Source organism: Hemibagrus wyckioides, linkage group LG24 (genome assembly GCF_019097595.1).
Source record: "Hemibagrus wyckioides isolate EC202008001 linkage group LG24, SWU_Hwy_1.0, whole genome shotgun sequence".
Taxonomy (NCBI): Eukaryota; Metazoa; Chordata; class Actinopteri; order Siluriformes; family Bagridae; genus Hemibagrus; species Hemibagrus wyckioides.
Window position 1 is genome coordinate 14695181 of NC_080733.1, and position 71899 is coordinate 14767079.

The window sequence follows — 71899 nt, forward strand, 5'->3', positions numbered from 1 at the left end:
CATCAATATGCTTATATTTCAGTCACCTGCTGCATGTACCAAGCACATAATAACTGAAATCAGCTTCACAGATTTTCTTGTAAACTACAGAGGTTGCATCCACTGATTCTGCCATGTTTTCTTATTTACATCTTGGAAACTCAAAGAAACTCCTGTTTACTCATTATTGGGACTTTGTAGTGGTCATCTTTCTAACATTGTAGGAACGCACCATTTGCTGTTGGATATCTTTGGTTGCAGGAGCACTTAATCATGGAGGATATCTTACAGTGTAAAGCTGGCTTAAAATCAGGGCTAAAACCACATCACTGTTTTTTGGTCTGAAATGAATGTATTCCTCCATGAGGCCACGCCCACTACGAATCTTTTTGCGCACAATGTGCGGAGCTTGAGCTGGCGTCGACACAAGTGAACACACCCATCGCTCTCTCACGGTTTTTTTCGCCCATTTCTTGACACGACTCACGGATCTTTAAAAGATGACTTCCTCTCACTGGCCTGGTTGCACGACGGTCTGATACGCTCCCGCATCGTTCACGATGTCTCACGCAGCCTTATCCTAGATGGAAACATGGGCGACAGGCGCGAGAGAGGCGCCGTGACGCGCAGGCGGAGGACCTTGACGATCTGCGGGGAAGGCGCAGCGGCCGGCGCGAGCTCGAAGCGCGCGGGCAGGGGCGACCCGAGCGGCGGTGATACCCCCCGCAACGCTAACGCCAACAGCGAGCAGGTGCACGAGACGGCCAAGAGCAAAGACGATGGCCTTAAGGACCGGATCAGGTAAAGTCACAGGTTAGATCGGTTATAGAGGGCTTATTCACTCCAGGCTGATGAATGGTTGCACGCGCGCACGAGCTCTCTTACGGTGGTAGTGGTCATAACACCAAGACGTGCCATATAACCAGCATAACTGTTTAGAAACCTCACTGACCACCTTAAACACTCAACACCAGCACTGGTGATATTAATGTATTCATCTGAGCATCTCAATCCGCTGGTGTTTTCTCCTGCTATAACACACCCCCTGAAGTTAGTAATGAAATGATTATTAAATAATTATAATAATAATCAAAGAAAGGTCTGGAATGAATGATCTCTAATCAAAAGCTTAAACCCTAAACACCAGCACTGATGATATTAATGCATTCATCTGACCCTGGTGTTTTTTTCCTGCTATAACACACCCCCTGAAGTTAGCTAATTAAATGATTATTAAATAATAATAAGAAAACAAGTACGGAATGAATGACCTCTAATCAGAAGCTGAAATCAACATTACAGTTTGGTTTATTATTATTTCCCCATTCAGTTTGTGTTGAAACTTGAAATTGATAAGTTTCAAAAATATGAGACTATTTTAAAATATGTGTTGTAACTAATTATATAGCATTGTCCTGTTCCCTGACAAATGATAACTATTCACCAACTAACTTACAATTAACTTACGTTAGTCTCTGTGAGGCTAACGGGAAGGACAGAATTCATAATATAACCTGATTTACATTACTTACAGATTTTTGAGTTATGTCGAGCAATAGTATGTCAATGATAGTTAATAATAAACTTTACCTTGTGCTCATAGTATGTTCCTATTGAGCAACTTAAAACTTTAACCACTACTTTGTTTGTTTTAGACATCCAAGTGCTTGCAGCTGGCTAATTTTATTACAGCTAGCAAGCGGTTAATCAGTGACATTACTAAAATTGTCCTCATAAACCATCATATTTATATTTTTATGCACTAATTGTCCTCATAAAATGTCATGTTTGTATGTTTATGTCCTAGCTACTCTGTATGGACAAATCTTTATAGACATCTGACCATCACACACAATCTTATGTGCTTGTTGCACGGATTTAGTCCATCCTTTTTTGCTGTTATAATCAGCTGTGAAGGCTTTCCACCAGATGTTGGAGCATGGCTGTTGGGATTTGTGTTCATTCAGCTAGAAGAGCATTAGTGAGACCAGACACCTATGTTGTAAGAGTGAGGAGGTCTGGGGGTTCAATCGGTGTTCCAGTTCATCCCAAATTGGTGTTCACTGGGGTTCAAAGTCAGGGCTCAGTGTAGGACACTTAAGGTCTTCAACTCCAACCTTAACCGCCACACCATGTCTTCATAGACCTTCTTCGTAGACCAGGGCTTCGTGCACGGGGGCATTGTCCTGCTGAAACAGTGTTTGAGCCTCTTAGCTCCAGTAAAGGGAAATTGTAACGCTACAGCATACAGAGACATTCTGGACAATTCTATGCTTTGTGGCAGTTTGGGGAAAGAATCACACAAAGGTCAATTTAGCCTATAATATGTGATATGCTTGTTGTATATCTGTTCACAAGAAATCAGAGGCTGGCACTGTAGCATCACTGGAGTTATAAACAATTATAATGAGTGGTTAAACCCACAGTGTGTTCTTGTGATTGCGTGCTCTGCTACGATATTATCAGGTTGTGTTTGTTTTTTGCCACGTTGAGTTTGATAATGTGAGGGCTTAAATGCAAAACTTCCAAAACTCAAGGTCAAAATCTTAGCATCTTTATAGATAGACTATAGACAGTTATGTCTGAAGTGCCTGACATGGCAGAGAATAGTCCGGAGCTGTTAAAGTTTAAGGTTAAGGGCTTTGTTCAAAAGCTCTACAGTGTGTTTATAGCAGTTTTACCTGAGAATTTAAGCTCACTTTCATGTACTTGTTAGATTTCGATCTTTCCTATTTGTTAAGTTGTAATTATTTCGTTCACCGCACCACTAACCCTAAACTATGGCCTAACAGGTGAATACATATAATAGCAAGTATATAAAAATGCATCCAGAGAACTAACGAACATCATACACTGAAACTGAAACAGGAAAATAGAGTAAACACAGTGATTGAAAATTCTTGCACTTAAACTCTGTGTTTAATTACGATTTGAAGAACTGTTCATGTTCATGAATAAAAGAAATAGCATGAAGGATATTGCATCTAATTTCATCATTGTCCTTCTTGATTCCTTTGTAAAGTTAACTAACGGCTTAGTATTTGCTTAACAATTCCTATTAATAAAACTCCAGACTTCTGATTTCTACTGCTTTATGTGGAATTCTCACATACAAGTTGTCCTGTTATTAAATATGTCATTGAATAATAATATAATAAATATATAATAGCATGAAATAATAATAGATCAGTGGCTTAGTGGTTAGCATGTTTGCCTCATATCTTAGGGGCTGAGATTTGATTCCCGTTCTAAGTGTGTGTAGAGTTTTCTGGTTCTCTCTTTGCTTCAGGATTTCCTTCAGGTACACCGGTTTCCTTCTCCAGTCCAAAGACCTGCTTTGTAGGCTGATTGGCATCACTAAATTGCCCATAACGTGTGTGTGAGTGATTGTGCCCTGTGATGGGTTGCTCTCTTCAGGGTGTCCCCCACCTCGTGCCCTGAGACCCCTGGCCCATAGAATATGGACATATGGATAATTCTTCACTATTATATTGCTGTAAATTCTACATTAGAGAGATTTGTTTGGTTAGGAATAAAACTGAGCATGTCCCAGAGTATTTATTCTTCTGTTTGTGAATAATTACAGTGTTTATTCATTAAAAAAAATTACATTTTATTTCTATACATTGTTGTGGAATGTCAACCATACAAATTAGTTTTTGTTCTCACTTATGTATTTGGTAAAAACACCACCATCAGCAACAACACAGCTAATCTCCAAGAACCCACAAAGTTTAAACTCATCATCCTGAAGACTTTCTCATATCAAGGTTTAACTCTGGAGTCACTGGAGACTTCTTCCCAGTTTTCAGAGATTGTTTTAATGCGTGTTTATAGACATTCTCTGCTATACACATCCCTGTGTTAGTTATTATTATAGAAATGATGACATATAAAGTTGTAGAAATCCTGTGAACTACTGTTAGAGCTGCTGTTATAGAAAATTTAATCATCATCATCATCAACAACATCTATAACCAGATTCAAGATTTCAAGAGTGATGGGAAAAGTTTTTAAAAGTTCTGAGGTGAAAGTAGTTAATAGTGTGTGTGTGTGTGTGTGTGCATGTGCTCTATCATCTATCATCATCATTGTATCAGTGAATACAATCTGAGATAAGAATCCCAATAGGCCGCGACACTTTTAGTGCAATAATGTAATAAGCGCTGCAGTTGAGCAACACTAGAGCATGGCTTGTTGTTTTCACAATAACAGTGTCATCTCCAGTCAGAATCTTATGACACTAAAACCTTTTGCCCTCATTGTCTTTCCAGCTGCCATCGGCTCCAGGAGTCACTGCTCAGCTCCGAGAGCGGCTACAGCAACTACAGAGGAATCCTCAACTGGTGTGTGGTCATGCTGGTAAGAGCTCCACAACAAAACGCAAAAGCAAACACAAAGGAAATGCTGCTGCTCCAGTTATAAAATGGCGAGGATCGATAAATTACTTCACACATATACTCAACAATTTGCAACAAACAGCTGAACCCTGATCCATTAGAAGTCCTCGGTCCTCGTCATGTTTTAGTTAAAATACAGGTTTATGAAGGTCTACTCCATAATGAGCTTCTGTGGTCAGGGTAAAGCTTCATTTCAGCTCTAATAAGGTTTATATTGAAGCAAACGCTTGCAGATTTTTAACTGTAAGTCAACAGGGAACGATTCATGCTAATTAAAATGCAGTTAAAACATTTATTCAACACAGGAAGAATGCAAACTCAGCCTAATTCCTGCCCCCATCAAAGGAAAATATGCAAATCATGTTAAAAATCGTTGCACACGAACTGAAAATAAGCCTGAGAGCCAATACTCTGAATCTAAGAATAAGAACTTTTTCAGGTTTATCTCCAAAATGGCTTGTAATACATTGTTGTGATCTTGTGACTGAATATAAAACAATGCGCACACACAAAGTCAGACGCAAGGAGACGCAGCACAAACCTCGGCTTGTAAAGCTGTAGCTCATGTCGCAAACCGTTACTGCAACAACCTACTAAATTCTTACCGCAAATTGTAAAAGCTGCCATGGGAGAGGAAATGGTTAACCACCGGAAAGTTCATGGCTGAAGAGGAAATGCGAGTTCAGTAAGTTATTTAAAAATAATAATAATAATAAAATAAAAGTCCAAAACTGAAAAAGATAATTGTGTCAAAATAAGTGTGAAGGGCTTTAATATGGCTGATTTGTTTAACAGTCACCAGTTAAGACTTTAAATGATGTTAGACAGAAATAGGATTGCCAGATATGTATAAAAATAATCCCCTGTTCAGTACAAGCTATATTAGAAGATAATAAATTGCTCTAAAATGATTGTACATATATATTGTGATAAAAGAAAAAAAAAACGAACACAAAACAGACTAAAACTAAATGTTTAGTACATCAACTGTATATAATCAGCTGCCTTTCTTATTTTCCAACCTGTTTTGTTCCTTCTTTAAATACATATGTTTAGATGATTTATTAGCACATATATGCCAGTTTTGTACATAAGACATACGTTTTTTTGCTCAGAATGCAGCCTGAGGACAGCCTCATCCATCGGGCCTTCAGTAAACACTGTTTTCAAGTCTTCGTCTCGGTTTGACCTCTAATCAGCAATGCAAATGTCGAGCTGGCGCAACCCTGCTTTGCGTGGCCAGTGTGAGAACGTGAACTCGATTGTGAAAGGAATGACTTGGACGGAGCGAATGTGACTTGACCTTGCTCCACTGCTTGCGACACTCATCTTAGCGAAAGCGACAACTTTCTTACCCCCAGTCTCTTTCTTTCTCTCTCCACACAATTAGCTTCACTTCTCAGGAGTCATCTTTACACACAGTCGTACATCAGCCATGTGCTTGTTTCTCTCACCGATGATAGAAGTTAAACTCAGCTTCATATGCAGTGAGTCAGCTCACGTACAATCTGTTTCCCTAGGGTTAGGGTTAGTATAGATAAATATGTTGATGCTTGAAAAACAAAAGAGGAAGCTATGCCCAGCTTGATCACTGGTGTAACTTTCTAGCCACTATAGGTTCTTAAATCGTGCTGAAACTTGGGTTCTATGATTTAAAAATGGACTTATAGAAAACAGAATAAAATCAACTCCATAATTAATGACACATGCCTTTTACATAAAGACACATGCGAATAGTGCAATGTTATTTGCATAAAAACACATGCAAATAGTTTTGAGGATTTACTCTGTATAGTTCCTCCTTCCTTCCTTCCTTCCTTCCTTCCTTCCTTCCTTCCTTCCTTCCTTCCTTCCTTCCGTCCTTGTTTTTCTTTCCAAAGGTTTGACTTCCTTATTATGCCAAATCATAGCTTTTGTATAATGTATACAAAATCATATCACTTAATTACATACTTAATTATGAGACCTTATCTTTATATCCTTATGATATACCCTGGATTGAGCGTCAGTGCATTGCTGCTCCTTGCACACACACAATCACACATTATCTGATTTTTGGACAGTGGGAGGAAACCCAAGAACCCTGAGGAAACCCACAGGGGCAAGGGAAGAATGTGTGCTAAAAACTAGACAGAAAATCTCTCCTGGAGCTGTGAGAAGACAATGCTACCCATTGTGCCAAAATGTTTGCAGTAAGAACGAATATTTGGCCGTGGTATTTTTTTTTTTAACAGAAAGTATTACAGTAATCTTCTTTAAAACAGTTATTTCGGGTATAAAATCTACACAGTGCTAGAAACTCAATTCTGCAGTCTGATAGTGTCCTATCAGACATCAGTGGCATCATAATAAAGCAATAAAACCTTTAACACTGAAGATCAATGTGTTACATGATGTACTTGGAAAAGTAATACGTCCATAGGTCCCAGGACCTTTTACCTCTCTATGGGGACTCATTGGATCATAATCCCCTGGTCTACTGGGACTTTATGATTTACACATTTGCACTACACACCCAGTGTCCTTGCTTATCCCCGTCACCCTTTACCCTATTCTCTCACCCACTGACCTCTGATAGACCATAAACAAGAACTGGACACTCGCATGGAGCGCCAGGTACAGGGTTATGAGCATGCCGAGCTTGGTGTCTGTGCCAGCCTGTTTAACAGTGACTAAAGATAGGCTGCAGAAACAAAAAACACATTCAGAGTTCCCTTATCGACCTGAATTGTCTCTAGGTAAACTTTATTTATGCACACTAATCAAAACCCAGCATTTTCACATTCATTCAGATGAATATATTCTTGGAAATCTCACATGTCCCTTCTAAAAATAAACAATCATTTTTACTTACGCTTAGAGAGAAAGAGAGAGAGAGAGAGAGAGAGAGAGAGAGAGAGAGAGAGAGAGAGAGAGAGTTTTTGGTCTTTGAAACAAGAACACTCCACTCCAGGATTTTATTTTTCTCATTATAGACCCTTAAAGTGTCCCACAATGCTTTGTGTCTGGTAATGAGTAATTATGGCTATTAAGTAGGAAACTGCTGGTTAGGGGTGCTTCAGATGAGGAAAGTACAGCTTGTGACTAGAAATATTGCTGCTAAGTGTTGGTTTAAGCTCCAAAAACATTTTGTGTCTTACTTTTTATGTTCTTTACCAGCATTGAGGTTAAGTCAGTCATAATCAGTACATATAGACCTATGTTGCGTTTACTCATACAACGACTCCCAGGGACAAATGAGCGCTGGTGATTTCCGATAACACTAGCGACTTGGGAATATGATCCCTACATCAGTGCATTTTACAGATCAAATAACAGTCAGTTGTATTAAGGCGATGTTTGGGTGAAGTACCAAAAAGAAGAACCAAAGGTCCAGGGGTGGAGCTGGACCTGATCCAATTCTTAGTATAACCCTAACCCTGTATTCTTACTCAGGAGACACTGTACTCGATGGGACACACTTTACATCAAATATCCAGTGTGACACATAATGAGTTATCTCTATTTCCTTGGTTTGACTCCATCTATGTATTAGGAGCTGTATCAGGTCTGACTCCACCCCTGGACTTTTCATTCTGTAGTGAACGGTAAAATGCACACAAAAATCCCACTTAACTGGGGGATTTGAAAACGTCAACCCCACCAGATGAACACGGCACGTTCATTTATGACGATGAAATAGCAGTATTTTGAAAGATTTGCCAATGAAAACAGCAACAACAAGTAAAGAGAAAAAGCTTCAGTCCATCAGTTAAGTTTTTTGCTGTTGTTTGGTCACTTCTTCCATGCTGGTATCTTCCTATAACGCTCTGAACTGAGGTAGCAGCACCAAAATAGGTCAGTGGGTCCAAATGCTATTATTTGTGAGTGTGTGAATGAGGTGTTGCTTAGTAACCATGCCTCTTTTTTTGCTTGGCTGTGATAGTGCTGGGGGTGTTAAGAAGGTGTAGATAGCACTCCTGGCTATTACAGGGTTAGCAGGTTTGTTATGGTTTATGAATATATATATTTGTATAAGAACAAGTGAATATGTGCTGCAAAGACTTTATCTGGAAAGGAAACGTGAGTAGGGTGCAAATGTGACACTTGTAGAGGGGCTCATTGTGGCAATGCTCGGCGACTGGAAGGCGTCCATATGAGCGCTGGTGTAATGAGGTCAGGCTGCAGTTCTGTCTAAAAACAGCCACGTTTTTATGTAGCGAATCTACACTCCCAAACAGTTACCAAGGATGATGTACTTTTTGTTAAGGCCCATTTTTAACTTATAGTCTGTAAAGCATAATGTATTCTGAGATTTTACACCCTTCTTTATTGACATGGTAAAGAATTTTCTGATAATCCAGGTCTGGTATCTCATAGCTAAAGACTTTGATCCCTGTGATTGCTGTATTCTTTTTTTTTACAACCCTATAGAGCATGCGGTAAAAGGTGATAATTGAGCCACAAAAATCTCGATTAACAAATGATTAGCTAGAACGTTGTCCAAACCGAGAAACTGACATGTCTTTCTTTCTTTTGAAGGTTTTGTCCAATGCACGCCTTTTCCTGGAGAACCTCATAAAGTAAGTGTGTGGTACCTGATACCGTTTAGTATCTTAGTGATACGAAAAAAGATACTTTTATCTAAGTGAACTTTCACAATAATGACAGAGTCATTTACACATCTCAGACTCTGAGTACTAGAGAGGAAAGAAATCAACAGCAGGAGACCACACCGGTTCCACCGTAGTCTTCTGCTGTTGTAGCTACACCCAGAGTTTCAATTTATTGTATGTTTTGAGATGCTTTTCTATTAATCCCGGATGTAAAGAGTAGTTATTTGAGTTAAAGTAGCCTTCTTATCAGCTTTAAACAGTCTGGCTGTCATTCTCTGACCTCTGTTGAGCATAAAGATCCACCAAGATCAGAAGTTTCTGAATTACTCAAGCCAGACTATCTGACACCGCATACTACATGATTTTATTCTTAGCAATGCTGCAACATTATTGGCTGATTGGATAATTGCATGAATGTGCAGGTGTACAGGTGTTCCTAATAAAGTGGACGGTTAGCTCTGTTTGATCCCTTGGGAAAGAAGCATCATTGCAAATTTCTTCACGTGACCGATCAACCTAGTCTATTCCAATATGACCCCACCCATATCCGCAGGGCACAAGGTTAAGTAGTAAATTAGTGTTATGCAAAAGTGTATAAAAAGATAACGCTGGATATATGATGTGTGTAAAACAAATAAAGATGAAAGTTCGAAGATAAATAAATACAGGTAAATAATGGACAAGTGTATACACACTTGTAGAGTGTGTAACCCAGTGCCATTATTTTTTATCTGTATCTGCTTGGTGCTCAAAATATTCATATCCGCTTTCATATTTGCACCTAAAGTATCCAACATTTGGTCTTTGTTTAGTGAGCAGGGTTGCCAGGTTCAGCACACAATATCAACATACTGAAAATAATGCAGATCTACAGTCTTTGGGTGCTCTGTTGTTGATTTTTCGGCTGCTCCGGCTGCTCCCTTCATGTTTGAGGGGTCACCACAGTGTACCAACTGGTCCACACAACAACTTGGCACAGGTTTTAACCTCCCAAGTATCCAGGCTTGGGACCAGCACTGCATTCAGTGGCTGGGGATCAAACCCAGGCCTTCCGCACACTGTAAAAAAAAATCTCGTAAAAAAACGGTCAAATCACTGGCAGCACCGGCTGCCAAACAAAAACCGTAAAATTAAAGTAAAATACGTTCATTCAAATAAAGTGCAAAAACAGTCATTTTACATACATTTTTCTTAAATATTTTACAGAAAAACACTGTAATTTTACGGATTTTTCCTTTACTATTATGAACCACTACTTTCTATAAAATGACAGCATTAAATATTTTACAGAAAAACACTGTAATTTTACAGATGTTTCCTTTATTATTATATGACATCAAACTGACGCCAAAAAATGATGTCAAAAAACAAGTCAAAAAAGCAAATCAAATTGACGTCAACATATTGAGGTCTTATTTTGAACACCAAAATAATGACACAAAAGTAATTAAACTTTTATTTATCAGGCCCTTTTGGACACTTTCTTAGTCTGAACAGATCCATTTTCTATACCAGCTTTATTCCTAACTAGGGTCACAGGGGTCTGCTAGAGCCTATCCCACCCTGCCAGTCCATCACAGGGTCACACATATAGACAGACAACCACACACACTTACTTCTATGTGAGTATTCCAATTTAGAATTACCAACCAACCTAACATTCACGTCGAACCTGGGATTCAAACCCAGGACCTTCTTGCTGTGAGGCAACAGTGCTAACCACTAAGCCACCATGCTTTTGACATTACAAAACCAGCTTCAGATGCCAAATGCCTTATAAGAAAAAGTGAATTATTCAGTGAATTAACAGCTGAATTATTGATGTCAATATGACGTCAATTTCACATCTAAAACATGACATTGATTTGATGTCAATTGAACGTCAAACATTTTGGCCTACATATATTTTAAAAAAACTTTAAGTTTTAAAACTTTAAAAAACATGCGTTGGTGTAATGACAAAAGTTAACTAAATTTCTTTTTAGAATTACAGAGTTTGAATGTAGAAATACACATACAACACATACACATACAAATTAGTTTATAATATTGGTCATTTTACTGGTTTTTAAATATAATTTTAAATAACGGGAAACTGTTGTAAAAAAAATTAGAGTTATTTTCTGTAAAATTAGGATTTTTTTTTACAGTGCATGGTAGGCAAGAAACCTGCCACTGAGCCACCAGTGCCCACTTTTGGTGATCTGTATATATTTTTTATACACAAGTAAAAAATATATAAGCAAACAAGTCTTTTTTTTGTTCATTTTAAATTGCAGATGTTGTGTTTTTTACTGAAACCTGGCAACCCTGCACATTGTCCTAGGAGTTTTCAGTCTTGATGTACACCTAGTCTAAATCTTTCAGGCAAGCCTTATAAACGGAAATAAAAAAACAACAACAAAGAAAGAGTTCTCCATCTACTATTTGTGTCTGTGTTTTTATTCCTTTAGGACACGTTCTGTGTTCAGTAGAAGATGAATTGCTTCAGTGATTTTGATCCTGATGTTTATTCTCTGTTCATCTTCTTCAGATATGGCATACTGGTGGACCCTATCCAGGTGGTCTCCCTCTTCTTAAAGGACCCATACAGCTGGCCTGCTGCATGCCTTATCATCGGTAATTTATCATTATCTCTTTACGAAACAGAAGTTACAGATTTTCTTAAGGCACAAAATCTGTCCGTATTCTACTTCTCACATTTCTTCTAAATTAATGAACATTAATGTTTAATAATATTTCAATTCCCTCTCTTTAAATTGGGAATAAATTGCAAAACATTTTGTTTCCATTCTAATTTCGACACAAAACCAACTATATTGTCTTTTTTACAGATTAATTTCCTTTTAACAAAAAAGCCTATTTATGTGTTGCTTTTCTCATATTTATGCCCAAATGCATTACAATCTTATTTAGGCACCCTTTTTTTTGGCATCTTATTAATACACTTTTTCATTCTTCTCTTCAGTTATTAGGATTCTGGATGTATTTTGTTGCTGTCTCGTTATTTTTAGACACAAAACCTGTCCATATTCCACCCTTTATTCAATGAAATATACTGTAGTTATATTTTGCCCTTTCTTTAGCATAAAACCTGTCCATATTGCACTTGTTGTTTCGTTATATAGCTATAAAACCTGTACATATGTCTCTCTCCACTGTCCATATTTATGAATCATGTTCCTGAAGTCCAAAAAGCTATTATGAATATTATCAATATGCCACACTTCTGTTTTCACTAAGCTAAATGGATAAGCTAGATTAGCTAGTGGATAAGGCGGGGATTTAAGCTAACTGATTTCTGTTCTCATTTAGAGACAAAACCTAATCATACCCCTAGTCTTTGCTCATCAACTTCTTCTTTTGGCACAAAAGCACTCCAGTTCACTTTGCTGACATTATCTGGGACAAAGAAACGTGCATAATATGATTTTCTCTTTTCAGTATTGGTACATTCCATGTTTATTTTTCACTTCCTCGTTTGTGCACGAAAGATATCTTTGTGAAATGAATATATTCTCAAAGTTAGACAGTGAAATAGACGGTGAGCTGCACTTTCCTAATCGAATCCAACAGTTTTTCCCACAATGGATGTTTCCTGCTGTGTTGAAATGTTGTGTTGATTTGTTCTTTCAGTGTCCAACGTGTTCATCATGGCAGCTCTGTACACGGAAAGACAGCTGGCTATGGTGAGAGTCGTACTCTAATCATCCGTAAACCTGCACGAATCCCCTAGCAGCGTTTAAAACTAACGTCAGCTATAATTACCTAGTTATAACAACCTTACGCACATGGTGTATCATGACCTGATGAGGCTTTTGTGGCTTGCTTTCAGGGCAGAATCTCAGAGAGCACTGGGACGTTCCTCTACTGCGTCAATCTCATTGCTGTTTTGTGCTTTCCGTCCGCCACCGTCCTCACGCTGACCTCTATGACCCCAGGTACCGTTTCCTTTATTATAAGCACACAAGAGATGATCTGTTCTTGCTGCAGGCTTCTGTCTGTATGGATCCTAATCTGGACTGCAAAGTGTGGCATTATGGGAGCTGCCTGATTTATACTGGCCTCATTAAGAGCACTTGTTTTATTCCCATGTCATTTTTGGGTCATTTTGGGTTAAAAGTTGGACTAAATCTGTTTTTTTTATTGCCTGAATGACATGCAGATCTGTCAGATTTTTAGAGATTAAACAGATTTTTATTAGATTTTTTATATGTGAACATTTTCATTCTAATTTTGAGAGCTGTATTTGACCTCTAAAGCAAAAAATCTTAAATGTTTAATCATCTCTCTCTCTCTCTCTCTCTCTCTCTTTTTCTATTTCTCTGTCTCTCTCCCCTCTCCCTCTCTCTCTCACTCTCTCTCTCTCTCTCTCTCTGTTTCTCTCTCGTTCTTTCTCTCTCTGTTTCTCTCTCTCTGTCTCTCTGTTTCTCTCTCTCCCTCTCTCTCTCGCTCTTGTCCTCTTGCTCTCTCTCTCTGTTTCTCTCTCGTTCTCTCGCTCTCTCTCTCTGTTTCTCTCTCGTTCTCTGTTTCTCTCTCGTTCTCTCACTCTCGCTCTCTGTTTCTCTCTCTCTCTCTCTCTCTCTCTCTTTTAGGAGTGGTGTTAATAATCTGTTAAAAGTGATCTAATGCTAACCATGTACTTTTTGCTCCTTAATGGATGGATATATGTTTATATGTTTTATGTTTGGATTCTGAGATATTTTGGACGTTATTGACTTAGAAGATGTGTCCATTCAGGCCGCACACATACACAGGAACGTGAAGCATCAATACATCAAGAAAATTAGTTCACGTTTTAAAAAAGCCTTGTATTTGTGCTCTCAGTGGCTCTAACTGGGCTACTATTGCTCTTGTTGTTGTTATTATGTTCTGGTTGAAATTTCCAGCATTTACCTGATTGTACCCTGTGTGTGTGTGTGTGTTTGCAGTGGGTGGAATCATTGCACTATTAGTATACACAGTCCTCTTCCTGAAGCTCTACTCCTACAGGGATGTGAATAAATGGTGCCGAGAAATCAGACACGTCCAAGCCCGAAAACTGTCTCGCTCCAACTCCTGTGAGTAGAAACATCACACACACAGCAGAGCGCACACGTGTACACGAGCGTATTACCAAGAACCGGTTATATAATAAAACACTAGCGTGAGAGGTGACTTGGCATTAAGAATAAGCTGTGTTGTTGAAACTGAGATGTTAAATAAATAACCGTGTTTGCATTCGTATGATTTTAAACCCTTAAGAACAGGAATCTCTAACAGACAATACTATTTATTTTGCATGCAATCCTATAGCGCTGTTTTTTTATAAGATGTTCATCAGGACACACTTTCACTTTCTTCGTAGCTCTGCATTCAGTAAAGTCGCGCATGCAGCCATCTCTTGATTTTCTGCCTCGAAAACTACAGCAAAGAAAAAACAATTTTTTTTTTTTCTGTGGTACTGATTAACGATTCAGGTTACTTTTGGTTTGGGTGCCATTTCTTTTGGAGCTCAGTTTCTGAATTTACTATTTATTTATTTTCCTTCATGTTTTTGTCATATTTCTTGACATTTCCGCATTTTTACTGGAGGAAAATCTCAAATATTTTACAAAAAATTAAACACCAAAATATGTGCAGAAAGTCATGCTGTGTGATCGGTACCGAGGCCCACACGAACCTGGGACCTACATGATGGTACTGGCTGATATAAAGAAAAGCACAGTTTCAGTTTTCAGTGCAGTGAAACAGGCCCTAGTGTATCTCAGATTGCATTTCCTCAATGGAACAAGAGTTTTTTTTCCACTTTCAGGAACACCGTAGCTGTAGGTTAATGTTTTTCAGGCTGGAGCAGATAATCACGAGTGTGTTTTAATTGTTTATTTACTCAGTTAATCCAGCTGACCTGCAGTCAACTCGAGATAAACTGGAGTATGAAATCACCAGGCTTTCATCAGTATTCATGTGCATGATGTGTGTGTGTGTGTGTGTGTTTATTAATTCAGTTTACTCTTGACCTGGGTATAACTATGCTTGTTTTGACTCTTAAAGACTTTTAGTGTTTTTATATTTGAAATCTTGTTCCAGTGTAAAGTGATTTAATAAAATTTTTTTTTTTTGCTCTGCTAATTTACTCTGCTGTCACTGGCTGCAGGTCCGTCTGTGCAGAGAGCCAATGGGAACGCAGCACACAGTCATGTGACCTACCCGGGCAATCTCACCCACAGAGGTACTAGTGCTGAAAGGTTTCATGATATGGAAGATGCATGATATGGACAATTGCTATAAGATGTCAGTCTCTGAGAGCGTTAGGATCCATGATCTCTCTCTCTCTCTCTCTCCTGACCTATTTCTCCTTTTCGATAGATATGTATTATTTCATTTTTGCCCCAACGCTGTGCTACGAGCTGAACTTCCCCCGATCCCCACGAATACGGAAGCGCTTCCTGCTCAGGAGACTTTTTGAAATGGTGAGCTTATTTCATCATTTGCTAATAAACTGTTTATAAGAAAACTGTTAGATAGTTAACTTACTAATTATTAAAGAGTCATAAATCAGTGCCTTGGTGTAATAGGCAAAATAATGTGTTATGATGCAACCAAAGTTGATTATTTTCCAATATCAGCATGTCCCGAAGTGTTTTACTCCTTCTACTAATTTTTGGGTCATTTTCCTGGTGAATTAATTGTAAAAGTCAATTTAAGAAGCTTTTATCATTTAAACCATTTATAACTGATTGAGCTAGCAAATTTATATGGCATATACAACTTAAATATTTGATATGTTTGGGTTTTTACAGTGACTACTCAGGAAATTAGAATGTTTCCAGAAAGACTCATCAGTATCCCAATGTATATTGCTGAGACGCACCCTTAGAATTCTAGGACACCTATCAGTCCAACATACTATAACATATTTCCACACCATATCTCTTTTCATTACAGCTCTTTTTGATGCAGTTACAAGTTGGCCTGATCCAGCAGGTATGTATTGACAAACTTGAGTTTTGAGAGAGTTTTTTTCCTTTTTGGTCATTTGTGTGTTTCCTGTAGCGTACGAATAAACCATCTTTGTTTTTAGTGGATGGTGCCGACTGTCCAGAACTCCATGAAGCCTTTTCAGGTAAAGAGTATTCATTTTCTTATTTATTTAAATCCAAAGTGTCTTATATATGAAATTGAATCCAATCCATGGATAATGCTGTAGAGGTAATGGATAATGAGGTAAAGTCAGAATTCGGAGTCACAACTGACCATGAACAAGCCAATACTGTTCGTAATAAAGGTCTGATGAGTAGCACTGTATATTATAGTTCTGTTAACTAACTACTGCATTAGGCATCATAATACCACATTGGTGTTGAAATCTCGTTGTCCAGTCAATTGGTAAATGATGAAATCCACTACGCTTGATAAATTGATTATAAAAATACATAGATTGATTACTATAACCTTTTAACCAGTACAGTGGCATTTGACTTAACTTATGGGGGGGGGTTCAACTGGCTCTGGGTTGTTGATCAGAGGATCGGGATTCAAGCCCCAGCACCACCGAGCACCAACGTTGGGCAATGGAGCAAGGCCCTTAACCCTCCTTGCTCCAGGGGCGCTGTATCATAGCTGCCCCTGTGCTCTGATCCCAACTTCCCAATGCTTTTCTTCTCCTTATATGTGAAGAAAGGAATTCCACTGTGCTGTAATGTATGTGTGGCAACTACAACTTCTTAAAGCTCTGAGTGTCTACTTTCATAACAGCTTCATATTAACCACCACTGTGGAATGGGACATGTGAAAGGAACATGGAAACAACAAAACAGGAGAAAATCCCATTTTTTGGCCTCTGGGGAAAAAGAGTTAAAGACTGTAGTTATAAATAGTATAAATGCTTCTTAGACAAATGCATACATGTTTAGTGTGGATTAAAGAAGAAAAATCTTTGATATTTTGATGGATATCAATCATCTCTGTTGTTTTGTGACAGGACATGGACTTGTCCAGGATGGTGGAGCGTCTCCTGAAGCTTGCTGTGAGTACAGGATACTTGTATGTGTGCTGTTCTGTGTAATTTCCTGTGTAAATCAGATGACACTGATATCTATTATCAGTATCAGTATCAATATCAGGACAAAATCAGAAAGAGAGGCAGTGGTGGTTCAAGTGGTTAAGACTCTGGGTTGTTGATTGAAGCACCACCAAGCTCCACTATTGGGCAATTGAGCAAGGTCCTCAACCATCCCTACTTGAGGGGTGCCGTATCATAGCTGCCCCTGCACTCTGACCCCAACTTCCTAAGCTGGAATACACAAAGAAGACTGTGGCTTCTTGCCCTCAGTTCTTCTTCTAACCCAGCCACTGAAGAGTTAAATCTCAGTGCCGGTCCCAAGCCCGGATAAACTGGGAGGGTTGTGTCAGGAAAGACATTCAGCATAAAATCTGTGCCAAATCAAATACGTGGGCCAGGTGATCCGCTGTGGTGACCGTGAACAGGAAGCAGCCAAAAAAAGAAAAAAGTATTATCTCTTGCTCTAACCCATCCTGTCCTCTCCTGCAGGTCCCTAATCATTTAATATGGCTCATCTTTTTTTACTGGTTATTCCACTCCTCCATGAACTTTGTCGCTGAACTGATGCAGTTTGGAGACCGAGAGTTCTACAGAGACTGGTGGTGAGTATGGTGAGGGCATGATGAGGAACTATCGTTCATTTCCTACCCTTCGAACTACAGGCCAATCATCAACCGTGTTACTAAAATCAGTTGATGGATGATCAAATGATTTTATTGGCATTTTATTGGATTTTAATTGATGACAATGAATTAATTGAATGAATTAAATGATGAATTAATTATTTGAGACAGTTCTACACCAATATGATAAGTGAAATATTTTTTTTAAAGAAGCAATTTTTAACCTTTTTAATGTCCTGGACATGAAACCATTGACAAATATCTCTCTTTACCACAAACCACACCATGCCTACCTCTGTGGGGCTCATTTTCTGGGCATAAACAAAAGCCTGAAATGGTTGCACTAGCCAGATCCACTGTATCTTATAATCTTGTAGCTTATAGTGGTCTAAAACACTTTTAAAAACTACAAGCTGTACTTTTAAGGTGATTAAAATGCTAAAAATTGTAGGGTTAATTGTTTCTTATATTTGTAGGAACTCAGAGACAGTGCCATATTTCTGGTCAAACTGGAACATCCCTGTCCATAAATGGTGCCTGAGGTGAGTCCAAGCTTGTTATTTATCGTATTCTGGTCAGTCACTCAACTATCGCTGCTTTAAGATATTAGGAGTTTTCCCCCAGTGGATTAAATGTGGGGTTTAACCCTGCTCATTAACCTTAGTCCCACTTATTGTATGTGTCTCTTTCTGTTTCTTCTCTGCTCACAGGCACTTTTATAAGCCCATGTTGAGAAGAGGTGTGAACAAGCTGACAGCTCAGATCGCCGTCTTCTTTCTCTCCGCCTTCTTTCACGAGGTTTCAACAACTCTGAAATCAATATTGAGAATAGAATCTTTGCTCCTAATCATTAAAGATCTTTATGATCATGCTTAATATTTTACTGACTAAAACCTACTCTACAAGTAAAAAAAGCAGTTTGAAGCACTTATTCCAAACATTTTAATTTAGCTTTTGTCTGAATTTGCATGTTCACGTGTCAAGTTGTGTTTGTTCTCTCTCAGTACCTGGTGAGTGTGCCGCTGAAGATGTTTCGGCTTTGGGCGTTTATGGGAATGATGGCTCAGGTGAGTCTAAAATCCCTGATCTAATCCCTGCGGTATACTCATGAGTCTATACCATGAGTAAAGTATCTCTTTTAAACCATCTGTTGGTTTCAGGTTCCGCTCGCCATGTTTGTGGGCCGCTTCCTGAGAGGTAACTATGGCAACGCGGCGGTCTGGATCTCTCTGATCATCGGTCAGCCCATTGCTGTGCTCATGTACGTCCATGATTACTACGTACTTCATTATGGAAGTGCGACCGAGGGCAGAGCTTCACCGTGATGAGCAATATGTTGGATTGAAAATGAAAGTTTTTATATGAAAGATTTTTATGGATAAGCGGAAGAACAGTGCTTACATCATTACCACAACGAGGGAAATCCTCTGCTAATGCACTTTATAAGCTCGAAGACTGAGAGACAGAAAGAGAGAGAGGCAGACACATACAGAGAGAGAGAGAGAGAGAACCAAACAAATATAACAGAGGTAACGAGAGAAAGAAGGGAAACAGACAGGGCAAGAGAGAGAGAGAGAGGGAGGGAGAGAGACAGAGGGAAGAAGAGAGAGGAGGGAAAGAGACAGAGGGAGGAAGAGAGAGAGAGACAGTGTGAGGGAGAGAGGGGAGGGAAAGAGACAGAGGGTGGGTGGGGGGGCAGATGGAGGGAGAGCAAGAGAGGGGGGAGACAGAGGGAGGGAGAAGGGGGGGAGACGGTGGGCATAGGGAGGGAGGGAGAGTGGGGAGGGAAAGAGAGACAGGGGAGGGAGAGTGGGGAGGGAAAGAGAGACAGGAGAGGGAGAGAGGGGAGGTAGAGAGACGGGGAGGCAGAGGGAGGGAGGGAGAGTGGGGAGGGAAAGAGAGACAGTGGAGGGAGAAAGAGAGAGAGAGGGGAAGGGAGGGAGAGAGAGAGAGAGAGACAGAAAGAGAGACTGCCCAGCCAAAGTATCAGCATTATATTGGCGTGAAGCTCACAGTCCCTGATGACCACAGTGAGCTTATACCACAAATACATTCAGTTATGTTTCATGAACATTTTCTGAACACTTCATGAACATTACATGCGCTTTGTAACAGTGTTTAATTCCGTTTCTGTTTTTATAGTTTTGCTTCCTTTTACATAGTAAATCCGTTTAGGTTTTTGCACTTTATCAATAATGCAAAGTTTCCTGAGCCTTTCATCAGTTATCATTATAAAAATCAGTCATTTATACGGATCAATTACAATTCACATGAATGTTTTATGTTGATGTAAAAAAGAATTGGTTTATTTCTGGAAACATAAATGTTTGCCATTTTAATTTCAGTTCAAATTGAATGCCTTTTTCTGTTGTACTTTTCAAGAGCCTGGACCAGAAGTGAAAGACTTTCAGCTCCTTTTTTACCCAAAGATCAATTCCGTGAATGACTTTGTAAGATAATTTAATAGACTTTAATTGAAAGATTGAAACATTATATAAATCAGTGTTTCTATTCCAGACTTTTCCACTTTACATTTTTTGATACAGATTAGGTTTTATAAGAGGTTTATTTTAGTGAGAGGAGACCAGAATAATTCTATAAATACCACTATTTTTCGGCCCGTGACCTTTACCGTAAACCATGGAACAGGTTTGAAAACGAATGTGGAATTAAAGACACAACTCTACGGTCCTACTGGTGCACTGACTCCATTGTGGCAGCTGATGTTCCGGTTCAGAAATAAAGCTGGTCAAGCCAATGACGTCTTTCGTGTGTTCGACACCGGGTACACGTTACAGTAATAGAACATTTTTATTCTTACACTGCCTAAAAACATACAGGGGCAAAACTATACTAAACGAAACAAAGTCATGTGACTGGATGGAAAACCGGTGAGGGAGGAAAAAGGTTTGGAATGAAGGAAGGGTTGAGATGTGCCTCGTCATTGCTGTAAAAACAGAAGCAGAAGGAATCGTTAGTAAGAACAGCTCAAATCTACAAAAATACAGTTTAACTAATACTGTACCCTTCAGTTTATACCACAAAACTCTCCGTGTCTCAATCCTGATTGGTCAGAAGGTGAATCATTTTTCATTAGGAGCAGCATTTAAAGGTGTTTGCTTCAAATATGGTATCGTTTCTATGGTAACAACTTACACAGGGGGCGTGTATAGTGGTGATTTAACACTAATGAGAAATGTATTATTAAAATGAGTGTACACTGAATAAAAAATGTTTATACATGAAAGATTTTTAAGGAAATGAGGATGGACGGTGTTTCTGCTATTACTATGGAAAGGAGAAATCCTCTGCTAAGGCACTTTTATAAGTGAGAGAGAGAAAAAAAAGAAGCAAACAAACTAAGAAAACCTTCTCCTTATTTCATCAGAACATCATCTCCTCTATTATTTTAATAATAATAATAACAACAATAGGGTTCTTTTCAATTAACCCTTCAATATGGTTCTATATAAAGACCAGTTTTGGGGATCCACACTTTATATGGAGCAAGTAATAAAACCATTGTCTCTATAGAACCGTTCCTTTTAAGACTGTATAAAAACGTCTCAAGGTGTTTAATTATTCCTCTCATGTTGTTTTGGGGTATAAATTAATATGCAGACTGTAAAACAATGGTGATGGACTAGAGGAAGCTGTCATGCTTGAGACTCACCTTAGCTTTGTTTTGTACCGGCAAGTAGAGTTTAAACTCGGCCGGCAACTCGTCTTCCGAGTACAGTCTGTCAGAAAAGTACACTCTTCTGATGCGACAGTTCGCGTGAATCTGGAAGATAATCGAGCAGGTCACTAATATTCAAAACAGAATAAAAACTAAACTATTTTACTAAATACTTGCTTTTTAAAAATCACAGACAAACTTAATTGTCCTAATGAGCTTCTGAATTGAGGCACTTCAGCTTCCAGGTCATCTACTTTAATGGCAATGGCACAATTTTACACTCATCCACAAGGGTCATCATATATTTAAGAAAGCTCCATTTAGTAAGCTGAAGAATGGTGTCAGACTCGTCAGACACAAACAACTATATAATGAGAAAATTCCTTTTCATAGAAACCAACACCAGCTATTGTTAGTATAATACTATAACTTAATTGTAATACTAGGGGGAAAAAAATAAGTTCAGTGTTGCTGTCTGTCTGTACTGGAGAACGTAAACAGTACTAAAGTAAATAACAGATTTTGTGCTGTTACAAAACAGAAATATGTTATAGCCCTGAGTGCAAATAGCCCATCCTACTCTTATTCATAGATCCAAGTTAGATTTAAAGTTAATCCAATAGCAGACATTATCTTTTATATCCACACAACATTTTGCTGGATGTACACAAAGAAATATATAGCATCGATTCAAACGTTGTATGAATCAAATTAAAGAAAAAATGATCATTTGAAGTGTAATTTAATGCCATTGTGTGAATGAACATGATATAAAAATGTTTGTTGTCTAAAATTTAAAACGCTATTAAATGAATATAAATTACAGACTGCAGTGCAGTGATATGAGGCAGTTGCTACAACAGAGACTCCGTTCGGCTAGTTAGAGATAAACTATATGACGAGTGCAGTTGCACTGCCGGGGTATTTGTGTGAAAGCCTCTTCAGGCTGAGATGAAGTGAGAGTTAAATCTCACCCCCCTGACACCACTATCAGCATGGAGTCCAGTTGCGTGGTGGGTAATGTAGGAAACTGTTGAGGGTAAAAGTGGCCGCCATGGATGGAATAAAATAAAAAGCATCTTATTAGATTGACATGCAGACTGCTATTCTGAGTGCTTGACTCGTTGCAAAGGCACTTTGCCTCATGCTCGGCTCATACCTGTACTCGCAGTGTCTCGATGTAGTTGGTGCCGTAAGCTCTCCGTGTGAAGTCGGACAGGTTGAACTGGATCTGGTTCCAACCGTCGTCCAGCCGCATGGGCATGGTGCAGATGAAGGGCTTCACCCGTGTGGTGCTCTGGTAATTACTGGCTCGGAATCTCCGCCGCACGTTTTTATCATCCAACACCTGAGAGAAGAAAAACGAATGGCTCTAAGATACAGCACCATACATACACACACAGGTCAAACAGCAGGCGTGTAATAACTGACTGCTGAAATGGAAAATAAATAACATCTGCAGGGAGCAGAAAGCACCACTTGGCACAGGTTTGTCTAGCTTTATTTGGTGGTGTATTTGGTACCTGAACTTCAAATGTGAAATATTTCTTCAGATTCTTGATGATCATGACCAGGAAGGGAAGTTTGATGCCCAGGGTTTTCTTTGGATCTGCAGGGCATGTGATGTAGGTCGTGCTGTGGATGAGAGAGAGACAGTAATTAGGCAAATCTTGCAAGAATGAATGAATGAACAGAAAACTGAGGTCCAGTTACATGTTAATGCTTACCTGACATTGGTTCCTTCCACCTCAAGCACCAGTGACTGGATGTCGTTGTCTGTAATCCGCTTTATATGTCCATTTCTCACCTGCAAGCACAATTTTGTGTGAAATTTACATACAGATACACAGACAGATGAAGCTGGAAAGAGAGACTGTCGTGCAGTTAGTGTGTATTATAACTACAGGACTCAAAAATAATGAGCATAATAAAGACTAAAAAGGTAAGCCCTAATGAAATGGCAGCTAAAAACAAGGCACGTGAACACTGATCCACATTAAACCAGAACATTAAACAAAAAATAGTGTGTAGGTATCTCTAACACAGCCTGATGTACTTAACCCAGATTTAGACTTTAAACGAAAGGTCTCCATCTTTCTGGTTGTTTAGATATCTATCTTAAGAGTAGTTAATAATATCAGACTGACTGAATGACGCTTAATCGGTGCACGCGCAAATGTTTACCTTCTTATCCCATATTTGTAAAGGTTTGCTTCCAATGCTGTACAAAATGGACAAGAAGCCGCTTTGAAACGTATTCTTAAACATAACTAAAAAATATATTCACAAAACTCTGCTTTATACTTTTTATAAAACACACACACATATATATATATGTAACCGCGCTTCTGTTTACAGCGCTCCTAGCAGCCTGAGCTTGCGCCTTAAAATAAACGCTCCGGGTAGCAACAAAATCTCGATCAAACGTTCCACAACAAAAGATAATATATATATTATTCCTTAACAAATCGGCAAATCGTATTATATTGTGAAAAAACGCGGAAATGTTTCAGCACTAATTTCAGTATTCAGTAAGTCTGTGTGTGACAAAATATAAGCTTTCCCCGAGAAATTTGTCAGGATTTAGTCCAAATGAGGAGTCTCTCTCTCTCTCTCTCTCTCTCTGTGGTCAGAACCCCACAGTAAGCTCACTCGAGCTCGCGCAGCTATTTTTTCCCCGTCGCTAAGCAACACAATGCGCCTCCTTGATCATACCAGGAGCTCCATGTTGGCGCACGTGTTGTCATAGCAACGTAAAGCCGCACGTGACCGGAGTAGATATGTTTTGCCATATTAATAATTAAAATGTAATTAATTTTTTTTAAATCACCTATTAAATATATATTTTTAAAGTTATATTATTATGCAGCAATAAAAATAACGTTTATAATTGAATCAATTTAATTTAAAAAAAAACACTGAATTTGCATATATAACTATAATAACTAAATAATAACAAATATAATTACTAAAATAAGAGTTCATCAAATGTTGTTCAAATATTATTATTACTATTTTCTAAGTAACAATGCTATCACTGATCTATCTATCTATCTATCTATCTATCTATCTATCTATCTATCTATCTATCTATCTACACTATGTTGTCAAAAGTTTTAGGACACCCCTCTAAATCTTTGAATTCAGGTGTTGAATTAGAGCAGAGACTGGGAGCTAGGTCAAAACTCTGATGTCATATAATATATGTAATATATTATATATAATGTAATATGGAGTTGTCCCGCACTTTGCAGCTATAACAGCTTCAGCTCTTCTGGGAAGGCTTTCCACAAGGTTAGGAGTGTGTTTATGGGAATTTTTGACCATTCCTCTAGAAGCGCATTTGTGAGGTCAGGCACTGATGTTGGACGAGAAGGTCTGGCTCACAGTCTCCGCTCTAATTCATCCCAAAGGTGTTCTATCAGGTCGAGGTCAGGACTCTGTGAAGGTCAGTCAAGTTCCTCCACACCAAACTCACTCATACATGTCTTTATGGGCCTTGCTTTGTGCACTGGTGCACAGTCATGTTGGAGCAGGAAGGGGTCATCCCCAAACTGTTCCCACAGAGTTGGGAGCATGAAATTGTCCAAAATGTCTTGGTATGAAGCTGAAGCATTAAGAGTTCCTTTCCCTGGAACTAAGGGTCCGAGCCCAACCCCTGAATTCAATGATTTGGAGGGGTGTCCCAAAACTTTTGGCAGTATAGTCTATCTATCTATCTATCTATCTATCTATCTATCTATCTATCTATCTATCTATCTATCTATCTATAATGCATTCTTTCTTATTTCATTATTTGGACCTGATGCTGTCCGCACACGTCTGTTATGGGTGTCTAAGTAATAAGCATTCATATAATTGTTATATCTTTAATTCCATGTTTTGCTTTAGCATTCCATGCATCATCTAGGACATCAATTATTACAGTGCAAGACCAGTGTTCAACAAAACAAAACAATTTTATATTTTCCATTTTAACTGTATTCCCGATAAAGTTTCACACAGTCTTCAGGAGTTCTATCTTACTCAGGCCTAGCTTTTCACTGCTCTCCTAAGTTGAACTATATTCCTTTATTAAAATGTATTCAAGACAATGAAAAAATAACAATATATATCTTCCATCAACAACATTTTGTCGAAACCTGGAAATCAGCTCAGCTGACAGCCTTCAGTGTATCACTCATTAAATCTCACACACTAGCCAGACACAGAGAGGCGTTTGTGCCTCCAAACCCAAACGAGTTTGTGAGTGCGATTCTCCTGCCTCCTGTCCTCCAGGGCTGGGCAGCACACGGCACGTAGTTCAGGTCAAACTCAGGCTCGGTTCGGTCCAGGTTCAGAGTCGGAGGCAGGACTGCGTGGTAGCATGCGAGTGCTGTGAATGCTGCCTCCAGAGCACCGGCTGCTCCCAGAAGATGCCCCGTGGCCCCTTTAGTGGAGGAAACAGCGAGAGACTGTGAGTGCTGCTGGAAGAGTCTTTTGACTGCAGCGTTTTCTGCGGCGTCTCCCAGGGGTGTAGACGTGGCATGAGCGTTCACATACGTCACGTCTGATGGAGACACGCCGGCATCACGCAGAGCTGCAGACATGCACCTGTCGCAAAAAAAAAAAAAATAAGAGTTAGCACTGAGAATACAACGTGTAGGTATCAGAACTTCACTGCATAAAATTTTGACATTATCTTATTATTATTCAAAGCATTGTTTTAAAATAGTTTTAAGCATTTTTAAACATTTAAGAGTACTTAATAGCTGATATTTGTTGGTCACATATAAATAGGGAAAAACTCTGTAGTAGTAAGAGAACTTAAAATATATTATCTCAGTTGAATATTAATGTAGAAGTCTTTATACAAGACCTGTCATGATGTAGGTAAATGATAAAACACCTAGGAGCATGCCATTACTGGAAAACAATCAGAGAAAGAGTGGTGTGATGCCACCCATGCAAGCAGAGTTACTCCTCATCCAGTGTTGATTATTTTCCAGTAACAGCACATCCTGAAAGGTTATATTTCTCATATGCCACATCAACAATATTTAACATATTAAAACACAACACTTCAGACTTATTATCCATTTGTAGTTACTCTAAACAAAAGTTAATAGGTAAAAAAATGCAATATATTATAGTGGGTTCAAATCACTACCTGAAAGCTCCATCTCCATCTGCAGAAGGTGCTGTGATGTGACTGGCATCTCCTGAGAGTCCGTATCCCAGCACTTCTGCATAAACCCGTGCTCCTCTCTCAACAGCATGTGTATACTCCTCCAGAACCAGCATGGCTGCACCTTCACCCATCACAAACCCTTCTCGCTCCGGGTGAAACGGTCGAGATGAAAGCGTAGGCTGTTCGTTCCAGCTGGTGCTCAGAGCCCGTGCACGTGCAAAGCCCGCTATGGCCAGGGGGCTGACGCACGCCTCGGTTCCTCCAGCGAGCATCACCGTGGCGTCTCCGTGGGTGATGAAGCGAGTGGCGTCTCCGATGGCGTGAGCCCCCGTGGTGCAGGCAGTGGACACAGCATGGTTGGGTCCCTTCAGCTTGTGCTTGATGCTGATGTGTCCGGCGGCCATGTTGACCAGGATGCGTGGAACGAAGAAGGGACTCACTTTGCTGTAGCCACGTGTCTGAAAAGCAGAGGCAGTGCTAGCGATCTCCTCCAAAGGCACCATGCCCATGCCTACAGCCACCCCTGTGCTCAGCTGCTCCTCAGGGCTCCTGGGACACCACCCACAGTCCTGCAGGGCCAGCTGAGCAGCACCGAGGGCCATCACCGTGGCCTGAGACATGCTGTTTATCTCCCCACGTGAAGCAAACATTTCTTCTTTAAACTCTCCCTCGGCGTGTCCTCGAGGAACCCGAGCCGCTACTTTACACGGTACTGCTTTGTACTCATCCGGGTCCAGGGCCACGATCCCGCTCTCTCCAGAAATCAGACGCTCCCAGGGCAGAGCCGTCCCCGTCCCCAGTGGAGACACAAGTCCAATTCCAGTAATCACCACTCTTTGGAGACATCTGGTACGGCTGTGCTCACTGTTATGCCTCTCAAAAGTTTGTACACCCTTGCAGGTCAGCACTCTGGTGGACAGCCTCACCGGCAGCTTCTGCCAACACGCCAAAGACATTTCTCACCTCTGAGACCCTGGACGTTATAAACTTAAACAAAACATGTTGACATTATTATGCTGATTGTGTTTATTTCAGGATACATGGCACAGTTTTTTTCTGAATAAACTGTACAGGAGATCAGCAGTTTCTGAAAAACTCAATCTGGCACCAAACATCTATTATGAAAATCACACAGATTGCATTTTGATGCAAATATTAACTGCATGATTTTATGAATTGTGTTTTATATGATACACTATATTACCAAAAGTTTTGGGACGTCTGCCTTTACATGCACATGAATGTAATATGGAGTTGGTCCACCCTTTGCAGCTATAACAGCTTCAACTCTTCTGGGAAGGCTTTCCACAAGGTTTAGGAGTGTGTTTATGGGAATTTTTGACCATTCCTCTAGAAGTGCATTCGTGAGGTCAGGCACTGATGTTGGACGAGAAGGTCGGTCTCGCAGTCTCCACTCTAATTCATCCCAAAGGTGTTCTGTCAGGTTGAGGTGCAGACCAGTCAAGTTCCTCCACACCAAACCTATATCTTTATGGACCTTGCTTTGTGCACTGGTGTGCAGTCATGTTGGAACAGGAAGGGGTCATCCCCAAACTCTTCCCACAAAGCTGGGACCATGAAATTGTCCAAAATGTCTTGGTAAGAAGCTGAAGCATTAAGAGTTCCTTTCACTGGAACTAAGGGTCCGAGCCCAACCCCTGAAAAGCAACACCTGAATTCAATGATTTGGAGGGGTGTCCCAAAACTTTTGGTAATATAGTGTATCTGCATAAACGAGCAGGTGTCCCTATTAAACTGGACAGTGAGTAAAGTTTACACCAAAAGTGTATTTATTTAATAATCTATCTTTAACAAAGTGGTCAGTAAACGTAAACAACACGCACGCACAACATGACCTTAAATTTAGCATGACATTTTGACACAACTTACCTCATTGTATTTAACACGGCTAAAATTCAGCGAAACACAGCGGCTGTGTCTCATTTACTCACACTGCACTTCGTATTAGGACGTAGGGAGTTAAAAAGCGCCTAACTATCGCGCTGTCGTTACACACTACATAGTGCTATAGTATTTACATCAGGACGGAACCTGTTTCCGGAAAACAGAAACATGGCGCTACACAAAATAAAATAAAAGTCAAAGATAAAATAAAAGTCTCTAACCTGGCAAGTAAATACTGTACAGCACTGTGTGAATACAATATTATTGTTGTTCTTTTTTTTTTTCCAATATTAGTCCACGTGGCTACTTTTCTTTAATTGTTGTTGTTTACATTTTTCTTTCTTTAAGAAAACAACACATTTTTAATGTTAGATTATGTGAACTAATCACAGCACTGTCTTCTTTTTCATGATGTATGTAAACTTTGGCACTCTTTCAAATGAAGAACAGATCAGTTAGGATGTCTCAGCTGTGGGGAATGTGCTTATAGTGTTCTTGTGTGTGTGAGAGACATGCTTTGGACCCCTGATGACTTTCATTATAACGTCGGTGTAATTATTTTTTGATAACTCTCTGTAGACAACACGGAAGGTTCGAGAAAGAAGAAAATTGAGGCAGTCTTGTGAACACAAAGATTAATTTATTTATATTCTTAATTAATTAATTAATTTTCCCTTTTAGCGTCACTATTTGACACTAGAATCAAGGTGAAGGGGTACAAGACAGTGGTGAGACCGGCCATGCTGTATGGTTTAGAGACAGTGTCACTGAAGAAGAGACAGGAGTCAGAGCTGGAGGTAGCAGAGCTGAAGATTCTCTTTGGGAGTGACACGGTTGGACAGGATTAGGAGGGAGAGTGAGTATATTGGTAGGAGAATGTTGGACATGGAGCTGCCAGGCAGGAGGCAAAGAGGAAGGCCAAAGACACAGCTCTGTACTCTGTATCACTGTTTCACAAGGCTCATAAACATATCTTTCAACCTTCTGAGCTGCAAATCACAGTATGCAGTTTTGTCACCCAGTCAGGAGCACGTCCCTGCCCATGTCCAATCTACACGACGTTATAGTTTGTACTCATTTGTTAACTCTGGCCTTTGCTATTTCTTATATGATTAAAAAACTAATCCTTGATCTGCCCACAACGTCTAGCTTCCCTGCAGCTCACAGTCTCGTAATGTGGGTGGATATGTGATCATTAAAACAAACTTTAGCTTTAAGCACAAATGACAGTGACCTTTACTGACCACATGCCGAGATGTGTTTTTCTTCTGCTTGGGCTGAGTTTCATAATCTCTGGTTTATAGCCTGTGTAAATGAAAGGCAATCTCATCCAGGACGCCATCCAAAAGGTCAAAATAAGTACAAGGAAACGTGCAATAGTAATAATAATAATAAACAATGGTACCACACACATAGTCAAGCTGGAGCCTAAGGGCTTTTTTTAAATTCTCATTAGAAATTTCCACACAGTTTCCTTAAAAATCACGAGCCAACTATTCATAAGCATAACAATGATCAGCTAATTAACAAGATTTAAGATTGGCGAATAGATTACACTGATTATAATCTGTAGTACAGATTGTTTCAGACCTGGCGATGAGGGAATTGTTTTTCTTCGCTGGTGAGAAGTTCGGATCATTTTACTGACTCGGCTCTTTGAATCTTTTTTTCGAGTCATTCCGTTCATTTCAGCAGAATATAATTACGATGTTACGTGATAATAGTCCAACTACCTGGACACATCAAGGTGTTCTATCAGGTTGAGGTCAGTCTGTGCAGGTCAGTCAGGTTCCTCTTTCATCCATGTCTTTATGGAGCTTGCTTTGTGCACTGGTGGGCAGTCATGTTGGAACAAGCAGGGGTCATCCCCAAAGTCAGGAGCATGAAATTGTCCATAATGTCTTGGTATGCTGAAGCATTAAGAGTTTCTTTCACTGGAACTAAGGGGCCAAACTCAACCCCTGGGAGGGGTGTCCCAAAACTTTTGGCAATATAGTGAATTAGGGCCTAACAGCTATCCTTTCTGGGGTTAGAAATGTAGTTACAGTCATAAAAGCATGATAATTTAGCTACATTTCTGTGCACAAATGATTGATTTATATTCTTATACTGATATATTACATCATATATTCAGTCGGATATGAGTCTTAGTGGAGAAGGGGGTGGGAGTCGACAAAAAACCGAGTGAATGAACGATGAACGAGGATCGTTTGATTCACTGATGCCTCTTGGAAAACCTGGCGTTTTTAAATGAATGTATTAAAGTGAATGAAGCAATAACTTACTCATAATTTCTAAAAAAAAAGACACTCACTGGCACGGTGTAATGATAAAATTTACAGAAGTCACTAAATGAATCAGTGAATGAATCTTTTTGGTGAAATGAATCAAATGAGTCGAGTCACTCGGATGAATCAAAACTACCTCTGTGCACCACCAGAGGGCACCATCACCTGTTATTTCAACCTCTTATTTCGTTGATAGCCTTGTTCCTAGTGTATATATTTTTGTTATTTGTTTTTGTGTATGATGATCAGATTATTCATTTTGAAATAGGAAATAATGTTAATAATATTTGGAATAGCATTTAATTTGGAAATTTGGTGACCCATAAAGACCTTGAATCCTACTCTGCCTTCATTAGCTGAGAGTAAATCAGATGAAACAAGACTAAATGAGATGGAGTGATAATCGTGTTTATTTTAAGTAGATTGCAGGCACAGATATTTAATATATGGTAGGATGTATTAAGATGGTAGAACCTAAATAAAAGGAGTGAAAAGTAATATTATTGTGACATTAATCAGACTCATCAGTGTGATCCTGACACTGAAGCGCAGCTGCAGCTTGTCCTTCAACACCAGTGACAGGAAGTTGCAGTAGCTACTCATCAAAGTACTACATCAGCCCGGTAAACACATCTTTTCCTGTATGGAAGGTGCGGTCACTATTGATGCTACGATCTCAGCGGAGAAAATGGGCCCTCTGCCATGCTGCATTCCAGTGACCTCTAAACCCAAACAAGAGCTGGGCATAGTACTGGTCACCAGCAGCAGCTAGCAGCTATTTCTGAACAGAGTATTCTTGAAATTGCTGGATATTTTTGGATGGTTATGATCCTGTGCAATAGGAAACCACTGAAAGAATAACAGTGGTTTAAAGGTCTGTATATCAAACTGTACACCCCATTGTGCAATATAATGGAACAATCAATATTACAGCAGGCAAAATCCTGAACATAATTAATGGAGGGAAGTGGACAGGACACAGTTTCTGAAATTGATCTTGTCGTTTTATTTATGTGGAGTCTATCCCAAGGGACTCAGAGCACAAGGTGGGGGACATCCTGGACAGGGTGCCAACATACTGATGCATGTACAATGCATGTCTTTTACTGGACAGGAAACCAGAGTACCTGGAGGACACCACCAAATTCATGGGAAGGAGACAGGAACCAAACCCCCAGTCCCTGGAGGTGCAAGTAAAATGTGCTAACCACTAAGGAAAAAATCCAGCCAGGAACCACTCACTTGTTTTGACTTTAGAGGGAAAAAGACCATGCTGTTGATTTGTGGGTAACGTAGCCCATGTCATCTTATACCAAGAAAAAATGAATTACATCTATCTCCTATAGGATCTTAAATCTTATTTGCTCATACTTCATTAATCAGTTATACTTTGTTAATGCCTTAAATCACTGAAACATATTATCATTCAGTTCATTTCCTTCTATTCAGCATTTTTATTCCTTACACATGCAGATGCTAAGATGTCTTTATTTGTCACATACACATTACTGCATCCCCACTGCATCCTCGGGGTTTGGGGTCAGACTGCACGGTTAGCCATGATGCAGTACCCATGGGAGTGGGAGAGTTAGAGGCCTTGCTCAAGGGCCCAGCAGTGGCAGCTTGGCTGTGCTGGGGCTTGAACCCTGATCTTTCGGTCAACGACCCAGACCCTTAACCACTTGAGCTACCACCACCCCCAAAATAGATGACTGAGTAATCGAGGGTTAAGGTCCTTGCTCAGGGGGCCGGCAGCGGCAGCTTGGTGGGATTCAAACTCACAACCTTCCACTCAGCAGCCCAACAACTTAACCACTACAACTTAACCACTACAACTTAACCACATCCCTCAAACGCTATCTGCTGAATAAATTACTCAATGATTCTCTTATAGTATCTTGTAGACTGATAGTTCATTTTTGTTTTAAATTGATTCTATAATGCATTTATTAACTACCAAAATAATTAGAGTTGATAAAAAAAAAAAAAAAGGTATGATAGCTGCCGTTAGATGTCTCTGTTGGTCTGTTCGTTCGTTGTGCTCATCTTCGTATTCATTGTTTTTTCAACTTTTTGCAAACACCTACACTTCGCTCTGACCCCCAGCAGCGTGTTTTTCAATGAGCGCCGGCCAAGAAAATCTTCACTCTGGCCAGGTTGCTATGACAACCCACCCTCTGCACAAACCACAACCAGATCAGTTTTTTGCTATTTTTTCTTCTCCTTCTTTCTTAGTCGGATCATTCTCAGCAAGGATTCTCGGCTGTAATCTCGCAGTTGCATTACACAATATGTTTACAGGCAAAACAAGCACAGATTATGTAAAGTCTCTAAATAGTAAATACGCAGTTAGACGTCGCCCCTGTGTTTTGTAGCTTTGCTTGTCCTGTGATGCACAATAGAGGTGCTGGGGTAAAGCCAAGCCAGGGCTGACGAAATACATGATCACTTCCACATGTTTGTTCTCTGGTTCCATCTTACTGTAAACTCTGCTCCACATTTTGTTCTCTTCTTTCTGGTGATCTATAAACCGAGCACGATGTTCGGAAATGCATGTGTTTTCTATAACACGTCTCCATGAGCTCAGAAAATGAGAGCAGTTTGGAGATTGCAAACATGTGGATGCACCAGATGAGTGGAAACTATAGAGCAAGCTATTGAGTGTTGTAACCTCTCCTACGCATGTCTATTTTATACAGCAGATCACATTGTTCTTGCTTCTTACTTTGCTGTAGGTACATGAACTAGCTCAGAATGCAGCAGCCAGAGTTTGTCCAGGAACCAGAAATCATGATTTAGTGATATTATTAACACTGCTCTGGCTCCTGATAAAAATTTGCATTGATTCTAACATACTTCTAACGGCATACAAAGCACAGAATTGTGTGGCACAACACTAGAACCGCTTATTTATTTTATTTGTAAATTTTTTTGTATGATCATCTACACTTACTTCGGGCTCTTTATTAGTGTCCAGAATAAGGGCAAGATCTTTGCTACAAAGTCCCTGAGTTATCTAACAACCTTTTAATTACTGTTTGGAAGTCCAAAACACTTAGATATAGATATGCCAAAGGATGCTTTGGATTTAGAAAGTTATGTCAAAGGATGCCCTGTGCATATGCTAGTCTGATCACAACGCCACTCAGAACAGACTGGGTTACCATTTAAATATGATACTTCCTGTCATTTTAGGGAGTTTTTAACTACTATTGTCCCCTCTTAGCAGGGATCCTAATCTACATCCATCTATATCGACTTCCCCTTGTGATGTTTATTGTTAAAAATAAATAAATGAATTGATTAAATACAGAGCATTGTGTGTTATCCATCCATTTTCTCCAGAACTTATACTACACAGAACCTGGGGTCTATCTTGAGGGGCGTTGGGTATAATGCAGGGGACACCATGGACAAAGTAACAAGCCATCACCAGGCACAATTACACACCCGTGCACACACTATGGACAATTTAGCCTTTAGACTGGGGGAAAAAACCAGAGGACCTGAAGGAAGCATGGGTGAAACATGTAAAATATGGGACAAACCCCTAACCCCTGCAGTGTGAAGCTAACATGCTAAGCACTAAGCCACTGCTAGCATTATTAATTAGATAGGAAGCGTTTTCCTCAGAAAAAGCGCAGCATACTTATCATACTTGTATTATATAAAGGATATTCCTTTCTGTGTATTAACCTTATACATCTGCGAAATCAATACAATTATTCTGTGTTTTTGATATTGCATTATTATTGTGTTTATTTTATTCTAGTTTTAATTTAATTAGATTCATAGTGATTGATTGAAAGGTAGGAAAGAAATGAATCTTTTGGCATTAAAGCTTAAACACAAAAAGAGTTCATTCATCATTATTTCAGATACACCCCAGTCTGTTTCCTGTGGCCCTGAATCAACAGCAAGCCGAATTCTGGGATTATTTCCAGCATTAATGCCTTACTACGGTATTGCTGGTATGTGATTAGTCATAATGACTTCTGCAAAGAATCAGGTGCAAGTCAACCAACAAAACTATTTCCAATAATAAATGGCCCTCTATCTGTTGGTACAGGTCTGTTATAGAATATTATATTACCATTATTACTAAATAGCGCACTGTATAATAATAATTGTATTATAATAGTAATATATTAATTATTTGTAAATGACTTCATTATATTATATTTTATATTCATTGTTTATTAATAGTTTCATTTCTGCATTTAGTCATTTTATGGAATTTTTTATATATTTTATTTAAAAAAAAACAGAAGAAGAACTGAATCAATTCATTAAAATTCACTTTTTTTGCTGAGTTAAAGTTAATCAAATAAAATAAAATGTGTGACAGTACTTGGGGCTCATCATGAAGATGAAAAAAAGCTATTTCCTCTTAATATGTTTTTTTTCATATATAAATAGGAAGTAATAAAAATAAAAAATGTTGATGGAAGTGGAATCATGAGGAGTTGCTACTCCCATGTTATATGTGGGGAGTCAAAGGGCATCAAGTAAGGATTTAGCTGGAAGACAGGATGTGTGTGTGTGTGTGTGTTTAGTGTTGCTTTGGCAAACATTGAAGTCTGATAGGGAAAAATGCAAAAAAATAAATAAAAAAGGGAGGAAAAAGATCTTTGGTGCAGACCTAACCCTTTGGCATAGGCTGTGTGTGTGTGTGTGTGTAACAAGAATTTAAAAGCATCAGCAGCAAATATGCCTTTAATGACACACAAGTTCCCTAAAAATTTGGGGTCAAATAAACGGAAATTCCAAATAAAAAGCCTGAGCGAAAAGTTATAAAAAATGGGATTTACTGTAGAGTACATGCAATATCGGTGACAGGCTATGGGAATAGTTTTAGTTCATGCTTGTTTTATTTTCTCTATTTTGGCATTTAAGTAGAAGTCAGACAGAATCAATGCACCTTATAAAGCTGCCAAATGACTCAGGATAAAGAAATATGCATTCTGTCGGAAATACAGACAGAGATAAACACAGTGGTTGGTGTAACTGCACATACTCATTAGTGCTCAACTATGAGTGACCTTAAAAGTCCATAAAACATCATATGTCCTTGCTGTCTGTGTGGGTTTCCTCCAGTTTCCTTCCATTTTCTAAATATGTGTCAGTAGGTGGATTGGTGAAAATAAATTGCCCTTTGGCATGCATGCATGATTTATTTTATGGGAGTGATATATATATATATTTAAATTCTTGAACTTCCTGCACTATAGTGATAGTGTGCTACATTCCCTGGAGTCTCTTTTGTTCCAGAAATAAAAACACTGTAATAACACAAATATTTTTTAAAAAACAAAAACAAAAAAAACCCCAAAACAGTATTTTATTCATCATAATATTTCACTAACCAATTTGCTAACTCTAAAAGATTAAAAATACTAAAAGCCAAAAAAAATTCATTTGCATTGTGATCACATTGTTAATACTGTAATGCGACCTTGTGAATTATTATTACTGTCTAGTGCACAACAAACAACTTACAACGAACGGATAAAACCATAAAATACATTAAAAAAAAAGAAAGAAAGAAAGAAAGAAAGAAAGAAAGAAGAATCAAGTACTTTTCAGAAGTATTCACATCTTTCACATCTTAAGATTCACATCTTAAAAGTGTGTCTTGCTGGGATTTGGAAAACTTCAATGTCACTTCCAAGGAAAAAGAAAAATAGGTGCACAGTTCCCGGGAGGAAATAAAACGAATGGACAACAAGGTAGGTATGTCTGATAAACTAGTCAATACTTGTACACACACTTGTACCTGCAACACACACCACCATTTAGTTTTATTGCTGTTTGAGAACCACCTAGATGATATCTGCTGAGCGATGAGCGTAACGTTGTACCGTACATAGCAGCAGACGAGCTACAGTCAGTAAATTAAAGTACACTATAAAGTGACCTGTGTGGAAGACGTACTTGGTTTAAAAAGGTACACTCTTCTGCAACCAGATTAAAGTTTAGGCAAGATTTGGATTAAATATAGCGGATGGAAAAGATCCATAGTTGAATAGAAGGTTATTTTACTTCTAAATACTTCTAAAAACACACACACACACACACACAATGAAAGAAAATTACAGTATGTTAAATGCATTGGAAAGGTTTCACTATGAACAGGCTCAGCAGCGCAGACCTAAGAGGAAGTGAGTCAGAGGCCAGAGCATGGTTATTTGTATGGAGAAATAAAGAAAATTCTGGATAAATCACCGTCTGATTAGACTGTATGAGAACAGAAGTAGCTCTGTGTTTTGAGTTCCCAGAGCGAAGCTGAGTAATTAGAATGATTCAAACTAATGATTTGATAGCGTTTAGTGTTAACTCACGATTTCCGGACAAGAAACTCGAAACTGCTGGAGTAAAAACTGTCTGGTTACATATACACACTTACAGCAACTTTTGGTTAAAACAAGCCTGAAACCAGACTAGACACGTCATATAACAATACACATCTAATAAATAATAACACTTTAATAATAGATAAATAAAATTGAGTATTACAGGAGAAAAACAAACGAAAACAAAAGCTCAGCTCAAGTACCGCCGTATCCAAGGCCGCCTGAGGCACATTCACAGTAAAAACACGGAGATATGGATCTACCTGCCCATACACTCTTTAAACAGAAATAAAAAACCTGCCTCATGGGTTCTAGAAATGGTTCTTCTTGAAGTTTTTCGGGTTTGTAGATGGAGCTTTTCTTTGCTAAGTGTAGCTTTTCCATCTCGCACAGTGGTGTTTATACACACGATGAAGCCACCAGTGTTGAATCAAACGCAACCTTGTTCGAATGATAATCTCCGAAGTGGTCAATTCAGGTGATCTTCCTGTGTCTGTAAACGATCCCTTTTTTTTTTTCCATCCGTGAAGACTCATTTCTTCATAGTCCTCATTTTGACCAACACATAGCCCACGATCATCAGCACAGCTAGTCCGACAAAGGGTCCGATAATCGCCCAAAAAGTGGTACGGTTTCCGCCTGTCGGAGAAAAGCCATGTAAATTATTACGTTTTTCAAGAAATACAGACTTTTTATTTTTCAATTCTGGGGTCAGAAGCTGTATTTTTTTTTTTTTTTTTTTTTACCGTTTGTTTCAGTCTAAATGTTAGAGGTACAGCTCTGGAAAAAAATAAGAGACCACTGTGCCCAATCTCCAGATTTGAACCCTGTTGAAAACCTCTGGAATGTCATCAAGAGGAAGATGGATGGTCAGAAACCATCAAGCAAACCTGAGTGGTATAAAGTTCCCCAACAGCAATGTGAGAAACTGGTGGAGATCATGGAGCCAAAACGCATGCAAATCAGGGTTATTCCACCAAATACTGATTTCTTAATGTTATTTAGCCAAAGCATTAACACAATTTGTTTACAAATGATTTGCATTTTGTTTTATTTGAGTTATTAATACTGCATGATCTTGGGTTATTTTGATGTGTTGTCATTTCCTTTCAATATACACTCAAAATAACAACAGTTATATTTGGAATTTAGGAGAAATATTGTCAGCAGTTCACAAAAAAAATGAAACAAAACTGTTCATCTCACCAATACATGTACCTGGAAGAAAAAAACATAAGAAACTCATTATTTTGCAGTGGTCTCTTATTTTTTTCCAGAGCTTTTCTGTGTTGTGATAGTCTTTGGAATATAAACTATACACAGCAACATAAAACAAAATGGCTTAAAATAAACCCTGGCATTGAACGCAGAGCTTAGTCACCAAGTTTCCAGAGAAGGTATGAGTCAGACGACGTGGGTGATGTATCTCGTCTGATTTAACGCATAAACTACGGCAGAAGTCGAAGCTGTTAAACCTGTAGAACCATGACATGTAGATTATTTACCCCTTTACACCACAGTACTGCTGAGGGCTTGATTCTGATGGGTCGAAACATGTTTTCTATAACAGCAGCTTGGACACTCTTTCTAATAGGATACTGTTTCTATAGCAACAACATATTTACACTTTCTGCTTTCCTGGGAATATGAAAGCTGTATTTTTGTCAAAAGAGTGATGACAAGACTACTTATATATTTATGAAGATGACTATTTATAGCTGTCGTAATGTTTAACTCGTTCAGTGGACATTCCCCTACAGTAGACGTGAATATGAATGGGTAAAGACGATGTATTCGTTCAGAAAATCTGAACATTTTCATATAAGAGGTGTATAATTTTTAAGATGTATTGTTATTTGAAAACTTCAGAGTGGTCAGTTTTGCCTCACGCTGCTTCTCATCAATTATTTTTCCTATGAAAGCGAGCCCTGTCTTGTTTTATTCGTCACGTTGATTCTCACGAGCTGTCAGCAGATCCAGACATGAACCACTCTTGTTTATTTTACTGTAATGACGAATTGTATGCTTGAAGATCAATAACTGAGTAATAGTTAGTATTTCTCTTGACTTTTAACCGTTATTCGTTTTCTCTCCTACGAAAGAAATATCACAGAAACCTCACAGAACAATGTTTTCTACTCACCTCTAGGTTTGGCGTGGACAATAAACAATTTGCTGACGCTGCCGATTCCATTCGACGCCATGCAAGTGTAGTTCCCTGAACTCAGAGACGATAAGTCGAGGACCGGATGTCCGATATTAAATTCCCTCCCCAGGTTTGTCGAGCGCCATGTATACCTCGGGGGAGGATTTGCCGTCACTGTGCAGTTCAACACGGCGTCTTCAGTTGTCTCGTTGAAGATCTCTACTCCGCTGCTGACCTGTGGACTGTCTGATGAAAGCAGAGATGTACTTCACAATTCCAGCAACAAAACATTACACTTATATCCTGAGGAATTATTAGAATTATTATCATTTTAATGATGGTATGGCAGTTGTTAAGAGCTTAAGCAAAGACGTACAATGTACAGTAAGGCCAAGAACCTGTGATGCCACTTTGGAAGGAGTTTGAGCTCCGGTTCTTGTCGTGCTCAGTTGCAGCACGGCCTCACACCTGTAGAGAACTCCATCGTCAGCCCTGTTAAGTGATATGGGGAATCTGGTGGACTGATTCACTGGAGTTTTGGTGGAGTCAGAAAACGAGGTTTTGGCCACTAGATGTTGCCCTTTGTACCAGTTCACAGTGAGGAGGTGAACAGGAGCGACGTTGTAAATGTCACACTGGAGTTCATACTTTTTGTGTTCGATCATCGGCCCTGTGTGACCCACGGTGCTGATGGACACCCAGTCTGGAAGTTCTGGTGAGAGAGAAAAACTTTCATGTTAAACGTTCTCCTTACTTATTTAGATTTCTAGTATTTAGCAGACACCCTTATCCAGAGCGACTTACAATTTATCTCGTTTTTTACCACTGAGGGTTAAGGGCCTTGCTCAGGGGCGCAGAAAGCAGCGGCACCTTAGTGGACCTGGGATTTGAACTCACAATCTTTCGATCAGTAGTCCAACACTTTAAAACCACTGAGCTACCACATCCCAGATGTAGTTATAACTTACTTATTAAAATATCCAACCCTGATGTCCACACAGATGTCATACAACTGGGAATAAAATTGTACATTTGAGTGTGATATTCACCCCTACACACACACACACACATCTGGTTTCAGACCCTGGTGCATTTGAGTTCATCTTACATCAACATGCCTGGAGAAAATGAAATTTTTATCATGTTGGTGTTGGTGGTAAGGCTCTGAGGTACAACATTCGTCTTCCTCTCATAGTACATAGTGCATAGTGTGCGGTGGAATCTAATGCGACCCTCGTTATCGGCTAAACACATACGCAGGTCACTTTACTTCCTGAAGAATGGACCAAAGTATGAGTCAAGTTCACATTTACAGGAATCATATCACAGTTCCAGTGCAACTGAGCTCACACCACCTCCTACACGACGTCTCGTAATTACACGGGTCTGTAATTCGGTCCAGATAACAGCTTTCACATTACTGACTTTATTACTTTTATGTAACTGCTTGAGTGAAAGACTTTTTCTTGTGGATTGTAACCGAATGGGAAGATTTCAAAAAGAGCTACTCTTTCTCTCTGATATGACCGGAAAATAAAACAGAGAAATAAACTCAAGGCCATAAAATGTGCAACTGAATTTAAATTTATGTAAAATGTTACAATTTTATAATTTATATTTTCTCTCCTTGAAAAAAAAAGACAGAAATAAAACGATCATTTTTAATTTTTTTTTTTTTTAAAAATGCAACACCACTGGACTTGCAGCTTGTCATGAAACCTCTGTATAATGATACGTACTGGGAGTTGTGGAAGGGTCCTGAATGGTTTGTTTGTCATTTCGCTCACCCCTAATGCAAGACTCTCGTTCTCGTTTGCATAAATGACAAAGAGACTGTGTCTCACACTATTTTGTTGTAAACAGGTTACCAAACTACATCAAAATAACAGCTGGGCTCACAATAACAGCACATGCTATCTGTGTATATAAAGTAAACATGATAATTAATTAAATCCTATTTTTATATATACATATAACATATTGATTGTCAGTATTTTTTAATTATTTTATTTTTATTATTTTTAATTTTTATAAAATGATTTTTTAATCACTGTAAACATTAACGATTGGTACTCATTTATTTATTTATCTAGATTTTTTCTCTTTTTTTGAAGTGTTGAATCTTGTTTATAAAATGCAATACAGCTATTTTGCTAGGTTTTTTTCTTTAAAGAAAAATAAATACATATATAAATAAAAACATTTAAACAAATATATGTGTATATATATATATGTGTGTGTGTGTGTGTGTGTGTGTGTGTCTATAGAGTCTTAAAGTAACTATATAGCCACAGGTTTTTGGACATCTGACCATCACATGGTCATCCATATGTGCATGTTGACCATCTCATTCCAGATTTACTCTCCTTCACTGTTAAAAAAGCTCCACTCTTCTGTGAAGGCTTTCCACTAGATGTTTGAGCGTGGCTGTGTAGATTAGTGATCATTCAGCTACAAGAGCATTAGTGAGACCAGACAGCGATGTTGGTCTGGGGATCAGTTGGTGTTCCAGTTCATCCCAAAGGTGTTCAACAGGGTTGATTCAAAGTCAGGGCTCTGTGCAGGACACTTGAGTTCTTCCTCTGCAACCTTCTCACACCATGTCTTCATGGAGCTCAGGGGCTTAGTGCACAGAGGCACTGTCATGCTGGAACAGGTTTCTTAGTTCCACTGAAGGAAAATTGTAATGCTACCGCATATAAAGACATTCTAGACAATTGTGTCTCGACTTTGTGGCCAGATTTTTGGGAAAGAAGAACCACATATGAGTGTGATGGTCAGATGTCCACATTTGGCCGTGTAGTGTATTTAGGTTTTATCTTCCACCTGTTATTTGATCTGAACAAAGATGTAAAAAAAAAAGACCTTCTTACTGTAAACAGTTACTGGGAGCAGCATGGAACAGTGTGATGCCACTGAGTTGAGAAAACAAACAGGCTGTATGTCCCAGTCCACAAGGCTGTCCACCTTCCAGGTGATGAGTTGGACATTTTCCACCATGTGCACCGCTCCATGAGGCACCTTCCAGCCCATTCTAAAGTCAGTTCTTGTAGTCTGAGTGGAACAATCCACTGAAGCTGAAGCTCCGTACTCCACCAGCACTTCAGGAGGCCTGAGCACCAATTCACAACGAGTATCTAGGAAGAGAATCACTGAGACATTCTAAAGAGTCGAGTAAGTAAACTTTATCAGTTGTACAAAATGGAGTTTATTAACATACCCCACCTGTCCAAAGTTTCTGAAGATGACAAAGTGCTAGAAAGTTTTTTAGGGTTTATCTAAACATGGTCAATTAAATCCCTGGATCTCTATATTTAAGCACTTGTTCACTCTCCACTCTTGGATAGTAAGTTGACTTTTAATGAACAGCTACACTGTGAGTTCTTACAGGAAATATCGGCTAATGTCAAGTATAGGTTGTATGCAACAAGCACATTTCATTTGATATGAAACGCAAATGTAGAATTATTCAGAAATGATATGAAGTGCCTATGTAGAATTATTCAGAAATGATATGAAGTGCCTATGTAGAATTATTCAGAAATGATATCAAGTGCCAATGTAGAATGATTCAGATATGATATGAAACACTTATTTAGAATGATTTAGATGTGATATGAAGTGCCTATGTATCCCTCAAAATAAGTCAGAAAATTTCTCAAAATTTTCTTCTCATTCTAGAGTATATAACTTCAAGCCCTTTCTTGAGTTCTGACTGAGTGATGTGTTTGAAGAAGAAGTTAAAAAAAAATGTCCAGGTGATCATGTAAGAAATAAAACACATGTGGTGTGCCTTGTCTGTAGCGCTTGTCCTACACATGGTCATGGGGAATCTGTAGCCAGTTCCAGGTGATTCCTGGAGGGAATGCCAATCAGCCAACATGTATTTGGACTGGAGAGGAAACCCGGAGGAAATCCTGAAGCACAGGGTGAATATGCAAACTCCATGCACACACAGAAGCAGGAATTAAACCCCTGACCCTGGAGATACAAGCCATATGTGCTAACCACTAAACCACCATGTATCCTGAGGTTTTTTTTTTTTTTAATTCCTCTTATATTACAGAAACAATTAAAAATCATATGTCATTATTTATAATGTTTATGTAACACATTATACTTTTTTATCAGATTATTTTTATGCATTCTGTGTTGTTTATGCTGCAAGGAAATATTTTTAACCCTGATTACTGCAAAGTGCTGACTCTGGAGATCTAGCCCCGTTAAACAACACCTTTTAAATCAACATATTACTAACCCTGAATTATTCGGTGCATGCAGCTGTTTTTAGGGAAACAATAGTTAGATTAATATAAACCAGTGATTTGTCTTGCTGTTGGAGCTGCTGTTGCTGTTAACGGCAAATTAATCGACACCGTCTGACCAATCAGAATCAACAATGCAATAGCACTGGGGTATAAGACAACACTAACACCATTCTTACCTGGGCTAATGGTTGACAATATGGCAAAAAAAAAATCTTCTGTCACTGGTAGGTATTTTCATAATGCAGAATATTCTTATTCTTATTCTTATTATATTATTAACGATTGCTAACAGTGTGCCAGCAAGTGTACAGCAGTCCAACAAACTGATAAAAAAGATAAAGTTACTTAAAACTCAGAACTGAAAGGAAGATTAAATGTTTGGGGAAAACAAATCGGCTACTTATTACCATGACTAACCCTAGAGTTTAGCAGTAAAAAAAATTCGTGATACCTTTAATATCTCAAAAAAGTGTTTTGTGACGTAATTTATTATGGTTTTAATATTATATCATCTCACCCAGCCCTATCCTAACAGACCTAACAGAAAGTTGCTAATCATTTAATTATTTAATCAGGGATATATGCAGCTATTCGTTTAATTTCTTCTAAATAAACCTACGATTTTTCGACATCTTCCAATATTTCAATATAACTGATGGACATTTTTTTTCCATAAGAGGCACAAAAGAAAGTGAATTTGCAAAAACAAACAGAAATGAGCATTTTAATACAAAAAGATTGACTTTTAATCTCTGAATAAAAGCACTTACAAATAGAAAAAACAAACAAACAAACAACAAATAAGCGAAGATATTCACAGATAGAATTAAATAGAACTAAACAGTGCTGGATCAGAAGGCAACGATTTTTGTAGTACATGGAGTACATTAACACAAAGGCAGGAGGGAAACGGTTAAGGCCATTGTCTGGGCACACTCAGCTTTTTATAAACCCCTGTTTAAACAGTCAGTAATGGGAAATTTCCAGAGGTTTCCCAGTACTTTAACACTGATGATGGAGAGTTTCCTTTTCTTCATTGGTGCATGAGACATTAAGCCCAAGTGCAATTTTGTTCAGGACATTCAGGATTGAAATGATAGTTTTACATGTCTATATACATCAGCACAATTCAAAGTTTTATAATGTATAGTTTGTGAAAATAAATATATATATATATATATATATATATTTGGATATCTTTCAGTGTTTTCTAAGGCACTGGGTTCAATAAGAGGTATAAAAGAACCCCCACAAGCGTTCATCGATGCATTAAAGTTAGTGCACGGTACATAGTTCACACGAATAGCAAAATAAAAGTCTCTGAATAAAAGACTAAATCTTCTAGATACTGGCTTCAACAACCAACAGTAGTTCTTTATTACTGACACAGCAAACAGTAGTTTCATTCAAATGTGCTGCTCTGTCACAGCACAGGATCTCTTATGGTGTAAGAGATGGTGTGCATTGATAAATGAGACTGGAGGCTTGATATGTAGGGCAGATGAAATGGGAGGTGATTTTCCATGGTAGACAGAGCATGGACTCAAACCAGAGGTCCTGTGGGTATCCGTTATCCCAGCGTAAAGTCGTTCCGCTCGAAACTGATCCACAACAGGCAGAAGTCTGTAGAGTAGACAACTCAAAGCGCATCCTACATCCTACACCGGGATTTTCTTCATGGGAATGGTGTTGTCTTTGCCGTTCTGTGCTATGTTGCTGTTTTGAGCTTTGGGCTTGGCGCCCTCCACGGTGTAGTGACCCATCTTGGTGTTTTTGTAGTAGATGGAGTAGATGAGGATGAAGATGACTGAGATGATCACCACCACAACCGCAACAAAACCTGCGATCAGGGGCAGGTAATCCTCTGTGTCGGGAAACACACCAAAACAAACAAAAAAAACAAAAACAAAAAAAAAAAAAAAACAGAACTATTTTAGATATTTAGAATTTATCTAAGTTGTATCTGGATCACTGTGCTTTGGACTAAACATCACTCTTCAAAATGACAATAAAAGTCCATCATGGACGAACATGAAGGCTTTAGAAAGGGGGATCTTAATGTATATACACTGGTAATACAGTACAAGGAAATCATTATTACATAAAATCATTATAATTCTCATGCGCTCTAACTGGAACCACCAATATCTCATCACCCATTTTGAAAAGGATCTCAATTAATACGTTTATTAGGGTTGATATCATAATAAAACATTGTTATTGTGATAAATTACGTCACAAGACACTTTGCAGGTATCATCCCTGACTCCTTTGTTACCTGATTAGACTTCAAGAATCCATTAGAATCATTAGAATTTCTTTTGTTGGCTTAATCTTCCTTTGGGTTTATTATTGTAGGTATTTAACAAAAATACAATTTTTATACGGCTTTCACTGGCACTCTGTCAGCAAACCTAAATACTGCGAGATATATTGTGTATCGTGAACATGTATAATGATAGACTGGTATTTGCTCATCTCACTGAACACTACATGCCAACCAAGACAGAAAGAGAAGGTGGAAGGTTAAATGAAGATCAGCTCCCATTATGCAGCTAATCAAAGTATACAGCATGGCACAGACAACATTCTGTCAGATCAATATCAATAGATTTAAATCCTGATGTATTTTAGCATTAAAATCCAAAATGAGTTCCCTGTGTCACTGCGTTATGGCTTGACGTTGGTGCATATGGTGAAATTAAATTCTGTTGAACCTGGATGGAGTTTGTCTTAGCTAGCTAGCTAGCACCCAATAGTAGTACAACCCAATATCACAGATCTGGCTAATTTACAGTAATCGCTTCATGGTGAGAAATCTTTAAGTTCTGACCATGTGTTCAGCTAAAAATCCTTTCATGCTCCTTTTTCCTGCATAAGACGTGTGGTATATTGCTGAGATCCTGAAGCAGTATAACCCATCAGAAGCTCAGCTGGTGTAGTCCTTCTAATACTCAGAGCTCAGAGTTTAGTCACACGGAGCTCAGACTTTCCAGGGAATAGTGTATCTATAACTAATACAGATCAAAACAAACTTTTTTTGACCTATTATTTGTTCCTGGGTTCTCACTGGCTGCCTTATTGTTCAGAACTCATTTAGAAACCAACAACCTGTGGAGTTATGCTCAAATAGAGAGAAAAATGTTGAATGATAAGGGTTTGGAGTAAAGAGTATTTTTACCTTCCATCACTACCGTGACCATTCTGGTGTCAGTCCCAAGAGAATTGTTGGCCATGCAGGTATATTCGCCGGGGTTCTCTGTTACCGTCAAGTTTGCACCTGTAGTTTTTTTGTTGTTGTACATCCATGTGATAGTGGGCTCTGGATATCCACTGGCCACACAACTGAGCACCACCGGATAGCCGTGAAACAAGGGGACCCGTTGTGCAAATTTTTCCGAAATAATCGGTTTGTCTATATGGAACAAAGGCAAAGGAAACAACAACATGAAAGGAGTTGCATATGAATGTTATGGTGCACATGAATCATCTAAGCGTACTGCCGTAAAGCCTTTTTAATCTGTACTTACAATGCACCGTAACTTTGAGAGGACTTGATCTGACTTTAGTAGAATTTTGTAGTCCCAATTCTGCTTCACAACTGTATGGTGTATTAGTATCGTTTCTCCTCGGGGAGATCGTGAGTGTCAAACGATTATTATCTAGAGTCTTGATCTCAGTAAAATGTGCCTTCTTCACCAGATCTTTTCCTTTGTACCAGTTCACAGTGAGGAGTGGAACAGGACTAACATCCTGAACGTCACAGTGGAGTGTATAGAGTTTGCCTTCGATCATCGGCCCTGTGTGGTTTTTGGTGCCGATGAATACCTTTTTTGGAAGATCTGAAATGGGATATTTCATAAAAACGGTTACATGTGGCAAATAAACGGTGCATGATGAGATGCAAGTTGAATGAAAAAGTAATCAACGACTATCAAAGCTAAAATATAAGATATCATACTTACTGTAAATGGTGATATTTATATCTTTTTGACAGCTGTCAAGTCCAATAAATCTACTGTGGCATGTAGCTTTTAGAATCCAATCCATTTCATCCAAGGAGTTAATCACCAAGGTGCTATTTCTAATCACACTCGTTCCGATTTCCCATCCCAAACTTTCTTTAGGTGCAGAGGACTGACATTCCACGTTAACAGTTTCTCCATACTTCACCTCCACAACATCCGGGTGGACAGAAAGTGGACATGTGGGTTTTGCCCCTGCATTAAAAAAAGACAATCAAATAAATTTGTTATATATCGAAACCTGTTTTTTCTTTCTTTTTCCAGTTTCCCAGTTACATGTAGAACATGACCTCAGTGATAAACCATGTCAGGAAGGAAACACCACTTACACACACAAAAAAAAAAAAAAAAAACTCGGTCAGAACTTCCTTTATATTATTAGCAGAAACAACACTGCTCAGCCCAACACATTCATGTACGCAGTAGTGTTTACGGCATATTAAACTTTTATACCAATTTCACAGCATTGCATTAAGATAGATGAATTAAGAATGCATCTATGGTCGCTACCTGATGTCAGACGGGAATTTCTCGGAGGAATAAGTTTACTTGGCTTCTGTTGTTACACTGATATCATGTTAACAACACAAAAAACAATTGTTACAGCTGTTATAACACTCTTAGAAATAAAGGTACCAGACGGTACTCTTTCTAATGGTGACGTAGCAAGGCTACGTTTACTTTTGTGGTCATTTGTGGTGCAGCTTTAAGGTACAACAAAAGTTCAATAACGTACCTTGAAGCGTATACTATATGAAGTGTATACTAAGTGTATCCTATATATGATTTTTTTAGACCCTAATTTCACTGGTAGACAACAAAAAAAGAATCATAAAACAAATTGTACCATGCACTGTATCTGGTAGACTCTGAGAGGTAAATCTACAAAACCTTTCATTGTCTTTTGTGGAATCTGGCCAGGAGTGTCAATGTCACCGTTGGCTGGGAATACTGATATATCTGAGGCTATACATCATTACGGAGGCTCAGGTTGCTTTGCCTGAAGCTTTCAGAACAAAGAGAGTCGTGTTGTCGGTTGTTTTTGTTTTTTTTAATTGCTCAAAGTATTTCATGGACTGTTGACCGTGGCCGGGAAGACATTTCTGTCATCGCTATCATAATTATTTATATACAGCTGTCCCCGTTCTGTCCTGTATCCTGTATAACATCAATTTAACAAATGGAAAGTTTATGAGCTATACTCTAATGAGGAAAAATATGGACAGATAAAAGGATAACGTCTTTATGCGCCCTGCTGTGCAAAAACAGAAAACTAAGTTAACAGCTAATTCAGAGATAACAGTTTAAGTTTTTTAAAAAAGAAAAATAACCTTACACTAGAATATTTTTATTATTTTAAGGAGTGGACGTTTGTTTTAGTGGACAATGTTTAGTGATAAGATTGTAAATGGATCTGATTAAGTCACACCGTGTGAATTTAGATAAAAAGCTTTACAATTGTGTTGTGCTGGCCTTTGTGTGTGTTTTTTATTGGCATTTAATCCCATTAGTGGTCTTTAAAGTATAATTAGATGTGTTAAAGTATTTCAAAGGTACACTATATTCACTTTTCCTGGTGAAAGTTACACAATGAAGGTCGAAACCATGTACTTTTTGTGGTGCCAGGCTAGAGACATGGGGGAAAAACCCTAGACTTTGGTACTTTTGTGTCTCTTAGTGTACCTTTTCCTTGTGTCCAGCGCTACAGCAGTTAATGTTAACGGAAGTTAATGCATCACTGGACTTATAACAAATGTTTGTGCGGTGTTTAGTCAAAGGAAAGTGTCTTTCTAGACACCTAATACATATTAAAGTCTGTGTTTAGAAATAACAATAATAATGGTATATACCGGGCCTAATCTCTTTTTCACGCGAAATTGAAACACTTCGTTCAGATTAAAGGGGGGGGGGTTGTAAAGGCTTTTCTTCAACCCTTAGATCATGTTTAGAGCCGGCAAATCTTTACATCGAGCCGGGATAAAACTTTCAGAGATCGAGAAAAGCGGAGAGAAATGGAAATAAAGTCGCCCACCGTTAAGTTCAGACCGCAGCGTCAGCAGATCCAAAATGAGCCATGTGTAAAAGATCCGCTCCCTGCACTGGGTGGCCATTTCCACCGCAACTTTTTACCCTCTTTCTCTGAATAATGTGTGCAATTTTTCTGTTAAAGAGTTGCTGAGATACTACTACTACTACTACTACACAACGTTATCCCAACCGAGGGAGTGAGGTTCGTGTAATGAAATCCACCCTGAACCACTTCCAAACTAGGACCTTACAACAGGGTTGCCAGATTGAGCTAACTTTTTCCACCTCCATTATGTGAACCATTAACATGCTCTCGACCACACCAAAATGTCCAGGTCCATTGGCAACCCTTAAAAAAAAAGAAAAAGAAAAATTCCGTCCATCCCCCATCCTGACGTCGATTAATAAAAAAGTAGCCCTGAACATGTAACTTTACACTGGGGGTATTCATCCAAGGTATGTAAGGGTTCAAATGCACGAGGCTCAAGACTCAAATAAAGTGTCTGAATGATATCATGACTGACAGATATACTTCAATGCTTAAGCGTTAAAATGAATACTTTATGTAATTAAATAAGCCAATTTGAAATCTTTATGTTTTCATTTTTGACTAGAACCATATAAAGGTGTGCACGTGACTGGTGTCTATCTATCTATCTATCTATCTATCTATCTATCTATCTATCTATCTATCTATCTATCTGGGGGTTGGGCTTGGCCACTTAGTTCCAGTGAGAAGAACTCTTAATGCTTCAGCATACCAAGACATTTTGGACAATTCCATGCTCCCAACCTTGTGGGAACAGTTTGGGGATGACCCCTTCCTGTTCCAACCAGTGCACAAACAAGCTCCATAAAGACATAGATGAGAGTTTTTGGTGTGGAGGAACTTGACTGGCCTGTACAGAGTCCTGACCTCAACCTGATAGAACACCTATGGGATGAATTAGAGCAGAGACTATCTATTTAACATTTAAGGAAGAAGTATCCTATTTTAATGCCTTGTAACAGTCTGTATGTTTCCAAAGAGGGACTCAGGAATATAGCAAGCTGTAATATTTATCCTATTAGATAGCAGTAGACAAACAGACAGACAGACAGACAGACAGACAGACAGACAGACAGACAGATAGATAGATAGATAGATAGATAGATAGATAGATAGATAGATAGATAGGCTGCTGACACAATCTGTGTTTATAGCTGTTATAAAATAACTAATTTCATAGACATTTCATTACTGCAATTGCTGGTGAATTGCTATTATAAAAATAATACAACAGGTTTAATTGGTTATATAACAGGTTTAAATAAATATATTTTTTAAATTTTATCATAAATTTTACCTTGAACATCAACTCTGACCATTTTCAACTGTTCTCCCAGATCATTGGAGGCTGTACACATGTACATGCCAATGTTGTCTCCTCTAGCATGTTTTATGTGCAGCAGAGACACGCCATCTTGGTCGATAATATGTACATTAGATGTATGATGGTAGGTCCATTTGTAGCTTGGCCGAGGATTGGCGTTAGAAGCGCACTTGAGCACGACAGTTTCGCCAATAGATACCCGTGCTGAATGCAGCTCTGAAATACTAGATGGTGGATCTGAGAAAAGAGGAATGTCACAGCAATATTACTTTAACCCTAGTTACTAATGTCCTACCATCGTTACTATTTATAATTTAAAGATTTATTGCTCTGCTGAAAATGAACACAAACATTCTCATGTTAGGGTTTACACTATTTTGCTTAATTGAAATTTAAACAATTTATCAAAATATTTAAGTTTGATAACCAATTAATGAGTTCAGTTAAGCATTCAGTCTCAGTGTAAAAAAATGTTAAAGCAAAATTTCTACCCTAAAAAATGTAAGAGCTACCTAATACATTTACTAGCTACATAGCTAATGAGTTCCAAATCAGTACCTTGTAATGACACTCTTTATTCCCATGTGGTCCATTTTAGGCGATTTTGCAATTATTATGCTATTATAAATTCATCTTTGTATGATGCTGATTGCAAGTAAGGTCCATCGGAAAGCAGATAGCCTGTATTGTATTGATTCTGAATCACTAATCTATCTATCTATCTGTCTGTCTGTCTGTCTGTCTGTCTGTCTGAAAATTATTTAATACTAGAAGGCACTGCTTCCTTGCTGATATGCTTTATATGAAACCCATTTAATATATTAAGAACTTTGCATATTTTTCTTTCAAGCATTTGTAAAACAAAACAAAGCAAAAATAAGGATATACTTACACACGACATTGAGTTCCACTGTGTAATTGGCCATGGAGAACCCGTTGTTTGCTATTAGTGTGTATTGCCCTGCATCATTCTTGTGCATTCTTAGTAATTCTACTTCATCTTCATCTTTATACCAGGATATTTTAGATGTGGGAAAACCTTCAACTGTGCATTTGGGAACAAAAGTTTCACCCTCTCGGACTGTATAATTGCGTTCACATGAAATTTCGGGTCCATCTGTAGCACAGGAAATAAAATAAAATGGTGAATGAGTATTTAATGTTTTGCATAAATATTCACCCCCTCTAACTGTTCAGCATTTCATAGTGTAATGGACTGAAATGGACTTCATTGGGCTTATCAGCCATGAATCTACATAAAATAGCCCAAAAGTGCACTGGTTTCTGTTCCTTATTTTTGTCTTATTAATGTAAAAGTAATATAAAGTCAAGGAATAGTTTTTTATAGCTATTATGTCATAAATGGTAGCTATTATAACATAAAATGTCATTAGAAACTGATAAATAATATGTGCTGTTCTAAATGAATAAGAAAGTGTAAGTTTTGGAAAATTGCTGTGGTGTAAGGGGAATGAAGATCTTCATCATGTGCTGTTACTAGCGACATAATCACCTACAAGGTGCAGTGGGCCACATCTTATTAATACCGCACTGATTATTTTCCTATAACAGCACACACACGTGTTTAATTCCTTACATACTGTATTTAATATTGCTTCTTGACACACATCTTTAACACCATAGACATAAAAATTGACTTACATATCACTTTCACCAACAGGGTCTTCATGATATTCCCATTGACGATGATATTGTACTGTCCACCTGAGGTCCTATTAAGTGGAATAGTATGGTTAATGAATTGCCCATCTTTCTCCCAGTAGGATTGCGGAGATGGTTTTCCTGTGACGTCACAGATGCCTGCCAGACTACTTCCCTCATTTAGATTCACAACATCTTCACAGTTTGAAAACTCCGGTCCATCTAGTGGATAAACAGGAACACAGACACTTGAACTGTTAGCTGTTAGTCTTCTGCTACTTTATACAGGTCTGTAAGTCTGTAAATGCAGTTTGCAACTAGTTGCTTGGATCAATCAATCAAATAAACAGTTGGGAATAGAAAAAAATGATTCTACCACTAATCAAGTAATGTTATTGTGCTTAACATTTAATTTGGTTAAATGTAACGAAATTAGCTTCCATTTTGTGCTTGGTTACCATCATTTGCCCGTTAGTTAACCGGATTATTTTACTAGGTCTTAAGATTTGGCTTCAGGATAATTGATGCTTTTGTTATTACAGTTAGTATAAAATTGTTCAAATTTATTTTATTTACATATCTGTGCGATAATCAGGATGAATATACTGCTATATTCTTCTGAATTTGAGTGTCATACTAACAGAGCTACCTAGAAAAGGCTGAAGTAATGATGTGTCCAAATTTATTAACATTTGGCTCACTGAATAACAATTCTCTGACTCTTAATGGACCAGTTTCCTGGTCACCTGCTGCATGTGTTTCTGCCTTAATTGAAGAGAAAGTGAAGGAATGGCTCTTTGTAGTTGTCGTAATGTCGGTAATAACCGGAAATGTTCTGCGAAATTAAATGTAACTCCATCTAAATGTAACTTGGGGTGGTAGAAGTAATGCTGCTTTTGCACCCCATCTCTGATTATTTCCCTATAACAGCACTATTCCTTACATACTGAAGACATTTTTATTACTCATGATGATGTGATGTTAAGTAGACAAACTCACAGTGCACTGTAATGGTGAGAGGAGCTGATGTCATTTTAGGAGGAGGTTGAGGTCCTTCTGGTCCCAGTTTCAGCTCTGCCTCACATGTGTACTGAACTCCATCATCACTTCTGTGCGGAGATATCTGAAGTGTCGCTATATGATTGACTGGACGTTCGCTCATGTTAAAATTGCCCATAGAATCTATTAGCTTTTGTCCTTTGTACCAGTTCACAGTGAGGAGATGAACAGGAGCAACGTTCGGAATATAACACTCGAGCTTGTACTCTCTGCCTTCAGTCATTGTGTGATTCATTGTGCTGATGGTCACTTGTTCTGGAGGCTCTGTTGAGAGAAAAAACTTTCTTTAAAACAGAAAACTTTGTACACATGATAAACATTTCTCTGTTTATCTATCTACAAGAATGTGATATTTAAAAAAAAAAAAAATAACTCACTGTATATAGTAATATTAAGTTTCTCCAATCGTTGAGTGTCATGAAAGTTGGCAAAGCAAATTGGCTTTATATCCCACTCCTCAAGTCTGTCAACAGCCCAGATAACGAATTGGACATCTTCTTGCATGTCCGTTGATCCCTGAGATGCTTCCCAGCCCATGCCTTTATGACTGTCATTCGTGCTACAGTTTGCAGATGCAGAACTCCCGAATTGTACCACAATGCTTGGTGGATCAATCTGCAGCTGGTTTTCAGCACATGTACCTGGGAAAAATGAAACCGTGTTAGAACCTAGGTTTCAGCCACATGTCCTGGAGGATAACAGAAGCCTGCACGGATTAGCCAAGTCAATGAATTCAGTCAGTAATGAAATGGCGCCCTCACTTGGTAAAATAAGAACATCTGCTCTTTCATGCCTCTAAAGATGTGCATGTCCAGAAAACACTGTATTCCCTATATACCAGAATTCTAACTCTTGCTTTAGTGGGTAATATGACCCGGATACTATATTATAGCTTTTCTGTATAAGAACTGCTGCAAAAAGACGGTCAAAACACTCGCATTCTTAAAATATGTGAAAGCTGTCCCACTGTGATTTGTAGAAGAAATGGGACAGAAGCCCAGAAATTCATGAAATTCCCCTGCTGTCCTGTAACACACACTCTAGCACAGAAGTTATCTTCTAACTGTGATCTGCAAACACAGAGAAATTTCACATTTTCCAGGTTGACCTACATCCCCAGTGTTGAATTAACACCAGGAGTACTACTTGGTAAATGTTCACACTCAACTGAATTAACACTGTGTACAGTAAAATTCCTTATGATACAGAGGTCTGGATATAAAAGAAGACTGAAGAAGTTTGCTGTATATTAGGTGCCCATTAAACACTGGGAGACTTTATTCAGCCAAGTGAACAGTGGGAGTTAATGAAACCCTGTGCTTTTTGTTTGTCTGTAATAGTTCCCATGCAAATGAAAGGGTTTGACATGACAAATAATATGTAAAAACACAGGAAAGAAATAATAACAAATCACATGCGAAATAAATAAACATAAGACCTGAAATGAAGAAACAAGGCTATAGAAGTATGTTATACATACACATGTTATGTAACTAGGATTTGTGGAAATCCATAGAATTATAATCAATTCACAATCAGCATAATTGTTGCTATGGATTTAGTCTAAACAACAAGCCACAAACAAATCATAAAGTCCTCTGAGATCTTGTATAGCTCTTCAAGCCTCTTACTTACCTATTTTGTGATGGAAAAAACACAACAGTGTGAGTAAAATCCGAAATAAGTGTCCTGGGCTCGTGTGTTCCAACCTGTTTTTATCCATTTTAGTGAAACTAGTGCCGTGTGTGTAGTAACGTGCGTCTGGGTGATGTGCGCCCTGGTGCGCTCTGACTGCTCGCTGAAATGTCCGCGCGCCGGAGAGAGGAGAAGTATAAATGAGAGGTTGCCTGAGTGGAGAAAAATCACCTTAACCTCTCTGCCATCCCAGAATTCTAAATAATACTGCTGACGCGGGTGTACGGCGTGGGATGGACTAAGAGGGCACTGCCTTACCGCTACTCATTCATCGGAAAACCTGCCTGGAATTTACAGAAGTAATCACACACACGCCGTGTGTGTGTGTGTGTGTGTGTGAAAGATTGGAACAATCCACCTTGATCTTCTGTAAAGAATACTCTTCACTGGATTTGCTGCGTGTGGGACTAAACAAGAAAATCATTTGAACCATTATGAAGTTTTAATGAATGTGATACTATCACTGTTTTATATCAATCATTCATCAACCTTAATCAACTCTGGTGGTACGTCACTGGCCCTAAGAGACAAAATGATAGCCCATTGTTAGACCCAACCTTGACCCAGGGGAATATCTGATGTTGGGATAAAACTAGGCCACCATTGGTAAAGATGGATTAAAAGAGTGCTTCAACTCTGTCAGCTCAGTAGACAAATGACAACGGTCAAATGTTAGTTTGTTCTTTTCTGGTCAGGGTCAAGGATGATCTGGGATTTAACCTACTGAGCACAAGGCAGGGCAGATGTTATGCTGCAAACTTCAGAGTCCAAGAACACATAAACATTCACACACTAATTCCCCCTTTCATGTAGCTTATCCACCTAAACACTTAGAAAAGAAGAACCAGTAATGTGTTTTCACAGTAATACCCTAGAGGAACCATTTTCAGTTCCCCAAAGAACCTGTCAGTAAATAGTTCTTAAAAGAACCCTTTTTTTACTTAGTGCCACATTTTTAATAGATGCTAAAGAAGCTTTGTCTACTACAAAGGACATTTTGTGCAATGTAAACATTACCTGGATGCTAAAAGATCTTCATTAGAGCCCTAAACCCTGACAATGAACTTCTTAAGAAAGTTAGATGGCAGATCTTTAAGGTCTTAAAGATCTTAAAGATCTTTAACTGCTAAGGATCACAACTGTCTTGTCGTATGCCAGCCCTTCTGCTCTTACCCATTTCTTGCATTATTAAAAGACAATAGTGTGACTACACAAAAATTTAAAAAAGTTAACTAACACCAAAGCAATAACTGGAAATTATGCTAATTATTAAAAAAAAAAAAAATAACAATGGCTTTAAGAACAAAAATTTGGTGTTTGGTTTTAACGATCCACTCGTTTCCAAGCCCTTTTTTTTTTTAAATGTCCTTTTTAATAATATCCTTTAGATTAGCATGGAGTGTATCGTACAATTTAAAGCCCAGGAACAGTTTTAATGTTACACAGGATTGTTATTCAGTACTCCAGTACACCCTCAGCTATCAGCTAAGATCTGGCCTCTACAGGTCAGAGGTTCTACTCCATTTATGAACAATATCAGCTGCAACAAAGCACAGACTCTCTTACAAAATCTCGAAAGCATCATTTATTGCATGGAGGATATGATCAGATTTATCTGAAATATGAATTTCCCAAGAATTTTCAGATCTGTTCCTTCCTTCCTGTCTTTCTTTCTTTCTTTCTTTCTTTCTTTCTTTCTTTCTTTCTTTCTTTCTTTCTTTCTTTCTTTCTTTCTCATTTTTCCTCAGTTTTCTTGTGCTTACATTCCACCAAGAGAGAATCCTCCCCAAGAGTCTATTCTATTATTCTATTCACAGTTGCTTAGCAAAATCGCATTGGAGTTTAGAATAAAACACATAGCCTGGAGTTTTGTTTCCAACAACAAACTTTTTATTTCTAAATAATCTAAAAATGTGTAAAAAAAAAAAGTGTATTATTCCAGTGTATTTTTTTTAATGTTCTTTTATGTTCTTTATAATTTTCCATTCATCAATACACACAGAGGAGTTTTCCACACTCCAGGACGTGTGTGTGTGTATGTGTGTGTATGTGTGTGTGTGTGTGTGTGTGTGTGTCAGGATATGAGTGTGTGAGGATTTTCCAATCTTATCTGATGGAGCTGCTTTCTTTCTTTCTTTTTATACAACTAAGAGAAAGTGACACTGATTCCTGTAAATATTACAGGAAATAAATTCCTGTGCTTAAGAGAATTTATTAAATAGTAGTTTCCTACAATATATAAAACAATATACAGATATCTTTCAGTATTAGATGTTTTCCCCTTTGTTGGATAACCTTACACAGAATTTAAGTGGTTGAACAAGCATCGGCATTTACTTTGAAAATAGAAACATTTGTGTGAAAGAAACGTATTTTGTTAACATTTCTATCATATTCCTTTCCTTAGTAGACTAGGTACAAAACAGAGAAACACTTAAGACAAACTACAAGTTCTTTAAGGTCTGATTGCCTTGATTTTCATTTAAGCCATTAACTAGCACTGTGAAATGTGACATGACAAAGAAATTCAATGCTCAACCTCTAAAATAGGCACAAAATGCCACTTTTTGGCCTCTGGTAAAAAGAGTAAATAATAAGAACATATCATTTATGACATTACATATATTTGTATGCAAAAGTGTCACTGTGGTCCAGTGGGTCGGACCTCACAGCCCTCAGAGTCCACAATTCAATCTTAAGCTTTACTGTACTCTCTGTGGAGGAGGTGGATTGTCGATGCTAAACTACCACTAGGTCTGTGAATGTGTGTGGGTTTACTGGTGTTTACCCAGGGTATGTTCTCACATTCGATTCCATTTAGATTTTGATCCCTAGTGAGCCAATTGTGACAGTGACAACAAAAGAAATAAAAAAAACCTAGAGACTCAAAAGGGAACCTGTCCTCATCTGGGTGATGCTGATTAGTGATATAATGAGTTATTACTCTTCCACAGCTGTATAGTGTAAAGCCAAAGAGTACTGAAGGTGTCAAAAGGGGTTTTTATTTTTAGTTTTAGGTCTATAGTATCCAAGTCTACTGAATAGTCTATGAGGCTTAGAGATGAACTGAAGTGCTGCCTTCAGAACACTTCTTTGTGCCCAGTGTTCGTTGGATAGCCTCTGGAATCACCATGACCCTGGTCAGAGATGAAGCGCCTATTGATGATGAACGACTGAGTGAAAAATGATATGAATCATTCACATTTCTGGTGTATTATGGTCTTGTAGTATTTTTCACCTTCCCTAATCATCGTGTATCAAATTCAAATACATTTTTTCAACTTATTCAGTTTAGCCTGAAGAATCGCCCAAGAGACTAAGGACACAAAGGGCAAAGAGACAGTATGAAATAGCAGCTATGTTTAGAATGTGGAAACTTTTAATCCTGCTAGGGCTGATTAGTCATTACAGTAGAAATATGTCAGGGTCATACGCCAGCATCCGGAAAGTTCAGAGGGCAAGAATAACAACAGCCGTAAAGCGTGCTATGATCTGCTGTCAGTATTTTGTCTTCGGTGTACAAAAGCTCAGTATTAGATTTTTTCAATTTGATGTCTGCTTTATAATGAAAATAGAGTCTGGAAACATGTCAGCGTCAACATTTCCTCACTCTTAGATCTGTACACCTTTCTTGCGTAGTGTATTGTTCTCATTTCCTATAGCAGCATGACCCAAAGGTTTTTCCATGTCTCACAGTAGCAATTTGGCACGGATTACAATTTTACCTATTTGCAGTTGTTTAATTGTTGTGAAATGCCCACAAGACAAGCCAGTTCCTGCTTTTACTTATTTATTAGTTTAACAACTATCACCAGGCTCTTCCTTAAAGCTGAAAAGATTTAAGCATAAACTTCTCTGAATATCCAAATCAAAATGTCACCATATCAGTGATTATAGCTTTTTTCTTTGTTAAATAACAGCACCTTTTTTTAAGATTCGGTTTTAGGTTATTTAAATCGTCTGCCACACAAGTCCCTGTGAATAAGGTTTCACTACAGAAAAAGCCGGTACATTGATATAATCCCAGAAGATTTGGGGTACAAGGCATGGTACACCCTGGATAGGATGGCAGTCTATTGCAGGGCACAGTCGCACAAACTCTCACACACTCAGTCCCACACTATGGATTTTAGAGAAATTTTAGAGATGCCAGTCAGCCTACTGACTGGGGGAGGAATCCCAGAGGCATGGAGATAACATGCGAAGTCCTCAGACACACACATGGCAGAGACAGGAATCATACCCTCATCCCTGGAAGTGCTAATCACCCACTGTCAGAAATGCACTGTTTAATTTAATGGTATCTTAAGAACCTCAAGATAAACCCTAATCATGAGATATGAGAGATACACATGAGATAGCTCATGCATAACAAAACTGATCAAATTCTCTAGTATCTAGTTATATCAAACAAAACTACAGTTGTATAAGTTGTATCATAAAGTTAAATAATGAGCTCAGAGCAACAATCAATCAAGCGGACAATGCAAGACCACAGGCGATGGATGACCGGGAAACAAAATGGCTAAAATAATGAAGAAAAACTGTCAGAACAATAAATGAAAAAAAAAACCCCATAAAGAAAGTAAATACAGGTCAAAGATGGATGATAAGTTCTGGCAATGTGAGGGAATTTTGATTAAAATCTCATTTTGTGTGCTGGCTAAAAAGCAGCCAATAGGAAGAGGGGAGGCTTCGGATAAGCAAACCTCTACAGACTTTATTACCAAAAACACACTTTAAAGAATGTTTATTTCATTTTTGGAAGTCTGGTGCTGATGTAATCAGAAAGTAGTCATTTTCTTTAATTGTGTCCCTGTCGCTTATGGATCTTACACACACACACACACACACATATATATATATATATATATATATATATGTACTACCGCTCAAAAGTTTGGGATCATTCAAAAATTGTATTGTATTGTATAACACACACAAATTAGTCTGAATAGAAAATGTAGAACATAAGAAATAAGAACAGGACGTGCTAACGTGTCAGAGTTAGAAAAAATGATTTTGATTCTAAATGATTTCTTCAAACTTTGCCTTCATCAAAAAAACACCTTTTGCAGCAATTACAGCCTGGGCGTCTAGCTGTCAATTTTTCAAGATAATCTGATGAGATTTTACCCCATGCTTCCTGGAGCATCTCCCACAAGATGGATTGGCTGATGGACATGTAATTTTCAATGTAATTTGACAACGTAATGACATAGAGAACAGGTCAGTTAGAGAATTTAGCTCATATTTCATTTATATGATGAGTATTAATCTTATAAGGCTGCTGCAACCAAACAGTTAAAACCATCTTTAGATACACCGCTGTTCAAAACAAATTGCTTAAAAATGGCATCAACCTGTAAAAATCCCCCACTACCACATTTAAATCTCTCTAGGTCCTCTTTTGCCTTAAAGAGAATAATTACCGCTTGAACTCAGAGTTTATCTGGTGTTAAATGGTGTGAGTCAAGATCGGACAGGCGATGGTTCCCTTTCCTAAAAGTCATGATATTTAGAGAAAAATGAACCCTACCCAGATTACCAAGGTATTGCTGCTGATTCAAGGCACAACAGTCATTTTTTGGGAGGAAAAAGGTGGCATGGATATGTGGAACCTCCGGTGGAATTTCAACACTTATCTGAGAAACAAAGCCTTGTGCGCTCTGATTCAACCAACTACTAAAAAATGTTTTCTTCAGCACTAACTGAGTCACTGAGTCTGACCGTGTGCTTCACTTGACATGACTTAAGGAGTGAAATAGAAAGCATGCTGGGACAGACTGGGAAGTACCTAAATTCTGAAATCTTTAGTTTGCAGACGTTCTAATGATGATGGTTTTCGGAAGAAATTGCACAGTCCATTCACCTCAGTTCCTCTTCTGGTTTGGTTTTAGATGTTTACTTGTAAAGGAGCAAAAGGTTAGCATACAAACATGCTGTATTGAACTAATTTTCAGAAAAAGAGATTCGTTCATTCATTCATTCATTCATTCATTCATTCATTTATTCATTCATTCATTCATTCATTCATTCATTCATTCATTCATTCATTCATTTATTCAATCATTCATTTAACTTTAGTTAAAGCTTTATCTTGGTCAGGAAGGTGGAAGAGACTTTCATGAAAATGTTGAGAAGGAAGCAGACCACTGGGTACCATATGGTACCATTTACACACAAAATCTAGGGGCATATTAGAATAGGCAATCGAACCCAACAGTACGTTCGTAGTCTTTGAGAGGCAAAACTCTGCACGGAGAGTTAACTCTGAGTTTACAAAGGCATGAGGAACAAAAACTGTTCAAAATAAACATTTCTAAAAGCTGCTTAGAGGAAATTAATAGAGGAAGTAAAAAAACGAAGTAAGATTTAGATCTTTAAGGAATAGTCACGTCACAAGTTACAAGATCCAAGCTCCAAAACAAGTCTGTAACACTAAAGTGACGCATTGCTTTAGGGTGTCATGCTTTTTCTCAAAATGATTTCTCAACATTTTCAATGTCACCTGACATGACACGATCCTCCAGTGTTGAAAAACCTTGCTAAATGACGTCAGGTAAGTAAAAACATGCTAGTGTGGGAATATAGGGAAATTTTTTCCACCTTTGCAATGTGGTTGTCTATTCATTCATTCATTGTCTATACCCGCTTATTCCTAGGACTCCTAGGGTCACGGGGGTCTGCTGGAGCCTATCCCAGCGCACATAGGGCGAAAGGCAGGGGTACACCCTGGACAGGTCGCCAGTCCATTGCAGCAATGTAGTTGTAGCTTTATCTATTACTGATAATAATACATTTATCCAAGACGGGTTATTTAAGCAACACTAGCAAGAATTGGTGGAAACAGATCATTGCTGTGGTTACAATGTTTTACTGTGTTGTTTTTTTATCATACAAGAACAAAATGCTCTCTGACCTTTTTCATATGGAAGCAGTGCCAAGTATGTCAACTATTACTCATAATTTTATGAGCTACAGAACGACAATAAGTTCTGTAATGTTCCAGTAGTTAGTTCCAACGTATTATGACAAAAGTTTCATTTAGTCAAGTTGTTTTAACTTGTTTTCTCAAAATGCTTGGACTTTCAGACCTTCAGAGCGGTTCACAGTATTGTATTATATCCCACTCTACATTACACTACAGCGTCAGCGGAGCTCGTACCCTAAAAGACTTATTCAGTTTCTTTGTCACAGAGGAGGTTACAGGAGGTCATTCATTTTCACATGGCACTACTACAACTTTTAGCACTATTTTCTAGACTCTCAAGATCTACTGCAAGTTGGAACTCTCTTTGCAGATCTATCTATCTATCTATCTATCTATCTATCTATCTATCTATCTATCTATCTATCTATCTATCTATCTATCTATCTATCTATCTATCTATCTACATTATCAAATGTATTTGAATACACAGTACCATGTCCTCTAGATGTAAAGATACCATAATAAACCTCGGTTTTTACTAGAAAGCTTACACAGATTTGCAGTAATATCTCACCAAGCTCTAAGAAGTTGCATTTAAAACAGAACCCTGTAGTAATGTTTTGAATTAAATGGGTAATTGTGTACCGTTCCCATCCAGTAGACTCAAAGTAACATCATGAAAAGATGAAACGAGGATTAATCCTTCTATAAGAAATGTTTTCACAACTTAGCTTTCTGTGGGTTGTGGTATAGCTTAATGTAGCTAAGGTGTTGGACAACTGATTAGAGGGCTGTGAGTTCAAGTCCTAGGTCCACCAAGCATGCCACCACTGTGCCCCTGAGCAAGTCCCTTAACCCTCAATTGCTCAGTTGCATGAAATGAGTTCAAATGTAAGTTGCTCTGGATAAGGGCATTTGCCAAATTTCTAAAATGACTGCATTCTGATAATGTTTTGTTAACTCAGACTGTTAGGAGTTTTGGGAAATTAGCAAAGAATACCTCTTACTCTTTAGGAGTGTACATGTTCTCGCTGTGGTTTTTGAGGTTTACCTTTGGTTTCTTCCATAGGCTATAGGGGTATAAAGCCATAGTGCTACAGGCTGACTGGCATCTCTAAATTGTCCAAAGTGTGCAATTGTGCACTGTAATGGTTTGAGACCCCATCCAAGCTGTCCCCTGCCTTGTGCCCTGAGTCCCCAGGGATAGACCCCAGGCTCCCCATGCCCCTGTGTAGGATAAACAGCACAAACAATGGATGGAATCCTGCTTAAATCCAAAATCCTGCTTAAAAATAAACTAAAATCTCTATTGCTTTTGCTGCCCTTAACACAGAGATGTGAGGAAAATGTTAGTAATGGGAGGATTGGTCTCCGTCCTCTTGTTTTTTTGTTTTTTTTTATTACATTTAAGCTATTGTCTTGCTTGCCATTTTCTTGTTTTGAAATTAGGTCATATCCTGGCCTTAGGTGGACCAGTCCACATCTATAATTGCTTATTTAATACACACTCAAAGAATAACATAAAATGAACAAGCAAATGTGTGTGTTGGTGGGTGAGTGTGTTTGGGTAGGTGGTGTGGGGGGTGGTTTCTTTGGAAAGCCTGAAAAATTCCCAGGATTATTTGCACTCATTTATTCAGTTAATTATCATGCAGGCCTTTATGTGAGATTGTACTTACAGGACACAGTTATAAATCAAAGATTATGAAACGCAAAACCCAAAGCCCAAGAAAAGCATACCACAGCATGTGGTTGGTAGAGGCCAGGCTTGTTTGTGCTTAGAGCTACAACCATGCGAGTCATGCTTTGTTTTTCTTCTTAAACAGCCACAGTAGGAGACTGTGAACTGCAGGGAAAGGAATGTGTTGAGACAGCTGGACGCTGTAGACAGATCAAGGACAGACTATTTCACCATATCAAACACCCAGCAGAGCTAAACAACATGTCATTTAGATCGGACAGGGGCAGGGACACCAGTGTGACACAAACCAAATGCTGTATTTGCAGCTCAGAGGGTTGAAGGACAGTTTGTGATCCAGTGATAAGGACAGTGAGTTTGGCCCGTTTCTGAGCTGCATCTCAATTTCCAGCTCCACCTGTTAAAATTACCTTTATCATATATATACTTTTTTAGCTGAATATTTCCCAGCTTCCGTAATCCATCCCTTTCATGGGAGATTTAGCACAATAATTACTTTGGCATACTGAAAGTGCTCAAGCACCCAAAACATATGTCTCCTACACATGAGAACACGTGGGGAAAAAAATGACTCTGTGATGTATGAAGAGTTTTGGGAGATATTCTGTAGATATTTGTTCATATAGTTTGTCTTCATTTTCCTGAGTAGAATAAATATTCTGCAATATTTGCTTTCTTTCTTTCTTTCTTTCTTTCTTTCTTTCTTTCTTTCTTTCTTTCTTTCTTTATTTATTTATTTATTTATTTATTTATTTAATTTTAATTTTTTTTTTTTACCTTTTTATTAACTTGGTTTTGTAGTGCTGATAAGTTTTAAAACTGGGAGCTTCCTTGGAGTCTAGCATTTCCTAGAAAAAGTGAGATTCCTGTGTTCTCATGAGAAATCCCCCTCCGCATTTCAGGAAGAAGACAATGATCTCCTGAGACACCCTATTAACACTACAGGCTTATATTTGCAATCTCTCATTCAGAATGTGTTTTTCCGTGAGACAAAACGTTCAGAATGATACAGTCAGCACTTTTAGGTAATTCTATAAACTTTTAACCCCCATGTGGGCTCAGGGGAAGTTCATTCTCCTGTTGTTCTAAGCATATTTGGAATCATGTGCTGCAGGACCTTTTTTGTACCCTTTTTCTTTTTATACTTGTTGTTTTTAATTCACTCAGGGCAGTCTAGAATAGTGAGTTAAACAACTGGGCACAAAGCAGCAAGCTTGCAGGGATGTCACATGACTTCTCATAAGAACTCCTCATTCAGCATGGACTCTATTTAGGGGGGAATTTCCCCTAATACCCCTTCTTTGCTAAAAAAAAAAAAGAAAGTCCCTTTACCCTAGGGACAATACAGAATACAAAATATTTACAAATGACATTCATAACTTGGTGATTAGTCAGAGAGCTGACGCGATGAGAAAATGAAAGCAGGGTCGACAAAACGGTGAACTCAGAGTAACAGAAGCTGATACACATGATAAACAGATCCAACTTATGCTAAAATATACAGACAGTAAAAACTATACCTGATGCTACATCACAGAAATACTGTTACTTTTGTAGTGAAGAAAAGTTCATTCTTAGCGGGCTGAAATAATAGAACTCTGGATTAGATGAAAAAGATCTTATCTTGTTTACAGCAGCCTCCAGTAATACAAGGTTGTTGACACTTCCTTCACAGATAGTTATACACAGATCAGGCATAACATTAGGACCACTGACACCGATCTCCTCATCATGGCACCTGTTAGTGGGTGGGATATATTAGAGGCAGAAAGTGAACATTTTGTCCTCAAAGTTGATGTGTTAGAAGCAGGAAAAATGGGCAAGTGTAAGGATTTGAGCGAGTTTGATGAAGGGCCAAATTTTGATGGCGAGACGACTGGATCAGAGCATCTCCAAAACTGCAGCTCTTGTGGGGTGTTGCCGGTCTGCAGTGGTCAGTATCCATTAAAAGTGGTCCAAGGAAGGAAGAGTGGTGAACCAGAGACAGGGTCATGGGCGGCCAAGGCTCATTGATGCACGTGGGGAGTGAGGGCTGGCCCGTGTGATCCGATCAAAACAGACGAGTTACTGTTGCTCAAATTGCTGAAGAAGTTAATGCTGGTTCTCATAGAAAGGGGTCAGAATACACAGTGTATGACAGGTCAGGGCTGTTTTGGCAGCAAAAACGGAAGCAACACAGTATTAGGCACGAGGTCATAATGTTTTGCCTGTCTGTGTATGTATTCATAGATAAACATGTCGTGTGCAGAGAACGGAGAGGTCTCTAGGGGCTGATTATAATAACATTAAATAAAAAGAATAACACAAAGAAATATTATACTGAATACAAAGATACAAGGGCAGATTTAAGTATTTATTTACCCACACGTAATTTTTTGTGTTTATTTATTTATTTATTTATTTATTTATCTATTGATTGATTTAATTAATTTTTTTTTTTACTTTAGCTATTTTATTTATTTATTTAATGTTTTGTTTTGTTTTGTTTTGTTTATGAAATACTGTTTTCCAAATGACCAGCACTCTTACAATTAATATTTTTCCATTGTTGCGTCTCATGCGTAACATTTTTTAAGTTCTTTTATGTTCTCAGGTTTGTGCGTGTGAACTTCTCTCTTCACTTCAGACCACAGGATTTCAGTGGGGTTTAAATGAAAATGCTATTGCGAAACGATTTCGTCTTTTTTTCCTTGGCTCATCATCATTTTTGAAAGATTGGCCAAATCAGGATTTGTCATTAAAAATTCAAATAAATAGCAGAATTCCTGACACTACCAATCTTCACAGAGGCCTTCGAATCACTAAACATCAGTGGTCTACCTCCATAGTTTCATGTTTTTTTCCCTATAAATCACTGGTTTCCAAATGACCAGTACTCTTACAATTAATATTTTGTCATCGTTGCATCTCTGCATTTTAGATCTTCTTTCCCTCCTTCATGTAAAACATTTTAAGTTCTTTAGTTTTCCCAGGCTTGTGCGTGTGAACATCTCTACAACTCTTCAGACCACAGGGTTTCAGTGGGGTTTAAATGTTCAAAGCTATTGAAAAAACGATTTTGTGTTTTCTTCCGGCGTTTCTTTCTTGATTTGCGAGTCTATTTGGACTCATCGCCTTTAAACGTTTCGCCAAATCAGGATTCGTCATTAAAAGTTCAAATAAATCGCAGAATTTGCGATACTATCAATCTTCACAAGGGCCTCTGAATCACAAAACATCAGTGATTCACCTCCATATTTTCAGTACTTTATTTCAAGTAGCTATTTCTTGTATGCAGCCCATTTTTGTTTGCCAGATATTCTGCTAGTCTGCAGAACCAATAAGCTTAATTATATTTTCTTCCAACCATAAAAAATTTGGAGTTATAATAATGCTTAGTGAAGTCCTTGATGCTCTGAAGATCAGCTTTTTTACTTTCAATTCTTTCAAACAGCTTACCTTTATCTTCATCTTTATGAGTGTGGTGATTTTGAAACTTGAGAACCACAACAGTAATCTAAACTGTAAATCTTGTCTGCTGTGCTCACTGTGTGTGGGGGTCTAATTCATCCAGTCATTTCAAAGGTGTAAGTCTATTTTTATGTCATGGTAAAAATGAATAATATTTTTTATATCCATTACCTGAGGTTAAAAACAACCATGTGTACAACTTCATTTTTATATCCAACATAAACAGGATATGGTTAAAATGGTTAGAATTAAGATTCAAGTGAAAAGTATCAGGTGATTGACAGACAAATTTATCTAAGCTAGGCGGTGTTATTTAAACTAAACACAGTTGGAAAAATGTGTATGCAAACAAAAGGCTCAGTAACATCACTTGAGGTATGCTAGGAACAAGCTTTTGCGTAGACTCGCTGAACGTCTGAGTTATTTATGGAGAAAGTGTTGATTGAGAACAGGTGGTTGTGGTTCACAAGTTCCGGGAATTAGATGGAGGCAGTGGATCATGTGGCATGTCATGTGACTGGGTTTTCTTTTGTCTGAAGAGTTTGGGAAATGGAGTTTTGCTCCATTTTGGAGTAGATGCTAGTAATAGATTTTGCTTTTATTTAAAACACTTGTCAGGGGTATCAATTTTTTCAGAGACAATACTACACCGACCAGGCATAACATTATGACCACCTGCCTAATTGTGTTGGTCCCCCTTTTGCTGCCAAAACAACCTTGACTTGTCATGCACTGAGTATTCTGACACCTTTCTATCAGAACCAGCATTAACTTCTTCAGCAATTTGAGGAACAGTAGCTCGTCTGTTGGATCGGATCACACGGGCCAGCCTTCACTCCCCTAGTGCATCAATGAGCCTTGGCCATCCATGACCCTTGGCCGTCCATGACCCTGACCCTGAAAAACACCATTTTTCCACCATTTTTACATCAACTTTGAGGACAAAATCTTCACTTGCTGCCTAATATATCCCACCCACTAACAGGTGCCATGATGAGGAGATCATCAGTGTTATTCACTTCACCTATCAGTGGTCATAATGTTATGCCTGATCAGTGTATAAAAAATCAAAATGAGAATGATATTTATTTGAGCAAAGATAATTGATTTCTTTTATTTATAATGTTTTATTTTAGCCAATAATTTCTGTTCATTTCTATGATAGAGGCCAATCGTTTTGTAAGGCACCCTGTGTGTTTTTAATACGTCTACAGAGAAATGCAGCTGGTTACTTCATCCATCCGGTTGTAGCCGGACTCCAGATTCCAGACTTTGAGAACAAGGGAAAGCAGAAATATTCAGGAAGAGGGTGTTTCGAAACCAATCATAGGAAGTGCACTTCCAGATGAGAATGGGCGAGGTGAAAGTTTGTTTTCTTAAACTGTCCACAACATAATGGGAAATTCTCCATTTACTCATTAGCCCTAGTACATTGAGTATTTCCAGAAATCATGTGACTTCACTAAAGGCATTCTGCTTTGTGTTCATTCTACTCCACACTATTCCATCCATCTTAAGCATCTAGTCCAGGAAAGGGAGTGTGAGCCTCATGGAAAATACACCTTAATTATGGTCTTTTGAAGCTGACTAGGGCCACACAGAAATGTCTAGATTGTAAGTTTATTTTTTAGTAATGGAAAACAAAATAACAGAAAATAAAAGAGCACAATTTACAACTGTGTTGTTCCAGCTTTCTTTTGCTTTCTAGTTCCAGCTTCCTTCATATGCTCCATGATATAAACAGATTTTTCCTGTGAACATGAGTAGCCACACTGTAACTGATAACAAACATCAAGCATTCACTGGGGGATTTTACTCAGATTCTTGTTATATGAAACCTGAACCCAGATGATTACAAACTGGACAGATCCAGAGTTAATAAATAACACAACTTCACAACTTATAAAGAGCATTTTAAACCTGATCTTAATGGGAGTAGTGATGTATTGCTTTATATACTCTAGCCTATTAAATACATCTCACTCATCTTGCTGTTACCGCTGACCAGGTGCCAAAATTTATGGTTCATCCACAGCATTTATGATTTTTGACTCCTTGCTATGGAGATACACTAGACACTTAAAAGAAACGATGCATTTCTGCATTTTTTTTTTCAGCTGAAGAAGTAGGAAGACAAAATTACGTAAGGAAGCAGAAAGGTCAACTTTCTAAAAGGAAAAGGAGACAGGATGTGAAAAATGGATGCGTTCGCTTTAAGCCACCTTGACCTCAGACCTGTGACTTTGTGTACCTCCGGCTTGTGGGGCAAAAAATAAAGAGCAACAGCTCTTTTGATGTGGTTGCTGTTGAAATACATAGCTGTTTTGACCACCAATGTACACTATATTGCCAAAAGTTGAATTTAGGTGTTGTTTTTCAGGGGGGTTGGGCTAGGTCCAGTGAAATGAACTCTTAATGCTTCAGCGTCCAGAGACATTTTGGACAATTTCATGCTCCCAACTTTGTGGGAACAGTTTGGGGATGACCCCTTCCTGTTCCAACATGATTGCACACCAGTGCACAAAGAAAGGTCCATAAAGACATGGATGAGTGAATTTGGTGTGGAGGAACTTCACAGAGTCCTGACCTCAATCTGATAGAACATATTGAATTAGAGCAGAGACTGCAAGCCAGACCTTTTTGTCCAACATCTAGTGGAACGGTCAAAAATTCCCATAAACACACTCCTAAACCTTGTGGAAAGCCTTCCCAGAAGAGTTGAAGCTGTTTTAGCTACAAAGGGCGGGACAACTCCATATTACATTCATGTGCATGTAAAGGCAGACGTCCCAGTTTTGGAATGACTCACAGTCTCTGCTCTAATTCATCCCAAAGGTGTTCTATCAGGTTGAGGTCAGGACTCAGGTCAGTCAAGTTCCTCCACACCAAACTCCCTCATCCATGTCTTTATGGACCTTGCTTTGTGCACTGGTGTGCAGTCATGTTTGTCACTGGTGTGCGGTCATCCCCAAACTGTTCCCACAAATTGTGAGTTGTATTCCTAGTTTAAGTACACATATTATCTAGGAAAACAACATACTTGTGTTTCAGCAAAAAAAAAAGCTTAAGATATCACTTCACAGAGAAGGTGCTTAGTCAGTGAATAATAACTGTAATGCAGCTTAGAATGCTCTATCCCAAAAATGTGAAAAATGAGTATTAGACTAGTTACGCTGTTGTAATTAAATCAGTAACAAATATCAGCTTTGAACGCTGATGTTAACTTGTGGGTATTTCTTCTTGTCGTCTATACAGTATATAAAAGGTTTCATATTCTCTGCTTTCCTGCTGCAGTTGGGAAAATCGAACTGTAGCGCGCACACAGGCTCTGGGTATCGAGATAACAGTAGCACTATAGAGAAAGAACACAAGACCCCTGTTATTTTCTCACATTCTTGTTAAATATCAAGCAGCTCAATTACAATGAACTCTGAATAGAATAAAACAGTAAGATCACAAGTTATGTCTGTTGCCAGATTGGGACGGGACGGTCCCTCCCAACGTATATTATATGTGTGGGAGTGGGAGGAATCGTCCCGATCTGGCAACAACCATAACATGTCATAAATAGATAGATAGATAGATAGATAGATAGATAGATAGATAGATAGATAGATAGATAGATAGATAGATAGATAGATAGATAGATAGATAGATAGATAGATAGATAGATCACATGAAGCTGTAGAAAACTTTTATATTGCAAGACGTTTTGCACTGATATTGCAAAAAATAATATAAAAATTAAAAAATATATTTATTTAGCCTAGGCAACATACACAGCAAGTTGGACAATCAAGAAAAAAATTCTATTCAGGCTTTTTCTTCATTCCCCTTTCCTGGAAAGGGGTGAAGGGATGCAGTGGGTGGGCTCTGCTTTGTCTCAGCCTGAAAGATTCACTACACACAGCGTAACACTAATATTTACCTAATACCCCCGTACCTCATGAATTGGCAGTGTTCATACAAAGAAACAAAATTTTTGTGTGTGTGTAATGTGTGTAATAAAACCTGCATACCACAATACTCGTGTGTAGTTTCTAGATGATTTACATGATATGTTTCACAAATTCGATAAAACTGATTGGACAAGTCACATGTAGTGCACGTGGATTCACTGCTCAGATGTCATGTTTACACATGATTTATGTGTTTTTCCAAATGCAGTCATCTGTCATTATGATCTTTCACATCGGTCACAAGACGTTACACATACGTAAGTACATTTTTTCGGCATTCTTCTGACCACAAGCGTATGATTGTAATAAACTAGATTTTCCCCAGAATCACGAGCTACACACAACAGGAAATTATGTCAGACGGAGCATGAGTAACAGAGTGAGAGGGTGACAGCAAAAGACTTCACCATAAACTATAGAATTTATGAAATTACAAAGTAAACAATAAACATACTGATATGATAGTATTATTGATTCATGTTATAGTTCAGGGAATAACAGTGAGAAATACTGCTTCATATGTTCAAAAAAGACTCTCATAAACATATGATTAAATTAAATGATG

At 38.3% G+C, this 71899-nt stretch overlaps 4 protein-coding genes across 6 annotated transcripts; 1 reads left to right on the plus strand and 3 right to left on the minus strand.

The window, feature by feature from the left end:
- Nucleotides 1-404: 404 nt before the first annotated feature.
- dgat1a (diacylglycerol O-acyltransferase 1a) lies at nt 405-19289 on the plus strand. Its single transcript, XM_058377233.1, has 17 exons — nt 405-780; nt 4254-4341; nt 8901-8941; nt 11508-11593; nt 12611-12663; nt 12810-12915; nt 13906-14034; nt 15111-15185; nt 15323-15426; nt 15902-15940; nt 16038-16079; nt 16938-16982; nt 17508-17620; nt 18118-18183; nt 18352-18439; nt 18646-18708; nt 18802-19289. Exons 1-17 carry the CDS (start codon nt 572-574, stop codon nt 18964-18966), a joined length of 1512 nt encoding a protein of 503 aa, XP_058233216.1. The 5' UTR covers nt 405-571; the 3' UTR covers nt 18967-19289.
- Nucleotides 19290-20084: 795 nt separating this feature from the next.
- On the minus strand, nt 20085-23954 carry cfap20 (cilia and flagella associated protein 20). The gene is made up of 6 exons (XM_058377130.1): nt 23505-23954; nt 23048-23127; nt 22844-22955; nt 22480-22668; nt 21315-21425; nt 20085-20588 (listed from the first exon to the last, which is right to left on the minus strand). Exons 1-6 carry the CDS (start codon nt 23586-23588, stop codon nt 20583-20585), a joined length of 582 nt encoding a protein of 193 aa, XP_058233113.1. The 5' UTR covers nt 23589-23954; the 3' UTR covers nt 20085-20582.
- A 1221-nt stretch (nt 23955-25175) lies between these two features.
- Nucleotides 25176-28539, minus strand: oxsm (3-oxoacyl-ACP synthase, mitochondrial). Its single transcript, XM_058377532.1, has 3 exons — nt 28381-28539; nt 26470-27477; nt 25176-25913 (listed from the first exon to the last, which is right to left on the minus strand). Exons 2-3 carry the CDS (start codon nt 27444-27446, stop codon nt 25511-25513), a joined length of 1380 nt encoding a protein of 459 aa, XP_058233515.1. The 5' UTR covers nt 27447-27477; nt 28381-28539; the 3' UTR covers nt 25176-25510.
- Nucleotides 28540-35855: 7316 nt separating this feature from the next.
- LOC131344951 (hemicentin-1-like) lies at nt 35856-55478 on the minus strand. Of its 3 annotated transcripts, XM_058377529.1 has the most exons (13): nt 55233-55478; nt 53975-54238; nt 53538-53861; nt 52539-52760; nt 51769-51993; nt 50850-51113; nt 47416-47670; nt 46981-47292; nt 46632-46865; nt 42056-42319; nt 39559-39894; nt 39180-39428; nt 35856-37675 (listed from the first exon to the last, which is right to left on the minus strand). In XM_058377529.1, exons 1-13 carry the CDS (start codon nt 55318-55320, stop codon nt 37569-37571), a joined length of 3144 nt encoding a protein of 1047 aa, XP_058233512.1. In that variant the 5' UTR covers nt 55321-55478; the 3' UTR covers nt 35856-37568. The 3 variants fall into 3 exon arrangements, with proteins under 3 accessions (XP_058233512.1, XP_058233513.1, XP_058233514.1); XM_058377530.1 differs by lacking the exon at nt 35856-37675 and having other exon boundaries at nt 39255-39428; nt 39581-39894; nt 55233-55475; XM_058377531.1 differs by lacking the exons at nt 35856-37675; nt 39180-39428; nt 39559-39894; nt 42056-42319 and adding an exon at nt 44173-45314 and having other exon boundaries at nt 55233-55470.
- Between the last annotated feature and the right edge of the window lie 16421 nt (nt 55479-71899).

Excerpts from the sequence above, each read along its gene's own strand:
- dgat1a (XM_058377233.1), top strand. The coding sequence starts at position 572 with ATGGGCGACAGGCGCGAGAGAGGCGCCGTGACGCGCAGGCGGAGGACC. Across the intron at positions 12,664-12,809 it reads CGGAAAGACAGCTGGCTATG|GGCAGAATCTCAGAGAGCAC; the intron begins GTGAGAGTCGTA and ends GCTTGCTTTCAG. Across the intron at positions 16,983-17,507 it reads AGCGTCTCCTGAAGCTTGCT|GTCCCTAATCATTTAATATG; the intron begins GTGAGTACAGGA and ends CCTCTCCTGCAG.
- cfap20 (XM_058377130.1), bottom strand. The coding sequence starts at position 23,588 with ATGTTTAAGAATACGTTTCAAAGCGGCTTCTTGTCCATTTTGTACAGC. Across the intron at positions 22,956-23,047 it reads GTGGAAGGAACCAATGTCAG|CACGACCTACATCACATGCC; the intron begins GTAAGCATTAAC and ends TCTCATCCACAG. Across the intron at positions 22,669-22,843 it reads ATTTCACATTTGAAGTTCAG|GTGTTGGATGATAAAAACGT; the intron begins GTACCAAATACA and ends TTCTTCTCTCAG.
- oxsm (XM_058377532.1), bottom strand. The coding sequence starts at position 27,446 with ATGTCTTTGGCGTGTTGGCAGAAGCTGCCGGTGAGGCTGTCCACCAGA. Across the intron at positions 25,914-26,469 it reads GATGGAGATGGAGCTTTCAG|GTGCATGTCTGCAGCTCTGC; the intron begins GTAGTGATTTGA and ends TTTTTGCGACAG.
- LOC131344951 (XM_058377529.1), bottom strand. The coding sequence starts at position 55,320 with ATGGATAAAAACAGGTTGGAACACACGAGCCCAGGACACTTATTTCGG. Across the intron at positions 51,994-52,538 it reads CCTGTTGGTGAAAGTGATAT|ATGGACCCGAAATTTCATGT; the intron begins GTAAGTCAATTT and ends CCTGTGCTACAG. Across the intron at positions 42,320-46,631 it reads GGTCACGGTAGTGATGGAAG|ATACTCGTTGTGAATTGGTG; the intron begins GTAAAAATACTC and ends TTCTCTTCCTAG.